Source organism: Carassius auratus, unplaced genomic scaffold, assembly GCF_003368295.1.
Source record: "Carassius auratus strain Wakin unplaced genomic scaffold, ASM336829v1 scaf_tig00005608, whole genome shotgun sequence".
NCBI classification, from domain to species: domain Eukaryota; kingdom Metazoa; phylum Chordata; class Actinopteri; order Cypriniformes; family Cyprinidae; genus Carassius; species Carassius auratus.
Window position 1 is genome coordinate 173,615 of NW_020523683.1, and position 60,948 is coordinate 234,562.

Below are 60,948 nucleotides of genomic sequence, written 5' to 3' on the forward strand. Positions count from 1 at the left end.
AACACCTGTGCTAATACCTTTCAGATTTTTAATAACAAGTTTTAATAACTCTAACCTGTTGTGTCCGATTAGTCAAAACCTTATTAAAAATGGATTGACATTCAATGTCTTCAGTTTCTGAATTAAAAAGGTGGGGCTTAACTGTATAAAAAGCAGAGCTAAAATCAACAAATAACAGCCGTAAGTGCGTAATATTTTAAATTTGCCAGATGTTTAGTAATAAAAATAAGCGACGGTATTAACAGCATCTTCTGTACTACGGCCCTGTCTTTTTATGCAAACTCTAATGGGTCAAGAACAGAGTTAACTTCTGTCTTTAAAAAAAGACACCATATACTTCTCAAAACTTTTAATTATACAGGATGTCAAAGCTACTGGCCTAAAATCATTGTGTTCACCTGGACCTGGTTTCTTTGGTAATGGAACTATTATTGATTTTTTTTTTTCAGAGATCAGGTATAATATGAGAGTCCACAGATTGCTGAAGGATAGCACACCACAGTAAGTTCCTCTGCACAAGATTTTAATAATAAAGTAGAGATACCATCAGGACCTATGGACTTTTTGATACACAGTCGACTGAAGATTAAACAAGCGTTCTGCGTGTCCAATGTGTCCTCTATTATAAGTGACTCCAAAGCTTCTGTACATTACAGTGAATCATTTGCTTTCCTCAGATCATCATTAGTAATAAGACGGGTCATATTTGAATTCACGTTGGTCATTACCTTAATGGTGTCCCTATTTTTCCCATACTCTGGAAGTCAATGGGTGCCAACAAATGTCTGGGCTTCTAGATTTCTCTTCTTGATTCTTGATTTTTTATTTCAAATTCCTATTATTTGCGATGTGGCCACCCGAGTTTAATTTCATCTCATGAACTGACATCTAAATTGCTAATGTCCTAGTAATTGCAGCTCTCTTCCACCAGAGGCCACCAGAGATTTCCCCAAACCTTCATCTACAGCACCTCTCCAAACCCAGGATGAGACACACGTCACTGAATGCTTCGATGAGAATAAAAATTATGTGTGTAAGCAGAAAAGGGAAGTCTATGGATTGACTAACAAACGCAGGTCATTGCTTTTTTTTGTTGTTTGTTTGCTTATTTTTCCCCCTTTCTTTTGCTTGTTTTTATGTATTGTTCTTTTTGTTTGTTTTCTTTTTTCTTTGGGTTTTGTTTTGTTTAGATTGTTTTTGTTTTTAATGTTTTTTTGTTGCTGTTTGTTTGTTAGTTTTTTTTTTTTTTGCTTGGTTTGTTTAGTGTTTTCTTCTTCAACTATTCATGCTGCATATCATTTCTAGCTTCGTTATCATCATCACAGTCAAGTAATATGGACATTAGTGCTTGCTCACCTAGTGAGACGGGGTAAAAAGACTAAAGTCACTCCAAATCAATATAAATATTAGATTAATTATTATTTCTACATTATTTTGTATAAAACATTTACTTATTAGATTCAATATTAGTTTTACATTTAATCTGCATGCTTAATCAACAAATTACATTTAAAATTGTGCCAAATGTGGAAAAATCAGACGTTTTTTTAAAATAATAATATTTTTACTAATAATAATAATAATGAGTAACAAATAATTATTCAAATAAATATTTAAAACACTTATATTATTAAGTATATAAAAATATTTAATAATAGAAAAAATATATATATTGTTGAGAAATAATGTTCAATTAGAGTCTGGGCTGTAAAGGGCAGTATAAGACCATGAACTTGTCAAAAACCTTTGGTTCACTGGACTATATTTCAGCTTTTCCCCCAATGCTGCTCTCCCCTTTCCTCTTTCACTAACTCTTAATAATATGACCCTTTCAACGAGGCTGTCTGTATTTAACTTCAAATGCATCAAGAAAAATGAATGTGATCTGTCAGTTATTTTTAATTAGCCCTCTCATTCATCACTAAAGAGAACACAATGTTAGAGAGAGTGCGATGGTTTTAAGACTGATTGAAGTTGAGCTCAGATCTCGGAGCATGCATTGACAGGACTCTCTAGAGACGGACTCGAGAACAGAACAGACTCTGAATCTAGAACGAGCAGACCGAGGGCGAGACTCACGCAAAACACCCCGCCAAATTCACCAATATGGCTTGAACGTGTCGCTGAGAAGAACACGAACCCAGAAGACTGAATGGTAGGAAGCAGACCGGGGCCAGCAGATTTAGAGTGCTTCCTAGTGTCTCTTTCACAGCAGATGTCCTCTTTAATTTTAATAACAAAACTCAAAGCTTCATGTTTCTCCAAGTCTGGGTTCCTAAAGGAATAGTTTAGTCAAAATGAAACTTCTCCCATCGTTTGCTCAGTTCCAAACTCGTATGTCTCTCTGCCTTCTGTGGAACGCAAAGATTTTGCCGGTTTTTCATGTTTTGTCTTCGTTACATGGAAAAGCACAGCATTACATTCTGCCTGACATTAGTCATCAAAGACTTCTCTTTATTTATGGTAAAAACGGTCTCCCTCCAAATAAAAATGCCTTTGTTTTTTGTCAGACCATGCGTGCATGAGATTATATTTTTATAATCGTTATCTTGTATGACCTTTAAGACTGTCATGATTAATGTTTTGTAGTGACCAGAGATCTTGCACAACATGCAGATCATGTTCATGTTAATCAATGAAAACCCTGCAGCCTCAAATACTCCACTAGGCCTGATACTGACAATGATCCCTGTTTTTCCTCATCTGCGTTTCCTTCTTTAAGGTCAAATTCTGGTAATAAAACATTAAGAGGCGGTCTTGGGCGCGCGGCCAGGGGACTGGTGTCTTCACGAGGAGCTGCCAGCTGAGACGCTGCCGAATATAATGAGATGTTGATCAAACAATCAATGAGTGTGTTAGCAGTAATGCACATACTGTAACTGTACATCACTGCACACGCGAGAGACTTTGCTGTTACCTTCAGGTGGAACAACTTATGGAAAGGATTTTAAGGCTAAGGAAGCCCAAATATAATTTTCCACTTATTACAGACCCCCTTCCAAAATTATAAAAGCAGCTCTTTATTTTCATTTATAGAACCTCATTTGTGTAAGTAAAATATAGTTATTATAAAGATGAAATGTTATTATATTATTGATATTATATTGATAGATTGATTGGTTTTATAATATAGAAATTAATATTATAGTTATTATAGTTAACTAAATCTAAGAACAACAACAACAACAAATAAAATAAATATAAATATATATATAAAATATATAGAAATAAAGTATGTAAAAAAAATTATATGTAAAAATATGTTAAAAAAAAATTGTCAAATAAAATATATAGAAAATCATAAAACACAAACTAAAACTTTACAATTAAATTAGAAAACAAAATACAAAATAATTTTAAATATTAAAAACTATAACAATATATCAGTGATATTAAATAACATTGGTTTGGATCTCTTTGTAAAGTGTTTTTCATTGTAAATGTTGTTCTGAAGCAGTGCTATAAAATGATTGCATTTTATTAATTAATAAATTGTAAAATGAGTGATTCTGAGTGGTTTGTTAACAAGTCTGCAGCACATATGTTATCATATATATTTCAATATTGTCTAAAAAGCATCCCAGGATGCAACTCATGAGAATGAAGGTTTGTTGTATTTATCTAAAACTATTAACACTCTAAACTTCTGACTTTATTATGAAGAAACAAAATGAGTGTTAGTAGGTCTCTGAATCCACACCACGGCTCTGAGCTGAATAAAGACTCGTGTAAAACTGTCTGTGAACCTGACATTACACTTCCTGTGCACCGTTTCTGTGAATGATCAAGTACAAGCATTCAGTCCTGAAACAGAGTCGTGTTTTCAGCTTCACTTTATAGAAAATTATTGATGAAGACATGAAAGGCTACAGAACCTGAAGTCGTATTCATGTTCGGTCTTCAGTTCCTGTTTTACAACCATTTTCATCAATCACAAATCCATCTCAGCTTCTTACATCCACAACAAGCACATCTGAATGGACTGGCCAGTTAATCAGCCAACTGAAAATGACGTTGTTCCTCCTCTTTCAGACGCTGACAATCAGGCCACCGCTCTATTCATTTGGCTTTGCACTCAAGAGCTAAGCTGATGTATGTATGCTTTTGTCTTAATATTGATTGTCGGAGCAGAGGAATGTAAACACAATGTCAAGTGATTCAGACACATCAAAGGCTGAACCTGGCACAGATTCAAGATCAAAGGCGGGCGCACCGGCAGACGATTGGCCAGGGGCCAGTGCGCTCTAATGAGCTGAATTAACATACTAACTCTGACCTTGTGAGGAGCAGACAGATGTCTCTTCTGAGAGAGAGAGAGAGTTCAGCGCACGCTTCTTTGTTCAGTACACACATTTAAAGAGGAAGGTCTCCTGTCGGCCGCGTCTGATTATTAAAGACACAATCCTTCAAATGAAAGAGATCACAGATGTGTGAGAGGCTAAATGTTAGACAATTGTATGATTTAATTTATTATTATTCTTTTTTCAATTCATGCTATTTAGCAAAAACATTTGTCAATAGAAAAGTTAAACAAGTGTAGTATACATTATATTCATACATCCTGAAATCAAATAATCCTGGAAAAAAAGGAATATGGTTTTTTACAAAAATTTGAAGCCACACAGTTGTTTTCAACATTGATAAAAAAATAAAAAAATAAATAATAATAAAACGTTTTCTTGAGCAGCAAATCAGCCTATTAGAATGATAATAAAATAATATATAAATATAATTTTAGATTATATATTCAAATACAAAACAGCTATTTTTAAACTGCAATAATATTTCACAATATTAACTGGATTTTTGATCAACTGCAAAATAAATGTAAATTAAATATTTGGGTTTAGATTTTTAAACTAGAGTAAAATATTTTATTTAATGATTAAATAGATTTATATATTTAATTATAAATAACTTTAATATAATTTTGGAATTAAAGTGATATACTATTGTTGTATAAATCTATTTAAATTATAATGGATTAGAAAAATTTGCATTTTAGAATAAAATATTTATTTTATACTTAAACACATTCATATATTTAGTTATAAATATATAGAAAAATTTAATATTAATAAAAACATTAATAATAATAATATTAAATGTTATATTAGAAATTAAATAAATAATACAATTCTTGTTTTTATACAAAAAAAATATTATCTTTAAATATATACCAATTATTAGCACAAAAAATGAAATGTTAAAGTTAAATTATAAAACCTAAAATACCATTACTGCTTAAAATAAAGGTCTTTTCAAGACAGATTAGAAGATATTTTAATGAAATGCTAACGCAACAAAGTGCAACACAATTAAATAATATCTGATCTCAGGTAAACACAAAACAGTGCTGTGCCTGCAATCCGCTGGAGTTAACAAGCACTTTTCCAAGAACTGACTTGGAGAAAACAAGCTTGGGAGAATAACCACAAATATCTTTCTCCAGCCAAACTCTCTAACAGGCCAGTCATATTAAAGTCACTCAGCCCGGCGTGTGTGTGTGTGTGTGTGTGTGTGTCGGTGGGCGTATGGAGAATAGGCCAGCGCATCAGAGTCCTAGCCTTAAGGAGCCAGGCTTTCTCTGTTGTCTGACAACTCATTACCTTTAATTTGGTTGATGGGTCTAGAGCTAAGGGTACACACAGAGACACACGGGGCCCCAGAGAGCATTGCAGGGCCCTGGATGATGCAAGGCATATTTCTCGCTTCTCTAATGACTGCTGAGCAAAATAAAATATAAGCTTTTGTGTGCATGTGACTGACAGGTCTGTACCTCACCTGAGGGCAAAGAGGGAAATGAGCACTCAACGTGTGTCAACCTGTCTGTCTGCATGCTCACACACACACACACACACACACCGCGTGTCACACAGATACATCTGACAGAGGGGGCAGTGCGACCGTATGCTGTTAAAACCGCTCATAGTTGAATCATATGGGAACCAGCACAAACTGTAAGACATCATTAAGCAATTAGTGATAATGATGCGTTGCATTTCCTCACAGTTGACTTGATTGGCTTTTGCTGGCAGTGTGAGGAGCGTCGTTTACAGCTCTGGATGGAGCGGGTCTGAATCTTGTTATGGCACATTATTGCAGTGAACACACACAGATGGCTGTATACTGCCACTGAGGACTTTTTTATTTTCAAGGTGTATTTAATAGGAATTGTGAAATAACTGCATGCTATTAAATCAAGTTTGGTGATGCAAGGTAAAAAAAAAAAAAAAGGATAAAATGATCAACTTTTTATCTCACAATGTCAGAATTGTGGGGGATAAAGACTGACAATTGCAGGGGGGAAAAAAAATCTGAATTCGCAATTATCTTTTTATAATATTATTATTATTCTGTGATGGAAAAAAATAGAATTGCAAGATATAAATCCAGAATTTAAACTCAGAACTCAGATTTAAACTCAGATTCTGAGAAGTTGCAATTGCGTTTTTTATTTTTCACTCTGTGGTGGGGGGCAAAAACCTTAATTACAAGATATAAACTCAGAACTTTAAGAAAATATTGCGAAATAAAAACGTACATTTCCGAAAAAAAAAAAAGAGTAAAGATTGTGAGATATTAACTCACTTTATAAAAACATAAAAATCCCAATTTGTGAGAAAAAAAAAGTGAGAATTTGGAAATTAAAAACAAAAAAAACATCGCAATTACCTTTTAAATTGTTATTCTGTTGCAAAAAAACAACAACAATTTAACAGAATTGCGAGATGCACAAAAAAAATTGGAGATAAGATAGTGATTTAGATTATATTGTTCAGTTTTGGGCTACTTGTAAACTGTTGCTTCATGTTGATTTCTCCCTGCTAGTTTGACATATTACATAAACTATATTTGACTGAAATGCTTGTATTTACTCTAAAAAAGGCTGGGTTGTTTCAGTCCAACTTTGGGTCAAATATGGACTAAACCAACCATTGGGTAACATTTTTAACCCAAAAGTTTGGTTAGTCAATTTCAGACACAAAGTTGGCCTGAAACAACCCAGCATTCTTTATAGAGTGTTGAAATATTTTATATTCCGCTAGCGATAAAAGGAGTTTTGTGAAGGAGTGCTGTGCCTTCGAGCTGTGTTTATGATCACTAGTTTAGTGATTTCAATTTTCATATCAGTGACTGAAAAATATTTATTTTAGGTATGGGGGTATATTTTGAGTTTGATATTTAGTATATGGTCACTGGGCTGCAATTGGGCTAATTTTGTTACACACACCTGGCAACCCTGGTTCACTGAGGCTGTGCACAGAGAGTTTCTTGACAGCTGTTTCATGAGAAAAGCATTAAACAACTAAGAGGAATAATCATGGTTGCAACTAAATGTCCAATTTCTCTATTTTGAACTGAAAATATATCATTCATGTCACTGGTGTAATGTAATTCGCAAGCAAGCTCGATTTTGGGACCCCGGTCATTATTGTGAGGCCTCGCGTTTGTTGAAATGTAAATTTTATGAGCGGCCGATTTAAGTGTCAGGGTTTAATTAGGGTCTCGGTGGTCTTTGGAGGCTCGGACACCCGTCAGGAATATAGGAGGTCTGTGGAGGGTGTCACCTCCGCCCTGTTTCTCAGCTCAGGGGAAAGTGAAGGGGACCGTTCTTGGCATCTCTTCCCGTTTCTAAAGACCCTAAAAAGCAGAGGACTCTACCTTGTGTATTTTCCACTAATTGAAAAGCCTAATGAGCTCCCTGGAGCTCCATCCTGTTAGCACGCTCTCGATCACAGCGCCAGCAGCGGCTCGCCAAGCCACAAATAAAGACGCAGCGCGAGAAAGTGAGAGGAAAAGAGAAGGCAGGGTCTGACCTGCTTTTTGTCGTTGTTTTGGGACTTTGCATTCCAGGAAGGAACAGATGTCTATAATTTTTTTTTTTAAACCCGTGTTTATTTTTGGCAGACTTTTTTGTTGCTCTGGCTCATCTGTTTATTTTCCAGTGCGGTTTGCCTAAATTCCACCTATTAAAGATTTAACTCTAATTCCTCTTATATCAGCAGGGTTTCTGGAGAAGATTATTATGCTATCGTTCGGTGCTCTAGATGTTGTTTTTAGAGTATTACAAAATCCCTGCATTTGAGCTAACAGTGTGGCGTTTCCCACGGACACATTTGTGAAAGTCTACACTTGTTCCTTGACTTGATTAGAATGTGATTAGAATCATATTAGCAAATATTAGTTGTTAGAATTATTCACTTTTTTTTCTATTATTATTCATCTAATGAACTAAAAAGCCGTAACACAACAAAATGTTTTTTATTTGCCTATTTGTAAAATCTTGACCTCTTTTTCAATATCCCATATTTAAAACCATTTCAAGGCATTGAACTGATATTCAGTACTTTAATTAAATTAACATTTAAATGACCAAAATATAATATTAAACACATTTCACATACAAAAAACAAACAAAACAAAAACGTAATTAATTATGGTGAGAAAACAAAGAACCAGAATTTTTCAAAATTTTCAGGCAAAATGAAATGTTGGCTGCATCAAAGATTCTCCTAAAAACGTACTGTATTGCAGCTTTTTTTTGGCACAACTGTTTTCAACATTGATCATCAGAAATGTTTCCTGATATATCGATCATTTTAAAAATCCGATCTGACACCGAACTTTTAAACGCTTGTGTATTTTTATTTAATTTATGAAAAATAAATGTTTATCAATTATTACATATCAACATTTGATCTCAAACTAACTCACCCTTACTAATCGATAGCTAACTTAAGGCTACATAATCAACCACTCTTATATAAATTATGATATATTTAATATTCATTGATAGAAAAGATGGTTTAAATCATGACATAACCAATTAATTAAAAAGTGACCCCCAAGAACACAATAACATTCATTTTTAGAAACAATTTACAAGTTTTATTTAACAAGTTCACACACACACTTCAAAACTGGGGTAGAGGGGTCATTGCAAAGAGGTCTAATAAATTGCCAGTACTATGAATTATACTCCAAAACTACCATTAATTACAGGCAAGCTTAAAGTTTTTTTCCTTCTTGTCTTTTAAAAGTAGTTTTTAATACATGTATTATTTTATACAAGTTTACTGAATAAATGCATCAAATAAGAAACCAGTTCCAAAGTAGACATTACAAAAAATACATTGTTTTATACAGACACAGAAAAGCAGATGATCAAATATTGACCAATAATATTTATTTCCTTTTCACTTGTCAAAAAAGTTAACCTGACATCTATTTCTCCAAAAGGTAAAAAGCAATATACAGCATTATGTAAAAGACATTAAGAGAGAATTGCTTTTGAAGAGTCAGTCAGCTGATTTAGTTACTAAAGAGAGCGGCTGGGACTGGAACAAAGCATGATGGGAGTGAAGAGCGGCCTGGTGGAACGGGGATGACGGAGACAAGAGAGAGGCGTGAAGGGAAGCCAAGGGCAGTGGCCGAGACAGAAGAGGCGGGGTTGACCGACTGCCTGAGGAGCTGGTTGGCTGGGAGGAGGAGGAGGAGGATGAAGTACATGAGGATGAGGAGGGTTTGGAGAGCAGAGGGAAGTGATGGTGGCGGTCAGGTTTGGTGGTGAGTGACAGCGGCTGGGCCTGCTCCGAGTGAGTGGGGGCGGGAGCGGCGGGCGAGGCCAGGGCCGCAGAGGGCGTGGCTGGAGAGTCCAGCATGCTGCCGTGGGAGGAGGCCGGGCTGTCAATCATCTTCTCCTGAGGGAAGTACTGCACACATGGCTTCTTATTCCCTGCCGAGAAATCTGAAAGAGGACGGAAGTCACACTAAATGAATGATGAGGATTTCCAACCGTTCAGAGTTAACAGATTTGTTAAATAACAGCAGAGATGAAAGCAAACTTAGCAGAAACAGGGATACACGTGCACAAACCTGCAATTTTTTAAAATTAATCACAAATCAAGAATTTTTTTTTTTAATCTTATTATTAGAGCCACTTTTTATTATTTTTAAATGCCCTGAGTTACTTTTCATTTTCGCACCAAATTCTCATTGCCGCAATGCATCTCTATACATCAAGGCAGGGATGTGCAACTGGCGGTCCGAGCAGTGTCTTTGAGCACGGCCCACTCGATCATATTAGACTCAGATGATCAGTTTTGTAACTAAGCCATGGAAATATAGCATTCAGTTCATGATGTTAATACTACCTCCAACCAGGAGAGGTTGCTATAGTTTCCAGCCAAGTTCCAAAGGATACCCATATGTTGGGAAACGCTGTAATGAAAGATTTTAATTTAAATTAATATTACAGCTCTGCTCACAAAGAAGTAGGAAAGATACACCTGTAACGCCAGAGTTGCACTTGCCTTAAATTAGGTAAAGGTAAAATGCATAGTCAACGAACCTTTTTTTTGCCAATTTCAAGACAGAAATGTTTGCACTGAATTATGTTCTTATGGTTTCCACGTTTCCTAATTTGTCTAATTTATGATTTCAAGAGGTCTTAAATTTGGGGACGAAAAGACAAGAATTGCAATGTGACTATTAAAATTCAAAAGGCTATGATATGATTGAATAAATATGAGCACTGCATTTTCAAATCCAGCTGTTGCGCTGCTTCCAGCCACTGCCGGGGAAACCGCTGTATTTCTGCCATTCTTTAAGCGCCTCCTGCTGGCAGAGAATGAAACTGCACTTTCAATAAGCTGTTTTTGTTCAGACCAATGTGAAAATCAACCCATGTTTGTAAATGTGATCCGTCGGATTGACAAGCTAAAGCATTATAAAAATCGAAACAATTAAGACACTAAGATATATTTTTATGTTCTTTAATTAGTATGAAGTTATCATTTTATAAAACTGAACTGTAAATCTTACAAAGACCATCCAAGCTCTTGCGCTGGAAATCTAAATATGCCCCGAAGAAGAAATCCAGGAAATGCCTATCGCTGCAGCTGAATAAACAGAAGATTTAAATGCTTTTCATTGATTCAACGTGACTAATAAACACGACTATGGCAATATATGTTTTATCTGAGTTCTTATTATAATTTTTATCATGATAAAGTATATCTATAAATGAAATGCTAATCGACATAGCCTTTATCAATGATTAGAATGCAATGAAATATTGAGTGCCTTAACTATTCTGTTTAAGAAGCAACATCATCTGACAGAGGGATTTATGTTAAACACTCGACTGAAATTATTAATTGAATTTGGAGTAAAAACATGTTATTAAATGTGATATTTTCACATGTTCTCAGATGGAGCAGCATTTACTACACAGAGTCGTAGTTCACTGAGAAGATACGCAAACAGCTGTCATTATCGCGAACAATTTCTTTGATTTCATAATCCTACAATTATATTGTCTGCAAATATGAACGGGATTTTGCATAGCTTGTAAAGCCACTTTCACATTGCGATTCCGGAAAATACATGGGTAATGTGTCCCGGCAATTGTTCCTGGGTCGCTAGATTTTGCCCCTTCCACACTGCCAGTGATTACCCAGAATATGTGCGTACGTTCACACACAACCCGTAAAGGTCCCGTAATGAAGCGTGACATCAAGGTGTGACGTGTAATGTACGAGTCGAAAACGCTGGACACGTTAACTTTCACAGAAGCAAGCGAACGATCTCAGCTTCAGCGCGGAAAGTGTGGAACAAACTGATCTCTGCTTCGTTAGTTTGCACGTATTTTTTTCATTGTGAATGTTGATCTACCTTCAAGACACTCACTAAAAGAGTCACACAATAACGTGCGTCATCACTACGTCACACCCTTTACGGCATTAGATCTGGCTTTTGTTCGCACAGCGCTCGTTCTGGGACTGAACCCGGCAATGTTATTAGGTCCCCGACCCGGGATCAATCCCAGGACGTGTTTGCTTTCACACAGAAGGTGACCCGGCAATTTTTTTTGGTTTTGGGTCCGGCATGCAGTGTGAAAGGGGCTTAAGAGAACTACAGCCCTGTGTAGGAAATGCTGCTTCACCTGAAAACAGGTGATGGAGATTCACAGCTAATCACATAACCAGCTTTACTCACTAAATTCACATGACAATCGCAATTAATCGCATTTGATTAATCATGCAGCCCTACTGTACAGTATTTTGTTTGTTGCAAATTTACAGACCATGCGATTGATGTTCACATTAGCTTATAGGGGTAATATTGTTGAAATGGACATGAGGCTATCTCCACACCGCTTTATCATATACAAACCAAACTTGGTGTGTGTTATAATAAGTATAACCTAAGTGTACCTGCACAATTTTGGCACAGCACCACCTAGTGTGCAGGAGATATTTTTTTCCTTTCGAACGCTTTGGCCAAAAAACACAAGACTGGTCTCTTTAGATTTAATGCAGCATTACATGAATAAGAATCAGCTGAAAATAAGTACATCGTCATGTTTCATTATCTTTATTCAAAATAGAATTAGATTTTGGGGTGAAATATGACCTAGACATGTTCTTCTAGACATTTTTTATGAGATTCACCCATACAATACCAAACACAAAATGGAAATGGTGTTGTGTTAATTTATTGACGTCACTGTACTCAAATGGTAGACGTAGTCGAGGATGAGATCACAATGAAGAGTGGGCTGACTTCTACAGTTCTGACACTGGCTGTCTAAGAGGACGTTCACACAGGACACGTTTGTGCTTCAAAAATAGCTAAACTGAGCGCAGCAGAATCAAACAGAGGGTACACTAACATACACCTCTCACAATAAACACTTGGTGTGCTTATATCTCTCAATCATACATTCATCAGATCGGTCCATTGTTTTAAAACGGAAAGCGATTCACTTAACTGACATGGCCTCTCATTGCTAATGGTGAAGTATGATGAAAATATAGCAAGACGTGGTGCAACTGCCAAAGACGTCCATTTGTTGCATGTATATATATAGACAAATAATTAAACAATAAAAGATCCTGTGTGAACGGCCCCTAAGCCTGCAGACATACTGTACCTGCCTGTACTAGCACTGGACCTCATAAGCTGCATGTTAGCAAGGAGGAAAGAGTGCGGTTAGAAATGGACAAGGCGAGAGAGAAAAGGCTGTGCGATTGTGTGTGTGTGTGTGTGTGCACGCTCACCCTCTGGTGTTGAGTCTGTCTTGTTATCTCTCTTCCTCTTCTTCCGCCTGCCCTGGAGAGCAAAAATACAGAGAGAGAGAGACAGAGAATGAGAGAGATGGAAATAGAGTTAGAGCGATAAATACAGAACGAAGCAAAACATAAATAAAATAATAATAGAGTTGAGTGGACAAAAGCATCAAAGAAGTGCAGTAATGTAATATAAAGAACATTTGGAACTTTCCATGAATAGGATTCAAAATTAGGCCTAAAATACTTTAACAAATGATCAGTGAATCGAGGTAGTTAACTTTTAGATGCGTCAACCTCTGGCTGTCAAACCTTTTCTGGTTTTGTGACTCTGCTAAATACCAGCCTTAATACAGTTTGAAACACTGATCGGTGTTTTTTTTCTAGTTAGAAACCTTAAATAAACATCCAAATTAATGATACCATTTATAAAATGTATCAATTTATCAGCCAATAAAAACAGGGTAACGGGGCTTGGCGTTGGGGTCCTGATCACCCTGTCAGGGTTCATTCTGAGATAACAACCAGCTGGATGTACATTATCCCGCTTATTACACGGCTACTTGCAACATAAGTAAATAATTAGACACAAAATATTGATTTGAATTTAAATATTTGAATGCAAAGCTTCCGTGAACACAGCAGTTGTGAGCAAGCGCCAAGTTCAAACTAAATGGACATTTAAGGGAAACGGTGCAGGCAAACCACTTATTACACAACAATTCACCACATAAATAAGGCATGTGTAACAGCTCTAAGTGAATGAAAACACCCTGCAAAGATCTGAATCTGAATCATTGAAACGAGTTGTTTTTCAAACGAATCCCGAGCTGTTTCATGTTGAAGTCGACATGAAACATTAGCATATTTCCAGTCCACTTGTTGTTCTTGTTGCGCTGGTCTGAATGAAAAATGCGAATTAACTGTTTGCCACTAGATGTTGCTTTTGGAGCGTAACTGCTGTAAACAAAGCAACACTGTGCTCACAAACACTGCTTTATCAGACATTACAGGCAAGAAACAGGCTGATTAGTCACGCAAAGGAGGAGTTTGGAAAAATGAATCGTTGATCGAATCATTTGAGAGTCACTCATTAAATAAGGTAAATAAATGCATATTGCATCCATGTCAACCTGTTGTTGGGGACTCCCAAAACCAAAATATGAACCTTTCATGACCCATAATAGGGGCAATTTAAAAAATAAAACCATAAATAAACTGTTACTTGAAATAAAATACACATTAACTAAAATAAACATTTCCAATTTAATTTGGTACTAAACTAGCTATACCTAATTATATACCTTATAAGATGAATAAAAATGGCAACATAAGTACTAACAGAAACAATTACTGAATTAATAAATCCTAAATCCTACTTTAAAATGAAAATGAAATTGAAAATATAAAAAATAAAATAAAAACATCTCCAACAGTATATTAAATGATACCAAAACAACACTAGTTATAAATGCACTAAATACACTATCATTCAGTAGAGGCTAGGTAGTTCGGGACAAAACTAATGTAATGTAAAACTCTATGTATAATGTATAACATTCTAACAAAAAAATCATGGGATTTCTTCCTCTATTTCTTTCCTAAAACAGCAAGTGAAACCCAACCGTACTGATGGAAAGTGCCATTCAATAGTGTACAAAAGTGAGAGTAAATGTCTGACTCACATAGTTATCTCGCGCGGACCAGCCAGGGTAGAGTTGAGAGTGCAGCTGCCTCTCTTTCCTGGCCAGCTCGTAGTATTTGGCCTGTTCCTCTCGTGATAGAGAATGCCACTGCAAACACACACACCACAGTCACTTCATCAATTTCTAGATTGACAACATACAAATATACAGAACATAACAAAAGCACATACAAATTTGAATATGTTAGGATATAAGGAATCATTTAAAGAATGGTTAATATAGGCAAGTAGGTAAGATTTTTTTCGGACCACTGTGACTGGTTCACTCAAATGAAGACTAAACTGTTCCCTCACCCTGCGCCCGAGGATCTGGTTGATGGCGGCACTTTCTTTCAGCGTGCACTCGGCCACCACTTTGGCCCTCATCTCTTTCATATAGAGCATGAAGGCGTTTAGGGGCTTCTTTATGTGAGGTTTCCTGTCCTCCTCCTTTTTAGTAGGGACTGGAGACTTTCTGCAAACACCAACACAACAGGTGGGTCAGCCTTCATACTGGATGTGTGTGTGTGTGTGTGTGTGTGTGTGAAGGAGTGACAGTGAGAAAAACAGATATAGAGGAGTGTGTGTATATAGTGGCGAGCTTGTAGACAAAACAGTGATAAACTGACTTGGAGAGTTTGCAGCTAATGCTATTAGCCGCTAGTAACAAAACAGGATACTTGTCAGTTTCGAAAAACTATAAGGAAATAAAAAAGAGGAGGGAAGTGTGTTGTATGTGTGTGCTTACGTATTAGCCGCTGGGCTGAGTTCTCCGTTGGGCTCTTGTTTAATAGCTGGGGAGACGATGGCTGGGTGTGGGATGCCTGTCTGATGAAGGCCGTGAGGATGATGAGGAACGATATGAGGAGAAAAGCGACTGGACACCAAACTGCAAAGAAAGCAAGTGTTGATTAAGCATTACCGCCTTCTGGAATAAAGGAAAGCACATCTTCACCATCCAATCTTACAGGATTTGGCTAATATTGGACCTGTATTTCCTACATGAGCACCAAGGCCCAATGTGTGCAAACCACTAAACCATCACTCCGGCTACATTTACACACCTTGACCTTCAACGCCTCAAAATAACTCAAACATCCCATAATAATACCCAAAACACTATTGGCGATATACAATGGATCTTTTTTGCTTGTGAAATTTCAGTAATGTTATATCACATGGCTCTCTTTACTGTGAAGTATATATTTATTTTCAATTCAGGACCAAATGGAAGGAGGGATTGAATCAAACATACTAAAATAGGTCTATTCTCAAAGTGTAGTCCTGTATCACACAAAAGCCAATGCAGAAACTCGCTTGTACTGACAACGGTAGTAAAGGACTGGAGGAGGACGGACTATTGATCACTATGAACTCTCTATGAATAATTCAGGGATCCCTCACGTCTCAAACAAGAGAAGCTCAGTACAGAGCGTTCCTTTTTTTAATCCAGTGCTAGCACTAAATCAAGAGCTGCTCTGTCGATTCAGATCCGTTTCATCTTGAGCGTGTACGATTGGGAATTAAACTCCAAACAAACTTTTCATGGTTAGGAAACTGTACCGTAAAATACCACAGTACACGTTAAAGAAGAACAATTAAGAGAAAAATGGATTATAGTAGTCAATTTAGTAGTTTTTTAATTAACATACTGCATTTCTCACAAAATTGTAAAGACCACAGATGCTTTCAACAAACCAGGAAACAAAAAGTAAACGGTATCTTTGTTTTAAGGTGACATTGCTACAGTTTAATTACACAAATAAGTACTAATATTAATGAATTAAATGTGAACATGGACCACAAGAGCACTCACAAGGGTCCATTTTACGAAACTGAGATTTGATGATAAATCATCTGAAAGCTGAATAAATAAGCTTTCCATTGATGTATGGTTGTTAGGATCAGACAATATTTGGCCGAGATACAACTATTTGAAAATTTGGTACCTGAGTGTGCAAAAAAATCGAAATACTGAGAAAATCACCTTTGAAGTTGTCCAAATTAATTCTTATCAATGCATATTACTAATCAAAAATTTAGTTTTAATATATTTACAGCAGAACATTTACAAAATATCTTCATGGAACATGATCTTTAATTAATATCCTAATGATTTTTGGCATAAAAGGAAAAACAAAAAATTTGACGCATACAATGTATTTTTTGCTACTGCTACAAATAATCCCCAGCTATTTAAGACTGGTTTTGTTCTCCGAGGTCACAAATGTACTTACTATGCTGATGGCCTGTTTGGTTTTGACAACTCAACCCATCTATTTTCTAAACGAATGTTATTAATCTAACTGTGAACTATTCAGCTGCACTTATTTTTTGCAATATAACTGACTTTTTAGGCCAGCCAGCTTACTTTCTCGATCTCTGTTTTTATATGAAACTCCCAAAATCTCAATTCCAATCAACAACTGATGCACAAAACTAAATCAAAATCATTGTTTTTGATAATTCACTACACTTATAAAAGATCTGTCACTACTTACATTTCATCAAGACTTTAAACCTTTAAATAACCTTTGTGCATTCTATCCTGATCAATTTAAACGGAAATACACCAATGAACTCTGTGAAGAGAGTCAATGTGGTGTGTAAAAGTGAAGTGCCAAACCTGATGTAGTATGGGAGAATGAAAGCCACGGACAACTCACCTGGACATGGACGCATTCATGGCAAGAGCTGGGTAAGGGTGACGGAAACCCCCGGCAGTGATGGGATACATGGGTTGACCCTGCCTGAGATGCACAGAGAGAGAGAGAGAGAGAGAGAGAGAGAGAGAGAGAGAGAGAGAGAGAGGGTGAATCAGAGCGAATCGGTATGAATCAGGCTGTGTGGGTCGTATCTATGAACCTTTGGGATACTCACTGTGGGACGAGCCACCCTAATGGGTGAGGGATCTGCCCCATGGCTCCAGGAGATAGGGGGTAGTAGGGGGACAGCTCTGAGGGATGGGAAGTCCGAGGAATACCTGAACCAGAGGAACACAGTCAGTCACATGACGAAAGACAAAAAGTCCAGTTAAAAGCAAGTAGAGTGTATAATACCTGTCTTTGGGTCCAGGATCTCCGGCGAGAGGTGGGCTGGAGGAGTTCCTGGAGAAAAGTGTTCACTGCTGTAGGTGATGAGGGGGGTCAGGGGGTGCATGTGAGCATGCTGGACCACCGGGACCTTATTAGACTGAAAGAGAGAACGAGAGAGTCAGGCCCAGACTCTTTATAAAGACTAGGGATCAAAATGAACCCTTTCAAGAGTTTTGTTTGATAGTGTAAGCATTACAATTGCGTACATGTAGTGATAGTGAGTGAGAACAGATAGTGAGAACAGCTTGAAATGGGAATAATTATAGCAAGCGATACAATAATTCAAGACTAAGTCATTAATTCTATAGAGTGCAACAGTGCCTGTCCACTTCTTCAGCAGTCTGTCTATCTACATATATGTATATCTATCTGTGTGTGTGTGTGCTATTGAGTTCTCTGATTGGTGGACATTTCTTTGCTAAATCATTGGAAATTTAATTTTTCAACCAAAAAATTTAGCTGTTAAATGCAATTATTAAAAATTAAAAATAGAGTATTTAATAATGTGGGCTGATGGTAAAAAAAAAAAAAAAAAAAGCACATGCAGTCGACTAACAAACCTCATAGATCACAGTGTCTTTGTTTTTAATAACTTCAATTATTATACATCATCATCAATTCCCTTACGGAGAAAATTAATGGGATTTTAACCTCCACAATCCCACTTGTACTCTGCTTTACATTTGATTAGTTTTGCTTTTTTTACATATATATGTATGCGTCATAAATTAATGACTCAAGCTAGATGCCCATAAAGCACGGTTTACTCAATTAGCATCTTTGTTCTTTGTGCTTTTGGGCTATTTGCTTTATAGCTTGTAATGAGTTTATTTGCTCTTTATTTTACTACCGACTGTTTACTCGTCTTGAATAATTGAGAATCTGAAGCAATGATACTTAACATGTCTTAATTGAGAAATACTCAAAGACTCTTGCCATTGTTTTAACTTAATTAGTTGTGCAGTGAATTTACATTTATGTGTTTTGCAGATTAAGAGTGTCAGACGTAAAATGGTTTTTGAGTAAAAAAAAAAAGTCCAACGGTTGCTTGTGTATGAGAGGATATACATGAGGATATATATCTATATATCGAGTGACAAGCATAAAGCAAAATGTCAGAGCACCAAGGCATGCTGGGAGAGCTCAGCCTCACACCCATTGCCAGATCAAAGCCCTGTGTACACAACATGTCCTTCACTAAAATCACGGTACGTTACGCATCAGTAGTGCACGATGCACATGTAGTGCACGTCATTATGACATTCATTTAGTGTAATGAAACCCAAATCTCTATGAATGACTGAAGTTGCACAAACTAGTTCACATTTGTCTGTTTGTTAGCAGAAGCGAGCGAGAGATGTTGTGGTTCGGGCAGCACATCTGTAGGACTGAGGAATGACTGCATCAATATTTCATCACCCTGAAAACATTGCTGAAACCACAGCGATGTGATTCTGGAGTTTGGGCGTGAGAAGAACTGCACTATAAGGTGAGGAGAGAAAATATAAACCATCTCACTAGTCACTCCACAAACTTTATTTGACAACCTCCATGACACGGTGATGGCAAAGATAAACATTGAATACGGTCAAAATGGTACAATGGTTTGGTGTCGTGTAGAAAAACTGCGTTGGTTCTTTATTTTAAAAAAGCACAATGTGTTTTTTTCTTTTATTTTGATTTTACAATACTTGCATCACGTTTTAATATGGAGCGATAACCAAGTAAGCTATTTTTCATTTGTTTTCTTAAAAAAAACTAAGGAACCTCAATATTGAAATGGATAATTATTTGAAAAAAAAAATCCTTGGAAAAAAAATGCTGTCAACAGGGGGCAGACTACAGCGGGGACGGTCAATCTGTGGCACCGAAAGACCCAAAAACTTTTAAAATTCACTAACAAGCTGTCAACTATTTCCCAGCATACACTGCCAAGTCGAGGGCACTTTGGTATTCACTATCTACAGAGCACGAGTGTGAGAGTACGTGAAAAATCAGAGCTGCAGAAAGGAAAGCTAAACGGTGCTGGTGTGGGTCTGGAGCTGGCAGAGATCCGTGACAGTCCGGCCAAGAGAGGAGCAGAGGAGAGGAGAGCGGCCTGCTGTTGGCCGTGGAGGGTAGGAGGATATCGCTCAGCCAAACATGATTCTCAATCCCTCACATCTGAGAGAAATTACTAGGCAAACAGCCCCTGGGTACAAGAGTAACTAACAAACCAAACAACCTGCTGAGCCCTGTGTGTGTGCGCTGCGCTCTCCTTTCCAGTGGGGGGTTCTGAGTCTGAGGAGTCTTTTCAAAAGAGGAGGAAAGGGAAAAAAATAGGGCAGAAAAAAAAGAAGGAAAAAAGGAGAATGCATGGCATGCTGGGATAGCTCAGCCTTGTTTGTCATTTGAGGCAGGAAGCGGATGTGAGAGTGGGCAGAAAGTGACATCAGCATTCAACACACACACACACACACACACACACACACACACACACACACACACACACACACACACACACACACACACACAGCTTAGGTAGACTTTTAGTATTTTTAGTATTACGGCAGCGACACACAGAAATAAAATACACACAATGTGAATGCATGTATAATTACTAAGATTTAACGAACATTCATTTGAAACAATATTAACTAGAAATTCACATCAGAATGACACCCTGTTGATCAAAGCCATCCTCTAGTGGACCCTATGAAATCAGTTGTATTTTTTGCCACAAATACTTTTCCCCAAACATGGAAGAAAAATGTGTGATTATTCCTTAAATATAGTGTTAATAATAATGATAATAATAATAATACACAGAGGTACATCCCACAGTACAATAGTAATATATTTACTACTTCAAGTTAAAGCAAACTCTTATTTTGGTGGGCTGCAGTGAAGAGCACTGCAGCAATTATAGTCCCTACCTAAGGGCTTCAGTATTCAAAAACAGGTCAATTTGAACACAAAAGATCTCACACACACACACACACACACACACACATCAATGCTACTGACATGGCTACCTCAATGTCTTTTTGTGCTTGGGACTTTGGGGTTTTCAGTCCCTTATGCAACAAAAATCTCAAAAGCTTGAGAGAAGTGAGTGAGAAAGACAGACAGAGGATCATGGAAATTTATGGCTGTTCCTTACTTCTAGAGTAACAATTCTCCACTGTGTTGTACTGAAAAACTCCCACACAATCGGTGGTTGGTTGGGTACAATATGGATCCCAATCCTCAAGCCACAAAGCTTTCCCATCTGAGGCCTCATCGCTAGGCTAACTCAATCAACTGACCTAGCTTATCACATGCTGACACACAGTAAAACATTGAGGCCTCCATTGTATTCTCTCTTAAACACACACACACACACACACACACACAGTAAAGGTTGTGCAGCATACCACCAAGCAAACCTGTCTTCTGAATTATTGAACATTCTGGAGGGAACAGAATAACACATTAGCATAGCAACCTTATGGGCTCAATCTGAGGGAGCCAGTGTGTGAGTGTGTTTACGGGAGGACGTGGGACTTGGAAAGAAATAAAGGATGAATACTAACAGCAGATTGTGCAATTTAATTGCCTGGGATTGTAAAGAGAAAACATAAAATGCTGGGTGAACAGAATCAGGAAATGATGCACAAAGGACTCAAACCCATGTTGCCTGTCTGAGCACCACAAAACATTGCACAACACGTTTCTTCCTCAGATCAAAATAATGTTGTGGTAACTGCGAGTTTAAAAACAGAATACGTCTCATTAGTAACAATTATGAAAAAACAAAACATTTGGGTTTATATTGCAATGGTTTTCTGTAATTGTGTCTTTCGTGTAACTGTGAATATCTCTCATAACTGCAGTTTCCTGTAGTTGTACTTGTAAATTGCAATCGCGAGAAATTTCTCAATTCTGAGAAAAAGTTGGAAATGAGTTAAGTAGCAATTGTGAGAAAAAGTCGCAGTTCTGATAAAAAGTCCCAAGTATGATGCGTTTCCAATTATGTGAAATGGTTGCAATTCCAAGAAGTTGACGCAACTGTGAGAAATAAAGTAGAAATGATGAGAAATAAAGATATTAGGTAGTAATAATAGCTGTAATTACAAGGAAAAAGTCACAATTACAAAAAATATGTTACAATTATCTTCTTTCTGTCTTTTTGTTCTTCCTTTTGCTGACATGAGTATCCACAGTTTGGCCTTCCACGGTTGTTACAATGCGTTACATTCTTATGTAGATATTTATTGGACGAAATGTATATAGTTGAGTTTAATAATTTAATAAGCTTTTCTTATTGGCTGAATAAGCTAACAATTTCAGTAATAAAAAGAGATCAACCTGCGATCAACACATTAGAACTGAGCTCCACGTGTGATATTTTTCAGGTATGCTGTGGACACTTCTTGTTTGGTGATAGTTTTCGCTCCCTGCACGCCATATTCACGGCGCCGTTCTCCTCCATAAATAAAATGCCTTAAATAAAGACACACCTGAGCTCACCCTTCAGTCACCCTCTTCACACCCTGATGCAAATTCGCCTCATCGAGTCTGACATTCGAGATCAGATGTTGTTCTCAAACAATCCTCCAGCCAACTCCAAGGTTAAGCAAATCCCTTCGCTCCAGCTGTCAGCCGTAAAAAGGGCCAGAGAGGGGCGTCCGGGCGGAGGAATGCCACAGGAAGGAAGACTGCGTTCTCATCAAAACCTCAATACTTGCTGTTCAAGCACAGCTAATCTGATTGCCATTACCCATCTACACATTGCATTTTCTGCTGATACTGTAATGTGAGAGCATGCATTTTAGAACGTCATATTAAGTAAATACAATAAAGTCCTAATGGCCAGGCTGGGCGGTGAAACAAGGCTCCTTGTGTTTTTTAAGGACAATCCTATGGAGTGCTCAGAGGTTACAGAGAGTTCAGGGGTTACTGTGACAAAGCAAGTCTGAGCCGGGCAGAAGAGACTGAAACGAAACTTGCCCTCTGGCTGCCAAAGACTCAATGATGACATTGTCAGTCATCCATCTGTATTATTATGTCACTATTTATTATTTCAGACTGAGTAAGAGCATAAAATCAGTCATTAAAACCACCAATAACTGCTAAGTAGCTAAACTGTTCTTTTAAGGCTGGGAATAACTAGTTTAAGCTTTAATAGTTACTATGATTAGTCATTCAACTTAATCATATTTCTTATCAGATAAAGGATAAATCTAATAGTTTACAATGTCATGAGACTCTGATTCACATTTTCATGAGTGCCCTCAAAATGTATTTGGACGGAATGGACACGAATGGAATGATTCAAAAGACTTTATTTTACATTATTTTGCAAAAAAAAAAAAAAAAAAAAAAAAAAAAAAAAAAAAAGCACACAAACGCTTATGCAAAACTTTTCACAAAATAAAAAGACAAAACGATGAAGAAAAATCTATTTTTAATTTGACTATATCCCACCATTTCTATTCTTAAACTCAGAACTGTGGATTATCCATTTTATGTTTACATTTTTACAATAAATTGTACATTAAACAGCACTTTTGTTTAATGTAAATTTTACTGTAACAATAATACAATTTAACAATGTAAAATGTATTGACAAAAATTTACATTATAATATGGTGTTTGTCAATTTTTATTACAATAAATTTTACATTAAACAACACTATTCTTACATTCAGTGTGGATTATCTATTTTGTAGGGTAATTTTTATATTTTTATTTTTTTTTACAATAAACTTACAATTTACATCAAATTTAAGAATAGAAAAGTAGAGTTTAATGTTGATTATCCATTTTATAATGTTTTTTATATAAATTTGATATTAAACATCACTAATCAATCACTCTTTTAGACATTACCAATGTTTGAAGATCATACCTGCGTAAAGAAAAGTCACTCTTTCACCTGCTCTGCATTTAAACCCGTTTAGTACGGGTCAGTCTGCCTGACGCACCATCTGAGGTTCCTCATGGTGTGTGTTCGCATGTTTCATTATGACACATTCTCGCGCACACACACACAAACATTTACAAGCTCGACCACAGCAAGAATGTAACGCTCTGGTTAAATTTATCACCCCTCATCATCTACCACCAGAGGTGAATCAAACCACACAGGTCTGCCGAGGACACAAACCTCCTGACCTCCAACCAGCCTGACTGGAATTCACACAGATCTGCCCAACAGGGAAGCTCGCTCTTATCCTACAGCCATCACCGTGCACTGAGGAGTGGCACAGATGAACCACACATTCTGGTTTGAGCAAGAATCACTATGGCTTGATTATAAGTGACCATGTAGAAAATTAATCATTTTTGTTCTCAAACACGTTGTAGGTTGCAAATACTAGGCTTCGTAAAAACTGTTCTCGGTGCACACCAAACAACATTACCAACAAATGCTTTGCATGGCCATTCACATCAATCACACAAATCAGTACGAGCTTAGGTAGCCTTTGTGTGCGTCAATAAAGAAAACATTTGAGTGTGGCTTATCACATGAAGAGCAAGTTTCAGTTTGAGCAATGATATTTTGATTTAAGATTAAGATGTAAATACACTGATCAATGCACATAGAGCACATCCAATATGTGCACATTCCATTTACTTTATCTGTTGTGCTTGTGTGTTGATCAGTGTTTACAAATGAAAAAAAAGCATAAATTAATCTGTTCAATAAAGTTATTGTGTAGAAAATGCTCAATTAATATGGATTACATTTATGTGCCCAAGAATGTGGTGCAGCAGAATACCAAGCAAACCGGTCTCCTGAATTATTGAACGTTCTGGAGTGAACAGAATAAGACATTAGCATAGCGACCTTATGGGCTCAATCTGACAAAGCCAGTGTGTGTGTGTTTATGGGAGGACGTGGGACTGGAAACGTAATAAAGGATGAATACTAACAGCAGATTGTGCAGTTCATTAATCCAGATATTACAATTTGGAGGTCAAATGTCAAATTTTCCACTTTAACTTTGACTGGGATTGTAAAGAGAGAACATAAAATGTTGGGTGAACAGAATCAGGAAATTATGCACGATGGACTCAAACCCATGTTGCCTGTCTGAGCACCACAAAACATGACAACACTTGTTTGAATTTTCATTTTTGGGTGAATTATCTCTGCCAAGTCAGCAACAAAATACTTGATTAATATGCATTTAAGTGCCCAAAAAATGTGGTGCAAAATTTACTTTAATCTTCTGTGAAATCTAAGAAATGGCAAGTAAGAGATTGAATTAAACATGAAATTATTAAGTAGAAAGACTGAAGTAGTATTTTTCTTGTAAAACATAATCCAAGAATCTGTTTTATTAACAGTTTGATGTCTTGTACATTACATGTACATTTTGGTTGAGCGGACCATCAATTGATGTATAAAAATGCTAGAATATAAAGAAAATTAAATTTTCGTCTTTGCCATGGGAATTTTTTTTTGAAGGTAATTCTGACTTTTTCACAATTCCAACTTGTTCAATTTTGACCGAATTGTGAGATATAAACTCAACACCCTGAGAAGAAAAGTCAGAATTGAGAGATATAAACACAGAATTATGATGCAAACAGAATTGTGACATATAAAGCAAAATTCGGAGAAATGTCAGAATGAGATTTAATGCAGAATTTAGAGATTATCAAAAATATGATACAAAGCAGAATTCTGAGAAAAGTCAGAATTATGAGATACAGATGCAGAATTATGAGATATAGGCAGAATTATGAGATATAAACGCTGTGTTCTGAGAAAAGTCAGAATTATGAGATATAGATGCAGAATTATGAGATATACGCAGAATTATGAGATATAAACGCTGTGTTCTGAGAAAAGTCAGAATTATGAGATATAGATGCAGAATTATGAGATATACGCAGAATTATGAGATATAAACGCTGTGTTCTGAGAAAAGTCAGAATTATGAGATAAAGATGCAGAATTATGAGATATAGGCAGAAATATGAGATATAAACGCAGAGTTCTGAGAAAAGTCAGAATTGTGAGCAACGCAGAATTGAGATATAAACGCAGAATTCTGAGAAAAGTTCGAATTATGAGCTATAAATGCAGAATTCTGAGATATAAACAGGATTGTGAGATATAAATGCAGAATTCTGAGAAGTCAGAATTATGAGATAAACAGAATTAACAGATATAAACGCAAAATTGCAAGATATTAACCAACAATTCTAAGAAAAGTCAGAATTGTGAGACAAACTCAGTTCTGAGAAGTCAGAACTGTGAGATAAAAAGTCACAATTACCTTTTTTATTTTTTATTCTGTTGCAGAAACAAAAAGAGCAAAACTTGAGATATAAAGTCGTTACGTTAGTGCCATCTTTCTGTACAATAAATGCCTGTTAGTTTTACATTTTTTAATCTGATGCGATGACATGCTGAATTCTGACTTACTGTAGCCACTATGTGTGTGTGTGTGTGTGTGTGTGTGTGTGCTTATGAGATACTCACTAAGTGTCCTGGAGTAGGTGATCGTGAGTCTTTGAGTGCTGCCGTGCCTGGAACATCCAGAAGGGGCCATTTCATCTGCAGATACTGTCAAACACAACGACAAAACACAGATGAGACTCCAACAGCACATTTTAATTCACATCTTTCTTTCAAACTTCACTGGAAAAATTCAGGCACAAAACAGAAGCCTAAATTTCACCTCAGTGGGTGGCAAAGTTAACCAACACGTTTTGCCAGACACACTTACAATAGCACCTTAAAAAAAACAGAGGAGTGTTTGTGTGTCTAGACAGGTTTTGCTGATGACTAACTGTGGATGAATGAGTGAAACAAACGATGAACTGAAAAGAGACTTAACAGAATCTTTCAGCATGAGATCTACTTCTCAGGGGCTCATAAATAAATCGAGCAGTCAACAGAGAGCAATTCTACTGGCAAACACCTGTGTCTGTATCGTGTGTGTGTGTGTGTGTGTGTGTGTGTAACGGAGAGAGAGTGAGAGTGTGAAATCTGTGTTTGTCAGAGAATGTGTTCCTCCCAGAGCCCAGCTGTGAGCGACTATCGATGGTGTGTGTGTGTGTGTGTAGGGGACAGCTGAGAGGAAATCCCATGGAGAGAGGTGGGAAAACTGGACCGTGGTAAAAACACAGCCACATCTATAAAGCTCTAGTGAACAGCCCTGCACTTTTGACCTCTCCCTGTATCACTTCAACTGGTGAACAGAGCAAACGCCGTCCCGCTCTCTCCGTGTGTCCTGGACCACATGCACTCCACCGTGGGCTAAACAGGTGCACTGATACTCACTAACGCACAACGCAGTTTTCTAATAAATGCAGAGGTTGTGTTCAGGTCTTCTTGTTTTGCTCCATTTGGTCTTATGGTCATAGCTGAAGCCTCAGTGGAGTTCAGTTCAGACATCTGGTTTATGTATCAGTTTGAAACTGCCGGATAAAGCAGATTTCCATGTGCACGGATTTCTTAAGGCTACGCAAGAATTTAAAATTCATTAAAACTAATTTAGTTTGAGCTAATATTCTCATACTAATGTGTGTTTGAGCAGAGCATATTAAAGTCAACAGGAAATCAAAACTGACCTTGTTTTACTTAAAACATGTACCTGAATTAAAAAAGAAAAGAAAAGAAAAACGTGGCTTGTTGATTTACTTTTTGCTCAAAAATTGTTAGTAATCTTCATATAAATATGTATATGTATATAAATATATGTGTGTGTGTGTGTGTGTGTGTGTGTGTGTGTGTGTGTGTGTGTGTGTGTGTGTGCATTAAAAGACAAATAAATACAAATTTAGTCATCATTTTATAAAAAAAAATCTGAAAGTTGTGTATTTGAACAACAGCTTTGATTGAGACAACACCTTGTCAATGCTTTCATCTAAATGCAGTTTTATCAAATTGCATGTGATTATATGCAAAATACAAGAGTTTGTCAAGAACAGTTGGATGTCAAGAACACTGCTTGGATGATGGCCTCTCTTAAAATCTATTTAATCGTGTTTCTTCTTCATGATTATTGGCTAATAATCCACATTGTTTGTGCAATCAACATCTGACTTGGTCAAGACAAACTCTCCAGTCCACCTGCTCTGATTTTAAGCACAAATAAACACACAACACCACATTATGTCATTAGGTTTGGAAAATGTTATTTTCCTTTGATAAATATGATAACTGGAATTAATTGGTCTTTATATTAAGGCTTGCTGATGCTGCTCATGACTGGAAATCCAGCTGGAAAAAGCAAGGCATCGACTGAATTAATGTGGGGTCCGGTCCACTTTTGAACCTTTACAACTTCGACTTTGCTTTCATACACAGCGTTCACAGGAAGGAAGTTGACACGGCGAAGGTTAAAAATGGAAAAGACATTATAGCACAAAAGGAAGAGGGGAGGGAGCGGGAGGACAGAGAAAAAAAAAAAAAAAAAACACTTTCAGGAATGAGTTTTGTCTGAACAGGCCAAGGGTATTGTTTCCTGACAGCTGGGTGACTCGGGGGGGGGAGCAGAGAGGGCCCCTCGTTCCCATCCAAAAGAGAGGAAATTCATAGGGTTGACATCAGTCATCTGCCTCTACTATCCTTGCCACACACACACACACACACACACACACAACATATATCTCTCCAGAAAGCTGATGTTAGGCTAGGAATACCAGGCCCACACAAGTGCTAAAGAGAAACAGAAGGCGGCCATTATTACTCTCTTTAGTTACTCATGTTTTATCCCACTGCAGGAATCCAGGCCAAGATATAAACACACTGATCTACATGCAAAGTCATAAAAAGCACTGTTAACATGACACTGGCTTCCAGTAAAGATGCCTAGTTCCAGTAAAGGTCTCTAGATCTGTCTTCTATTATTACCAGTGCTTTAAACAAGACTTTACATTGATTCAACATTAAATGCTTTATTTTCAAGCCTAAAAACACATGGGATAGTGAAAGAAAGCTTTAGTCACTTTTATGGAGACCTCAATAAAAATAAAAAGTAAGCTTTTTTTATTTTATTTTAGGTTTTCTTTTTTTGAGCTAACTTTTTTAATTGAGATTTAAATAAACATTTCCATAAAGTAAGAGTCTTACAAAAATGAATACATATTTTATTAGCTTTTTTTTATATATAATATTTCCATAATAATAGCATTTTCAAATGTATAATGTGTTACATAAATACATATTTTTACGTAAAATTTGGTTATTCTTAAAATAAGATTTTCAAAGTCACTTTTTTTATATATATGTAATAATGAATAAAATAAAACTTCTTTTTAAAGTAAAATTTCCAATTTCAAATGTGCAATGTTTTTGTTTTTTGAATGCAAGATTTCCATAAGTGATTTTTCTTTTAACAATTATAAATAAACATTTTAAAAAAATTGGTCATGTGGTAATTTTTACAATGTAAGATTTCCATAATAGTGACAGCTTAAAATGCATAACAATACATACATATTTTTATGTACAATTACGTCTTTTTTTAAATGTATTTAAGATTTCAATATTAGTGATTTTAAAATGCGTAATGTTACCATTTTTTTTTAATCTAAAATTGTCATTATTAAAAGATAAGATTTCTATAATAGTGACATTTTCAAATGAAATATAATGTTCAGCAGGAAATAAAGTGAGGCAGGACTTGATTTAGTCCATTAGATTATAAAAGTGGAAGGAGGATATGATATTACTGGTTATTATTATAAGGGCAAAAAGTAGTTCAGAGATGTTATTACATTTGGATTCAAGATTATGAGAGTGACAACAAATACTTCTTTCTTTTGAAAGACTGATGAATCACGCACAACAGACCAGGGATATTTATCAAGGACATCGCAGTCAGTTTTAGTATAATTTGGAGTTTAAACGGGTAATAGCAGGCCATCTGTGGCAGTTAACAGCTGATCGTATCAGTGTTTCTGCTCTCCGCAAGGCTCACGGGACGGTTTGAGTTGATTTTGGTGACTAAGAGAGCACTAGGAACGTGATGAGGAGAACCTTCAACACCTAATTCATCTAAAATGATTTCTGTTCTCATTTTCTGGCCTTCCAGCCATTCTCAACACCTCAGCCTCACACACTGTTGCATGCTGGCATCCTGTCCATTTAACACTCCGGCTCTCTCCAAGCACTGGTGCCGCTGCGGTCAGGCCCTGGCCCACTAAAACTGTCCTCAAGTTGGCTCAGAGGGTCAGCAGTGAAAAAAACAACACCTCTCTTGCTGGTCAGCAGAATTCAGCTCCTAAAGACCAGGGTGGTTACAAGAGGAAAAGTGCTTTGGGCAGAACTGCGCTGCAATCCTGTTGTAAATGTTTACAGTGACACAGAAGTGGAAACACACACATAAACTTAATTTGCCAATTACCTTTTACAGTAGACTTCAGGCGCTGTGCTAATGTGTTGCAGGTGCCCTTGAGTTGTGCTCAAAACAAGACAGAACTGATATGAAATGGAGAGCGAGGCAGAAGAGAAAGAAGAGGAAAGGAGAGCACCTCCTCCATGTATCAACCACTGCATTGATAACGGCTTCAGATCATGTTTATATTGTTTTATATTCACACAAACTTGAGAAAAAATGGCACCAACACTACGTAGCAAAATGCAACAGTCTGTGCACCAGGCAATTTATTTATTACTACTAAAATGTTAAACAAAAGGGACAGTTCGGTCTTTAAAATCTGCAACCAGGTGCATTTAAACACACTATATTAGATAGTGGAAGAACTGATTATAGTGATTATGTATATATCACTTTGCAATGCAAACATCCACAAGCAAATAAAAGGCGCTTCCCAAAGCTGGCCACTCTAGCGAGATGTTGTCTCTTTATTCCCGGGACATCTGTGACATCGCAGAAGGTGTTTTCTACCCCAGACTAACCCCACATCACATCATGACATGCTACATTATTTCAATAAAAATGAAAAAAAAAAAAATTGCGGCCGAAAATATTGTCGAGCTCATTAATGCTCATTAACACATGCGCGATTAATTGATTTATCGACTATCGCGACAGGCCTATATATATATATATAGCAAGCTTTAATTTTAAAATCAGCTACACAATCAAGCATTTACTAATGTTACAATAATCTGTTTGATCATAGAAGATGTAATTGAATAGCATACTTATAGCATTAATTATATCAACTATATATTAAAAATGTAATTTATTTATTAATAAGGTAGAAGAATATTTTATAAGGATTATATTTATTTTTATTTTATACTACATATTCATATTCTTATTAATAATTGTTATTATTAGTAGTATTTTTAAAGATGTAAAATGTAAATTAATATCTGCTACACAAGCTATATTACAAGGACAAAGAATTGTTTAAAACAATTAGTTTATTTTTTTATTTGTATTTATATTATACTATATATGTATATATCTACATAAAAAATATGCATGTATTTTTTGCTCTGTAAATCAAGCTTGAGTTTCAAAATCAGAAACAAATAAAATCCAATATATCCACTAATGTTGAAATGATTTATTATTATTATACGATTATTTAATATCTAATTATATTTAATATTTAGAATCTCTTAATATTAATTGTTTATAGTGATTATACTCATGCTACACAAACTATTACAAGGTGGAAGAATGTTTTTATATATTACACTAAAGCAAAATAGAGTTTTAAAATCTGCTATATAAATGAAATGCATTTAAATGTACTGTTATTATTACTACTACAAATGTATTTAATTTTTGCATATATGTGTCTTTTATCATACTGTTTTTGCTGACACTGCATTTATTTTTAAATCTGAATCAAACATTTCGATGCATCCGGATGCTGGAACATGTTCCACCGTCTTATTAGAGAATCTATATTGTGCCTGAAACTTTCTCTCCACAGAGGGTCCCGCTTTCCTCTGCCTAACATAGTGTCTCTCAACTCCAAAACTAGGCCTCTCATTGGCCGTCATCCTCCAGCTATCTGATCCATCTCTCTTCTCTAATTGTCTTCCAGCTCTCTGCCTCGGCCTCCAGCGCTCAGAGCGAACATCAGTCGAACGCTCTCCTAATGAGAGGCAGAACACAGATGCGACAAAAGGTGGTGGAGAATATTCCAGAGAAAAGCCAAGCACCGGACCCTTTGGTTTGGTGAACAGAGAGAATATGGCATATGCTCCAGGGGCCGCTAGGTGCCAGCGCCAGAGTCCAATTGTTCGCCTTCTTTCATGGAGAGAGATGTGAACGGGAGGCCAGGAGCTCGGAGGAGACGAGGCAGAGCTGCCAGGGATGCTGTGAGGCAGATGTGAGGGACATTTGTTACTGAGGGAGAGAGCTGCGCCTGCCAACAGCACCCAAATAGAAGCGGCCTGACAAACTTACAGCTCCGCTGTGGAGGTAATGAGGGGCTGACATGCTTTCAATCGCTCGCTGGAGATCTGTGCTGCTCGCTTTACCAAGTTTTTAGGCTAAAAAGTTTAGTCTAAAAGCCTGGATGATGATGATGGGACCTGTTTTAAAACAGTTTTCAACACGGATAACAGCAAGAAATGTTTTTTTAATGAGCATCAAATCAGCATATAATGATTTCTGAAGATCATGTGACAGAAGACTGGAGGAACGATGCTGAAAATTCAGCTTTGATCACAGAAATAAATTACTTTTTAAAATATATTAAAATAGAAAAAAACATTTTATTAAATTGCATTTTGTCACAATATCGGTTTATATTCCTAAATAAATAAATATATATATATATATATATATATATATATATATATATATATATATATATATATATATATATATATATATATTCAGCTATATACCGCAGCTGAACTCCACACATGTCCTCAGCACCAGCAGATCATGCCAGTCCCCCAGCGTGTGGCCTTTATTTATTTAGGACCCCCTGATGCACCCAAATGGGCCTCCCTGTGGCCGGTGTGTTAAAGTGTTAACCACATCTCTCAATATGAGCCGCCCAGCACAGGTAAAACACCGTCCAGCCCCACATGACGGCCTATTGTCAGAACATGCCATCAGCTTAATACTAGTCATTTACACCTACTGTTAGTCCGACCTGACCACACAACCAGCGCTCAGACGCACACAATAGAGCTGAGAACAGCCCGCCTGCTTCCAACCGGGCGCCTTTGTGAAAGTGCGTTGTGGGTAATTAAATAATTATACAAACCATTCTTACTCAAACGAGATACAATCATGCTAATTGGAGGGAGAGATTAACTATCAGTTAAACTGGGTGGACCTGAAGCAGCTGCGGAGAGATCATTACCCACAATGCTTTGTCAGATCGTCTGGAATGTAACCAAACTTCAGAGATTAATCTTGAGCACTGATAGTGATTTGGGTAAAAGAGTACAACATTCAAAGATGAGAAAACGCAAGCGTCAAATAAGTACTCCATGACACGCTAGGTTTACAGTTAAGATTAAAATGACCGGACTAACTTGGGATGTTGATAGATCCAGATCCCTGAGTGAAGTGCCTTGACGGGATCACATTCCCATAGTTAAACACTGCCACATTAGCGAGTCCGCTCCGCATGCAGGTATGTTTGTTTTGGCTGCAGGAGTTATTTACAGCACAGCTAGACGAAACATTTCAATGAGGCTATTTATTTGCGCTTTTCACACCATAACAACATCTAAGGCCGTATTCTTTCTCCGTTCGATTGATTTTTCAAACTCAAATTTAATTCCACCTTGTTCTCCCTTCCTCCGCAGGCCTGTTTTCACATTGAACTATCTGGGTCTGAAGCACATAATGTAAGGCCCTGTGATTTCTGAAATATCATGTATATGTATAAATATAATGTATAAATCAAAAGCAGGTACCCCTAATCGAATCACCATGTGGACTAGTGGCTGTGAACATTAAAGTGCAAAAAGACTGCTATTGAAATATGAAGTCTGTAGGTTCTGCGTGTCTCTGTGGTGAGCATCACTTCATGAGTCTCCCCATTTTATTTGATAAAACTACAGTCAAATAATTTAACAGAAATTAGTATATAGTAGTATAGAAAATAGTATTTCAGGAGTATCGCACAATTGAACATAATAAAAAATATATATATTTTATAATTTTTTATTTAATTAAACCGTAAAACATATTTTGAGAATCCCTTAGTTTGCCAAAAAAAAAAAAAGATGGCAAAAAGTTGTCAGATTTGATCATTTTTTTAAAATAATTTTATAAAATGTTTAATTAAAGTTTAATTTGATTGCCACCATTTTTATATTAAATCTGTTAAATTATAAAACTAAATCCAGAACAATTAAAACATTATTTAGGGCACTGCTGATGTTAAAATGTTAATAAATGATTAATTTGTTAAACTTTTAGTAACTTAATTGATTAGACATCCTGTTTGATTATTAAAAAGTCATTTTAAAATCAGAGTAATGGCAGTCACTCTTAAAGTGACAGCAGCCTATAAACACCTGCTACTGGCATTAATGCTCAGACAACACACAGCTTTGACAAAGGTTATACTATATTTAATTTATACAGTGTTTAGTTATTTGTCAGTGTTACTACATTTCTGTACCTGAATACTACCGACCTTATTTTATTTATAACTTTGTTCTGTTGTATTTATCCATCTATGCTTGTAATTTGTGCTGTGAACTGGCAGTTCACTTGTCTTTAATCATGTTTAAACTTTCTTAAGCTAGTGATTTGGTAGTTTTTGTTGTGATTTCGGAGAATTACTTCGCTTAAAGTAATGAATGGAAAGCAAAGCCACAGTGAAATATTTTTCTTGCTGATCTGAAAAACGATCCAATCTGTGACTCAAAAAATGTAACATGATTCGAACTTAAGTCTTCAGACTATGTGTCGAACACCAAACCGAAACAGACACTGCAAGAGAGGTTTTTGAGTTTGTTTGCCAAGTGAAAATCTGATTGAAAGTGCACCTTTCCCTCAAGAAGATGGCAGTGCACTTTATCAATTTTCCCATTTTGCCACTTTTAATGATAACATTAGTAGAACAGGAATGAGAGAAATGATTAGGAAATGCCAGATTTGAATTGCATCGGCATGACCAGATTGAGCGGCATAAGCCACATTTTTAAAACCAAATGGACCTTTAATCCATGCATGAATAAAATGAATTAATAAAATCCATGCCGAACGCCAAAGCTAGGCAAATTGTAGTATGAAGTATGTATCTAGTACTAAGGTAATGGCTGTTATGTTTGAAGTATCCCTCAGTCTTTGGGTAGAGTGAAGTTAAGTGCCTTTGACAGGACTCTGCTGCTCTCATCGGGTGTCTATTGTGACCCGCGCGCCCTCCTTGCACGTCCATTCATTGCCTGAAAACACTAAAAACCAAGTCAAAGGTCAACTTGCCAGAGTGCACACATCTCCATGGCAACATGGTCCTATTAAGGCCGAACTCACGGGCCTCTTAACACACTCTTGAGCACAAAATAACTATTAGTAAGGAAGGACGGACGGAGATGCGTGTGAGTTTCTATGAGAGTAAGGGAAGCATAGAGATGGGGCAAAGGTTTAACCGAACAATTGAGAGATTCCAAGGTCTGACCAGGACTGATGGATGGATTTGGATATTAAGGTGACCAACAGTCCATCAAACAAAGCCAGGACAGCATGAAGAGCCCATTTCCCACTCTATTGAAGACCTCTCTTGTATGTTAGCTATGAAGCAACACGAGGATCATTGAGATCATTCATCACACCGTAATCTCTATCTGTACTCTGTGGCATGGAAATAATAGCCTATTTACAGTACATCCTCATTAGAAAATCAACAAAAAGTTTTTTTTTTTTAGGAAACAATGTGAAAAATGGCACGCTTAGGACTTGCGTGAACACTGAGTTAATGATGCAAATGAATTGTCCATTGAAAACTGACAATTTGAAAAAGAACCAGAAGTGGCGTGTGGCCAAATGTGGTGTCCCATACTCAGAATTTGTGCTCTGCATTTAACCCATTAAAAAAAAGCCATTTTTGCCTCTGAGCCCCGGGAACAGTTAGGAGTTCAGTGCTGGTACAGAGACTCGAACCCACAACCTTTGGCCTACAAGTCAGACTCTCTCTAACCATTAAGCCCCAATCCGAACTGATTTCTGGAAATCAACTGAACTTACCAACACTAACTCTACATTTACTAAAGACCATTATTTCTTTAGTAAACAATGGTCAAATTAAAGAACATTAAAGTCATTGCAATATTCACATTTGTCGCAATTATACTGCCAGACAAATCATTGTGAATATATTGTGAATGCTCAATAAACTGCAAAGTCCTGGTGGAGATTTGCATGAGTTATAGAGGTCTCGTCTTTAATAATGGTTGGAAATTGGAAAACCAAAATCGATATTCAGATTTTTGCTGTATAATATTTTAATAAGTACAGTTAGGATTATTGTGTGCCAATGTTATCATATTAAAAGAACGGATTACCAAAATAGAAGTTTCAATCATCAGTTGTTGTTCCAAACCTGTACGAGTTTCTTTCTTCTATTTTGAAGAGTCTCAGTAACCAAACAGTTGATGGTAGCCATTGTTTGGTTTGAACATTCTTCAAAATATCTCTCTTTTGTGTGTTCAAAGTAATTCACACAGGTTTGGAATAACTTGATTGTGAGTTAATAATGACAGAATTCTCATATTCGGGGAAACTGTCTCTTTAAAACTGGTCCAGTGTCCTTATTTGTTCAGTTTAATGTGTCCTTATCTAATCTCTGTATCAAGAAGGAAATGAAGCTGTGATTCTATGACTTCCTGTAGAAGTGAATCAGAAGAGTCTGTGAATATTTTTTTTTAACCGAGAACAGCATAGTTGGAATAAAACCACTGCATTGGATATGTATAGGCTTTTATTCACACAGCGCTCATAGAATGAGAGACTGATAGAGTCGAGCGTGATGGAATAATTGAGCTATTGTACTCAAGAACACAACGCAAGGTCAATTGAAACCTTACGCATAATTAAAAGCACAAGAAAATAATCAGGGCATCTGTCGAGAGCTGGCGTTTTGTCAGCGCCGAGGGAAGACAGCCATATTGTTTCAGTCAATTACCAGTGTGCTCGGAGGTTTCTCAGTACCTGGCATATCTTGTTACAGATACTTCTACAAATATTAAGCTCCCTAGAAGGGCAATATTTTTAACCCTTAATGCTGATGGATAAAGACCTTTATATTAACTGCCAGCTCTTTGGGGAGTTTTTAGCTTGAGAAACTCTTCAAGCTGCCAGGTAAAATTAGCCTGAAACATTTTCATAATAACCCCATAAACTGTAGCTGTTGAATGGATGACTGATGGAGCCGGCTGTCAAATGAACGAATGGATGTTTGCTATAAAATAAAATATTTATCTGAGGTGTGTGTGAATACACTACACATGAGGCTGAGTTATTGAAACATGCATGTGAGAATGCAAAAACTTCTAATTCAATATCATGTGTTGTTACGCACCAATATGTGCCAGAATGCAACTCATGATATGAGTATAGATGAACAATATATTGGCATCATCAATAATCATATCGGACTGAAACCGATTAAATCTGATAAGTAAAATATGCTGATATATTAAAATGCTGTTGATAAATAAGACAATAAATTATAGGCAGGTGTCCATGACCTTACATAATTTTTTTTTTTATTAAATTAAAAATGAAATATTTGCTCAGAGCTTGTAAGATTCTTTTTTTATATCCATAGCACACATGCATTGTTTATTTTCTGCCTTTTTTCTGTTTTATTTATATATATATATATATATATATATATATATATATATATATATATATATATATATATATATATATATATATATATATATATATATATATATATATATATATATATAAAGCTTTAATAAAAGAAACCTGCCCATAGACAAATTTTGGTAAACACAAGATCTATAGGTATAACATTAATAAAAATACAATTCCTTGTTTGTTCATGGTAGTTCACAGTCTGTTAATATTAACAGAAACAACTTTTGATTTTAAGAATGTATTAAAAATATTAACATTTACTTCGACAAAGATGAATGAATGCTGTTGATGTACTTTTCAATGTTAGTTCATGTTAACTAATGTAGCATAATGTAAATAACAGAAATCTTATTGTAAAGCATTACCAGACTTTATTATAATGGTCGTAATGAAGAATATTGCTGAGCCAACTAGCTCAGTTAACTTTGTTAGTGAAAATGAACATTTATAGCTAGTTGTGTAAAATTAAAACAGATGCTGGTAAACAGATCCATCTCAAAAACACAAAAATGAACTTTACGGACATATAACGCAATAACAACATGCTTTGTATTTATTGGCTCTGCATGTTTGCAAACTACCATAGAGTACGTTTCTGCTATAAAACCTGTAAACCTTCATTTACAGTCTGACAAATTCTGTCCAGATGTGGCATATGAGGTACTGTAACTTTACCGGCTCTATTTTACAGGAGTGTTTAGTTTATATAGCTGACAGACTTAAGATTGCAAAATGAGGCACAGGTATCACTTTAAACCCAGACTTTTTCAAAGTTTTCTGATTTCTTCAAATATTTGCCCATGTGTAAATCTGATCGTGCAGCTCCTCAATAAGGGCCTGTGCTACGAGAGGCTGAACACACACTGCTACCATTTAAACTAGCCTTTTCACTGCCATGACACATCACTCTATAGAGAAAGAGAGAGAGAGAGACGGACAGAGAGATGGTGGAAGGAACAGACAGGGCTAAATTAAACACATTTGTTTCTGCTCACACATACCACAAGTCTTATGAAAACAGAGAAGTGATTGTGTTCGCTCTTAAGCCTCTCTGACAGAAACACACACACACACAGCTGTCTATAGAGAGCTGGATGTATGTGTGGCTCAGCAGTAAAGGCATATAGAAACAGGCCCGGACCTCCTGTGTGCTTGGATTGAGCTTTACAACCGAATACACCCTCCACACATCCTTCTTCACTATGAAAAACGCATACACACAGCAGGGAAGCTCCCATACTGACTCAAGCACTGCAAAAACTTGTACTTGCAGGCATGCAGTCATGACAGAGACAAACTATGTGCACAAATACAAGAACAGCTCACTAAAAATGATAATTTACTCTTTCTAAACCCATATGGCTGTCTCAATACAAACGAACAGAAAAGGAGATGTTTAGCTGAATGTCCAAGCTGCTCTTTTCCTATATGATGAAAAGCGAATGGGGACCATGACTGTCAAGCAATGTTTTCAGTAAATAACTTACCATTTAGAGCATACTGTTTTAATACTCAAATTTCTAACACCTCTAGATTATTTAGATAATCAAAGCTGCTGAAAAAAACTGTTGCATGCAATCCACTACAGTACAGACCTGCAGTCATTTGATTGAAAATTTATATATTTTTTTTAAGCAGATAATTTTAGTATAATTGTGGTTCATGTGTCTTTTTGTTGAGAAATCCTTTCTGATTTTTACAAAGTAGGTCTAAATGCAAAAATATTTTTGTCTATTTCCAAATGAATGTGTATTTGTTCATCTCTCATGTTTGGCCCCAATATATCTACAATAAAACAATAAAAGCTTTTTAAGAACAGAAGCATATATCAATTTATAAAAGACATTATTGGGAGATAGAGGACAACATTTATATGCAAATTTAGCCTGCTATACTGTTAAAACAAAAATGTATACAATCAGATTTCCATCTTTTCTTTTCGGTCACATAAATATTAGCAACTGCACCAAAATTGCATTTTTTTTTTTTCTCACAGTTTGGACCTCTGAATAAAACCAAGGTGTTTTTTTTTCTATAAACTTTGGGTATTCACTATTTCTCAAATAAAATCCTGATGAATCATGATAAAGAAATATAAAAAATTAATGTTTAAACTCTTCTGTCAGACTTTACAAGGTTAAGTATTATTCTGTTTCTCACGCTATGCTATCATGCAGGACTAACAATGCATTCAACGTTTGAGTTGTATGGACAACTTATGATGGTTTTATCATTTTTTTTGGACCTTGACAGTTCCTGATCCCCATTCATTGTTATTGTCCGGAAGCGCAGAATGAACGTTCTTCAAAAACATGTTTTCCTTCCACTTCCCAAAGAAAAATCAAGGTGAGGGTGACTAAAGAATGACAGGATTTTCAATTATCAGATGGACTACTCCTTTTGTTAGCCACTGATCTCCTCATTCAGGAGTAAGATAATCTTCATTCATAACGTCCAGGGCAAAATCGTTGGCTTTCAACACCAGTGGGCCTTCTTCGAAACACGTTCCATCATCGGTGTTGTTTTAGTGCAGAACAAACAGGAAAGCTTGCAACACAATGAGAAAAGCAAATAGCATACAGCCCCACTGACTGTGTGAGGTTTTGCTGAAGTCCACAGATGATCTCCATGAACCGGCTCAGGGGTCCAAGGGGTCAGGAGCCCCCCTCACCTCCTCTACACGGTTCACAAACTCACCCTGAGAAGGGCATGATAGAAGGGAAGCCAAAGAGAACAGGAATCAGCTTTTTCGCTAATGGAGCCGACTGTGTGCGTGACACGTTTGAGAAATTAGCTGGACAAGTTAAACTAACAAGCTAACAAAGTCCATTGTTTTTATTCACGAATGAAGACTTTGAATAGGATTAGAAGCGTAGGGTTAGTGGAAATTCATTGTGTTGCGAGGTGGATTTGAATGGTGAGAACGTTTAGAACACAAACGCTTCCTTGGCCTTATTTTTTTCGTCAACGGGGAGTCAAAACAGACATGTTGAATCATAAAAACTTTGCAAGTCGTCAACGAATGAGACATATCCATGCCATAAACTGTAAATGGCTATTAAATACATTTACGTCAGTGCGCTGGCGTCCTTAAGGGCTCGTAAAAGCTCCAAACGCCAAGTAACACTGCTCACATGTTGATAACGTCCGTTAGGACTTCATATTCAACTAGCAGGGTGATGTCATGTAAAGGTGGAATTTGTTTTTGTGTAGAAGTCAAGAATGTGTCACACTATTAAAACGAGGTGCGAACAATGGAGAAGGAATTAAGATTCCTAGAAGCTTTAATACGAAATCTCCTCAACACCCTATTACAGCGACAACTGCAGACATTTATTACTGTGCCAGCTCGCAGGTATTTACACCAAACCCATGCAGAGAGTCTGACTAAGAGAAAGAGAGCATGAAACACACAGTCACACAAAGAAATGAAAAAAAAAACAATATGCTCACAGTAGAGGAAAAACAGGGGTCACAAGACAAAAAAAAGGTCTTTAAAAATCTTGCAGGTCAAACCTGCATGATTTGGTCAATTTCGGACAAATACGGTCATTGTGATCTGAAATGCAATATGAGAGGCATTTAAATTCTTGTTTTATCTGTAGTTTAGATATAAAGGTTAAAAGAAGAAAAGGCATCAAATAAACTTAAACAGTGGGTTTCATAACAAAAACTACAAAAGAATAATTAGTCTTTCATCTCCAAATAAAGCCCTGTTTACTTTAAGTTCTCATGCCAGGAGCAAATTACTCTGTAGGGGGTATGTCTTTAATGATAATAATAATAATAATAAATATCATAATGTTATACTTATTATTATTATTAGCAGTAGAAGTAGCAGTAGTAGCATATTTATGTTTTTACAGTAATAACAACAACATATGTAACAATTGTTGCTGCTACTTACAATAACTGTATTTTGTCTAACAACAATAATGATTATTATTATTAGAAGTAGCAGCAGTAGTATCGTTATGCTTTTCTAATAACAACGTATAACAATTACTACCACTAACAATAATTGTATTTTGTTTATTATTATTAATAATAATAATAATAACACTAATTATTATTTTTATTATGTTTTGGTTATTATTATTAGTAGCATTAGTAGATCTATGTTTTTACAATAATACTTACTACAAGGTACGTAGCAATTACTTCTACCACTAAAAATAACTATTTTGTCTAACAACAATACTACTACTAATAATTTATATTATAATATAATATTATTGTGTTATTATTGGCAATTGCCATTCATAACATTTTGTAATGTGTAGTGACAATCATATTTTTAACAATTTCTTACATTTGCAGGATTCAATTCAATCAGTTGAGAGAAACGTGGAGGAAGAACTGGTGGAGGAACTTTGGCTCCACATGCGCTTCATGTCACTGTGCACTAATCGTAACAGCCAGTAGACTGTAGCCGGGTTTCCATCTAAAGTTGTGAATTTAACTTGTGCGCAAAATTGGAATATCGCACAAAACATTTGTGAACTGTTGAAGCACTGTTTCCTTCCAACGAGTCAAAGAGAACAAAATCGTCACCTTCCTGATAAACTAGCACTATACATCACTACGCAAAAGTAGGAAAAGCTACTGAATATAGTAATTTTCCTATATAATAAATTACTTGCACCTCAGAACGAGCAGATGAAACACAATAAATGCGGCTGTTGCTTTCGGAGGTGGATGCTGAAGTTTGGGAACGCAGTCGTTTAACAGTTCTGGGAGGTAATTATACAGAAATACTTTAATGACAGACTTTGCTCGGGCAGTTATGAATGGCCATCTAACAACATTTAAGATATTGTCGAAGATCGGTAGTTAGTCTGAATTTACCGTCCCGTTGTGCAAAGTCCCATTTCTTTTTTTTTGATGCACTTGGAGGAATTTATTTGCAAAATGCATTTCCATCTCCCATTATTCGCATTAACCCTTTTTCGCAAGAAGTCAAAAACCACTTCAAGCAAGCGTAGAAACTTTTGCGAATTAATTTTTATTTCTAAATTCAGTATTTCCAACTTGATTTTGATGCGATACTTCAAAATGTGCATTAAAGCAGGGTGATGGAAACCCAGCTAGTGCGTCAGTTTCATCTGTAGCAGCAAAATGTGAATATCAAAAGTTAATGCTTTCTATCACAAGAAAGGTTGTATGCACAAATTGTATGAATTGGACATACTTGTCACATTGAAACTGAATTGAACTGAACGCGTCAGACACCTAACATGCACAGCACGTCTTCTCTTCACAGTTAAACAGCTGGTCATATGGGCTGATATCTTTAGTCTTTCATACATGTGGTTCTTTTTCTTCGAAAAGACAGTGTTTTGCATCCAAGGCTGCAAGCACCTCACCATTCAACCCATCTTTTAAACTTAACGTGAAACACACTTCAGTCTAAATACGTAGCCAATTACAGAGACACCACACTGACATGAACTTCAGACTCATATAGACTGAAGCTATACACTTGATGAATAACAATGACGCTTCCTAAAGACCTGGACTTCAGGAGAACTGTGCAAGTGTCAGAAGGATGTATTCAAATCAAGGTAAATCTGCCACTATAAATGACAAAACAAAGATGTGAAAGATTTCTAAAGATTCCTTCTAACACAAATCCACTTCAGAACAAAGTATCGATGACATAATATCTATAAGCCAATAAGAACGATTAAGATTTTCAGGGCCAAGGACCTGTTAAACGGAAAAGCAAGGATGGTTTTCTTCTAGAAAACATGCTGAACTGCAGTGAAGAGTTACATGAAAGAAAAGTTCACAAAGGCTTTTTATTGGAGACAAATAAGAAGCATTCATGTGATGTTCCATCTTAGTCTTTAAAAGGCAGATTCATTCAGACACACGTCTCTAGAAACCCACTCAGCTTTTGACCCTGAACTTTGACCTCTCACCGTTAACCTAAAGGGCAAATGGAGAACTGAGTGACAGCTGAAGCAGAGTCGTAGTGTGTTTGTACACAGGCCCAAAGCGAGCCGTTGGCACCGGAGCTCTAAAAGGTGTTGCACTACCCCGCGGCCCCAGCACTGAATTTCACTCAGTGAGACTAATTCTGGGTCAAAGTCTCTGCGCCATTTAACCACATTTGTTTGGCAATTATACTGCATTAAGCGAAACATGTCAGAGATGAAGCACTAAAGAATGATGAGAGAAACAGACAGGAACAGAGGAACAGGAGAAAGAGGGATGAGTTGTTATTAAAATAGTGCTGGTTCCCATTCAGTAAGATTTCTACTGAGCTTAACCTAATACAAGTAATACCGCAGCAGGGGACTAGAAGGAAAAAAAACTATGTGTACCCACTGACTCAGCTAAACGCTTACACACAGATGAAAAAACAACTGCATGAATGTGTGCAATACTCTTCTAAAACTATACTGATGTTACCAAATAAACATAATTATCTTAAACTTTTAATTTGATTTTGAAGTGAACAGGACATTCAGTGAGGACTTGATTGAATCCAAAATTGAAAAAGTACTCTAATGTAGACAGATTGCTGGAATGAAGCGGTTGAAAATTCTAACAAGAACTGGTGATGTCAGATGAAAAAAGTCATTTTTATTTTTTCTTTGGAAAAACTTGCTCTTGAATCATGCTCAATCAATAAATTGCAGTAATGTGAATAAAAATAAAGTGACTCAATGTTGATGACGAAAAGATATATATATATATATATATATTTTTTTTTTTTTTTTTTTTTTTTTTATAAGATATTACATTTAAGAATGAGGCATATAATTGCTATATAATTGAGTGAGTAGGAGTGATGAGGAGATGCATGAGGATAAAAAGATGCAGTATGAGCAGTATAAATGAGAAAGTAAGGTGTGTGTGTGTGTGTGTGTGTGTAGGCCTCAGCTGTAAGACTCTGAGCTGCTGATCTGGTCTCTTTGTTCTGTCACACATGCCAGTCTAAAACTCTCAAAGAGCCCATTCACAACCAGTGCTGCACTTGCCAACACACACACACACACACACACACACAGTCCTTTCCTCTCCACAGTCCAATATAATGCACACATTCCTTTTTAAATGCTGCGCGGACAGCACGCCATGGCCGCCTCACTCACTGCTAAAATGATCTTAGAAACTCAAATGCAAACTAAACCCATCTTAGAAATTAACAATGGAGAGTCACGTGTGCGGGGAATCCCAAGGCACGAACTCACAAGCTAAATCAATTTTTTCTTTCTTTATTTTGGGTGCTAGGAAAGAGGGAGTATGAACCGAAGAACTTACAGGAAAACGACAGAGAAATCGTAATGCTTAAAGGGGTTAGTTCACCCAAAAATGAAAATTAGGCTGTGTTTTACTCACCCCAGAGTCATCCTAGGTATATATTACTTTTTTCTTTCAGACGAATCCAGTCGGAGTTATATAAAAATTGTCCTGGCTTTTCCTAGCTCTGTCATTGCTGTCAGTGGGTGTTGTAGTGCTTCAGTCGAAAAGAAGTTAAATAAAAAGTGCCCATCCATAAAAAAAAAAAAAAAAAAAAAAAAAAGTGTCTTACACAGCTCTGGGGGTTGAACAAAGGCCTCCTGTAGCAAATCGATGCATTTTTGTAAGAAAAATATCCATATTCAAAACCTAATATTAACTTTAATCTATCTTGTGTCAACAGTTGTACACGGAAGCAGCTTCGGGAGCATGAGGTACGGAGGTCAGCATTGAGCATGCGCTGGTGAGTCCCTTGAAAACCAACGTTTGTTTACAGGATCAAAGGAAGCAAAGTTTCCTTACTTTAACAAAGGGAAAACATTCTCCTCTTGGCTTATATATCGAAATCCTCTGACATTCTTCTTTACAAATCCTCGTTTTCTTATAACTTCTCTCCGTTGCCTTTCGGCGGACGTCACTTGTGAGTGGTGCATGCGCAAAGCCGTACTCATACTTCATCCACCCCGGAACTGCATCCGTTTACAACAGTGAGCCCAGCGCAAGCTAGATTAAAGTGATTATTACGTTTTGAATATGGATATTTTTCTCACAAAAATGCATTGATTCGCTACAGGAGGCCTTTGTTAATCTATAAACCGGAAGTAGGAGCTGTATATGTTTGCCTACCAAGATGGCCGCTGAGTGAACCACCTTGCTGAAAAGGACTTTGGATGGGTTCAGCACTGATAAAATGTGTGTGATTTTTGACATTTTTGTTGACCTTAATAGTTATCTCACTGTGACTCTCAAATGTTTTAACCAATCAGTTGCTGTCAATAAATCTACAAATGGGAAGTAAGTGAGAAAAGCGAGCCTTACTTAATCGAAACTAGCAAGATGGTGGAACATTGTGACCTTCTAATGAGTCTAATTGATTTAGACAAGTTTACACTAACGTTTTGTTCGAATGTTAGGCCTGGATTTTATCTGCCCAGATGTCACCGAAGTTATGGAGATGTTTAGTGGGGTTATTCTAGTCAATTGGATCCATTTCTTTCACACAATCATGATCCAAAGCTGTGATGTTATTCCATGTAATGGCAGTTTAACACAAAATTTTGCTTTTTACAGATTCACAGCTACTACTGAGATCACATGGATCCAATGGAAATGTTGAATAGCATGCTTTGACTCTTCAGAAAACTGCACAGAAAGCCAGTGCACTGTTTGGGACTATTGGTGTTGCAAAGCGCCTTGCCTGAAGTGGCCTTGTTAACCCTTAGGGGACTAAGCCCTTTTTGGTCCGTTTTCTCTATTTTTACATTTCGGCTTATAAACCATATGTAATGAGGATGGACCACCATGTATTTGGTATCAATGGATTCAGAAGACCCTAAGCTACCATAAGCATGCATGCAATATGTCTATAAAGGAAGTATGAGTGAAAAATTGTACAATAAACTAGAGAATTTCAAAGACGAAAATGAGATTTTTGTCATTTATTACTGAAAATCCTACCTCACACAACAATAGTTAAAAGTTTTTGACCCAAAAATATATTTTTCAAACTCTTTGCTTGACAGAAATGGGTTAATGTTCAATCAAATGTGTAAAGACCAATTAAATAATTAACTTTATTTACAAACAGTCCTAGGCGTTTTTTTTATTTTTGGGACTAAGCCCTTTTTGGTCTGTTTTCTCTATTTTTATATTTGGGCTTATAAATCATATGTAAAGGAGATGAAACACCCTGTGTTTGGTATCTATGGATTCAGAAGACCCTAAGCTACCATAAGCATGCATGCAATATGTTTATATAAAGGAAGTATGAGTGAAAAATTGTACAATAAACTAGAGAATTTCAAAAACGAAAATTAGATTTTTGTCATTTATTACTGAAAAACACACAATATAGAACAGTTTTTGAACAAAGAAAATATATTTTTTCAAACTCTTTGCTTGACAGAAATGTGTTATTGTTTAATCAAATGTGTAAAGAACAATTAAATAATTAACTTTTTTAAAAAACAGTCCTAGGCATGCCAGTGAGCAAAGCAAGGCCTCTCCAGGCCTTTCCAGTAATTGTTCCAGAGCTTGTTCTGCCGTAAATCTTTTACTGCTTGCCATTTTGATAAAACAATTCTGTAATAATGCTGTATCTCTCTCGAATTGATCTCTTTGTGCTCGCTAACACTACGATCACTTTCTGCTTTCTCCACGTGATGCTGATTCTCCGATCGCTCGAATTTAGCTCTTTGTGCTCGCTAATACTCCGATCGCGTTCTGCTTTCTCCACCCTGATGCTGATTCTCTGAACGCTTATTGATTACATGTCTTTTACTATAGTCCAGCCAGCTTTTACAAGGCTACAGCAGAGCTACAGAGTCCTCTGAATCGCTAGAAGACATAACCTTCCTCTGATTGGGTTAGAAAAAGACTCCTCCCAGCGGCAATTTTTCCATTGGCTGTTGCGTGTTGAATCTGCCTAGCACAATCTTTTTCATTGGCCTGTTTACGCAGTGGTATTGCGCAATAAGGGAAGTGTTTAATATAGAAACTGGACACCGCTGTTTTCAGCGGAATCTGAGGAAGACGGCAAAAAAACCCGCATCTCTCTAGCATTAATAGTTTTTGAGATAACTACACATTTGTAAAAGTATGCCATTTTGGGCGGTACCGCCTAATCCGTCCCCAGAGGGTTAAACAAGCTAATCGTTTACATCTGGAGGTCCGCGCAGATGAGGGGAAGACGACGGGATGGAGGGTAGAAGCAGGAAAAACAGAGCATGATATTCAGGAGGTGCGAGACAAGCACAGGGGCATATATCCTGTGACGATAGGACATACGTGACCAACCGAGAGCAAGACAAAACAAATAAAGCTAGAGGGAAAGAAAAGCTTCATTCTTTCTTGGACGTCTAACCCTGGAGGTGTCGTCTTATCATTAGCATGCCGGCACTGCTGTGCTTCAGCTGTCTTTGCGGGAGAATATCAGTGCCGTGGCCCTCGAATGTTTTCATGGCCTCCATCTGACCTGCGTTCTGAATCTGGCCCTTAAAACAAATGATATTGATCAGAGATCCTCATCTAGATGTGATGTGTCCAGGGGCCATAGGGCATGCGTATGCATATGAGGACCTGCTCTTGCTGGGCTAGGAGACAAAACTGATAATAGTGTAAGTAAAGGTCTGGGGCTTATTAGGCCAGAAGCATACTTAACACATTGCATGCATTACAAGTGGACCACATTGTTGTACATTCTTGATGCGTGCTCTTGCACAGAATTGGAGGCAGGACTGATGGGTGATAGAGTTACTTTCAGAGAGGCCTGTACCATTAAACCAGTATGTATATGAATGTATTGTTACTTTTTCAAACTGTTGCTCCATCATGACAGAATCTGACATAGAATCGACCGAGATGATGACCGTTTGTGTTAATGTCTGGCACAAGAATACAAGGATTGGATTCTGAATGGAGTACAACAGTGAGCGCCCACCTTTCAGCAGTCTATTTTTCCACTAATTTATGGATATAAAATTCTTAAGAGAGATGAATGCCTTTACCAACATTATAAATCTGTTTTTGAAGCAAAAAAAGAAAAGAAAAAAGCTTTTAAAAATGTCTAAAAACCGAGAAAGACACAAACAGAACAATGTATAGTTAAACGTCTTTTATGAGAATAAACCGTAATGACATGAAACTACAGAGCAGTATATAAAACTATTGATTCAAATACATATACATATTAAATCCAGCAAAGAAATATGATCTACCAAATATGCAAACACATTTATGAATACACAACTTCCGTGTACCATCACACCAAATTTCCATTTAGAAACAACTTAGAAACAACTCATCCCATTTTTCATGCAACAGTGAAACAACTAGGCTTTAATACTTCTTCCATCCACACCTCCTCTTTTTCTTTCGTTCACCCACTTCCCTTTTACTTATTTCCTTATCATCACTATCACTTTTCCCTCCTTCCACCCACTAACTGTGCAGCTTGTCAGGCCGGCTCTGCCTCCTCTTTCCAACTCTCTCTTGCTACGCTTTAACTAAAACCATCTGCTTGGAATACCAGACTGATGAAGGTCTGCTTGGGAGTTGCCCTCGCTCACAACCCCCCTTCTCTCGCTCTCTTTCTGCACAATCAGATTTTATTAGCATACACTCCAGCACTTAGTGTTCTGGTTTTAAAAGCACTGATGGCTCTTAATGTAAAATAAAACCCTGGTCTCCATGTGAGGGGCCACACATGATCCGGAGGGGCCCTGCTGTAGTCGAGGGGGTGGAGGGTGTGCGGAGCCCTGCTATCAATCAGCCAGAGAGCCCTTATCACCCTGGAGAGAGATGGATGACCCCCACACCCCTTCAGGCCACAGGGGGTTAACCTTGGCCCGCCAGTTGGGGGCTTTAATCTGGTCTAACACTGATACCACAGCCTAGTGGGGCAAGTGGGTATTAGTGGGACACATAATAAGTGCATGCATGTATATTTGTATTCTTAAAGTGCACGTGACGAGCCAGTTTGACATACGACAAGCATGAACTCTATAACTTGCAGACAAACAGGCCTCTATGTCATGATGTCCGGCTTTATTTTTGACCTGTGAGCAGCTGTGATATCTTGTTGGACCAACACAAGTGCATTGCATTGTTTTCCCAAGCATTTCCCACATTGTAGAGAGCTAGTGTTTAGGCTGAGCCCTTGTGTACAGAGGTATACATTTCCCTGTGAATGGCAAACATTCATGCGGGAGTAGGACAATGTGACAAATCAAACGTTTTGTTCTTTTACGCATCATAACCAGTGGCATTACTGTTAACTTAAAAAAAAAAAACTTTATTTTTTATAAATAGTTTTTGTTAATTGTAAAAATATATATATATTATATATATGAACACATTGATAATTGATTGATTCATTGTTATTTTAAGCGATACTAGTCCTCCACACAATCCTGTTCACATCACACTGAATATGACATCACTCCTGACTAAGGTCGAAAAATGCAGGGGAGTGTCACTCTCCAAATCACACTCAATAAAAGCATCGCTCTCATTCACAAGTCTCTATAGACGGCGAACAGAAACGCATCTGGAATATTCCAGCAATTAAACCAGGCCGGGTCTTTGAGAGTATACCATCACAAGAAGTAAACGGTTTGAAAACGCCCACCACACCACCAGCTAACAAATATAGACACTGAACTAACAAATCAACTCCCACAGTAATGGAGGCCCCCCTTAAGTCACCGTATCCTTATGCGGCCGACCTGTTTTTAGCCATAATTGTTTAATGTTAGATCATAGTGGTAAGTGGGTGTATTTGCTGAGCTAATGTTGATTTTAGCTAACTCCCCTAAACTGGGCAAAACTAACATGGGAAACAAGGGAACAGTTAAACTGTGGTCACATAAGTGAACATTTGGAAAAATTTTAAGGGGTGAAAAATATCCATCGTATATTATCAATATGCATGAATCACAGAAGTCATTTTCCAATCAAACCGCTTTCTTTTAATCAACATGGCAAATTTGCATGACCAACTTGAACTAATTCATTCTGATTATCTTTTATGAAGTTGTTTATGAACAACTAGTTTCAGGCAAAGAAAAACAGGACTGGCTGCACCAGTCCTTCAGATATATGTATTCCTAAAAAAAAAAAATAAGCACCGCAGTCCGCTGAGAGCCCAATCTAGACTTTAAAGATTGGATATAAACAGCTCGTGTCTTGTCAAAAACATCCCAGTGTGGAATTAAAGTGGGCGTCTCAAAGCGGCGCTTCTGGCTAAACCTGACCGACTCCTAAGAACCGGCTTCAGATTAATAAATTGATGAAAAAATACATTTATACACATGCTCATCCCAAGCAGCTTCAAAGGCCTTTTCATTGATGTGACTGAACGTTGCGAGCGTGTGTGTGTGTGTGTGCGTGTGTTAGGAGGGCTGGCTGGTTTGCCAGTCCTCACGGGGGTTTGAAGCTCTCCTAAAGGGCCCGGCTCTTGAAAAGCCAGCGAAGGCTATAAACAGAATATGTAATGGCAGGGACGGAACAGAAGGAGGGACGATGGGCAAGATATGGGTGGCAGAAGGGGGCGACGCCAACTCCCGCTCTCCTAAGAGAAAGGAAGGAGGAGGGAAGGCCAAGGCTGGCAGTGTTTCACACAATTCGGAGAATGGAGCGCGTGAACATGCTCCCATGATGCACTCGTAGTTTTTCTAGGACACTAGTTGAATGGCTGGTGGGTGTATGCAGAGTTTGACAAGAACCTTCGACATCATGGAGAAAAACCTGAAAAAGTTTATTCAACAGGCGTTTGCTCCTCTGTGTTGTGCAACGTCTTTTCAAAGGAAGTCAACGCTCCAGTGCTAAGGTAAACATCTGTGAAGGACAGAAATACGGAAATACAGAAACTACCTAATGCACGCCCTTCAAAAGCCATATTCGATGCACTCAATGTATGTAAATTGATCCGTATTTATACGTGAATAACAGATAGCTAAATTAATCTGTTCATTGATTCAGAAGGCTCGCTCAATTCATACAGATCTTTTTGTACTTTTTTGATGGATGAAAGTTGTGTTTACGTGTACTTTTAAGGGATGGACAAACTAGATGAGAGAACATTAAAAATATCTTTATCTGGGTTACAAAGAGGAGTCTTTTGGGTTTGGATGACAAATCTTAATTTCTGGGTGAACTATCCCTTTAACACTTTACTCAATGGATTTACAAATGTAATACACAAATTTGATGAGCTTGTGTTGATAGAAGAAGCCCGATATGTCATTGTAAATTAGGCAGCTGTATTGTATCTGCTTCATCTTAGACCAATAATAATGCACTTCCTAGTAATTCATACCACTGGTGGTTCAACTTTCATTTAGAGTGTCGTTAAACAAATGACGACCAACTAAAGACCAGCTAAAAACCAACTGTGTTCCAAAACATGACTACCATCTTAAAACCGATTTTCAAAAGGGTCCAAAAAATTTCCACTGACCAATAAATCACAGGATGTGAAATGAGATGACCTTAAGAAATCACGACATTACATACACTGCACTTTTATCCTTCACAACCATTCATTTGCCTGAACTGAAATACTACTCTGACTCAAATTCTACTAGTTATCTCGTGAAACATCTAATGGAATGAAGAAAAGCATAAACTAAAACATGGGATTATTTGTTGACCAGCATCAACAAAGAGAACATTTGGCAACTATATTTCAGGTTGCCATAAACAGATCGTTCTCTGTCGCTCACTGGTGAACAAACACACATTAGGAGTGTAAGCATGATGTTCAGTCTGTTGAAAGTACAGTTACACTCAATGTAGCAGCAGGAGACGTAAAGAAATTGTTCACCAAGAAATAAAGATTTCATCATCATTTACTCACCCCTCAAGTCAGTCCAAACCTAAGCCTTCTACTATGGAACAAAAAAGCAGACATTTAGAACAATGTTAATGCTGCTCTTTTCTATTCAGTGAAAGTGAATGGTAACCAACGGGTCCAAAAATGACAAAAATCACCATAATATTATCATAACGTAGTAGAAATGACACGTGTGTTGTATTCCAATGTTATTTTGGGAGTTGGACAGCATCAGTCCCCATTCACTTTCACTGTATAGAGAAGTCAGCTTTCTGCTTTCTGTGTTTGACGGAAAATAAAAAACATATGAGCGACATGTGGGTGTGTAAACGAGGACAATTTGCAGTTTTCTCTTTACAGGTACAGGAAAAACACTCAGAAAGCACACACACACACACACACTGACAATAGCGCTATTGACTCAACTGTGTCTCAGAGAGTTTAAGTGCTAAGAGCTGCTGGCAGAGTGAGAACACCTGAATGTGGAAAAATGCCCGGCGCTGGAAAAGACATGTGGCCTGAGCTGTGATGACATGCTCAGGCATTACAAAAGCGTGTGTTTGTGTGAGTGTGAGTGTGCCCTGTGCTATTCTTCCCCAAAAGACAAGACTAAACAGTTTAAAATGTGTTTCCACTGAGGTGTGTTTGTTTGCCGATGTGGGCGCCGCAACACAAAAGCTGCAGTTACAAGGTTTGGCGAGTCGCTTGGTTCCTTGTTTGGGCCCAAAACCCGACTGTGTTAAAACAACACAGGATTGTGCTCACAGCTTTTGCAACAAGAGGTAGAGAGTGGAATCAAATGAAAAGGGAGTCTGAAAACGGATTAAAACTAAATGTTTCAATGGCTGTTCCAGAAGAGTGAAGACATGACCAGAAAATCATTTCAGCATGTAAATGCATTAAATTCAATGTTAAAAAACGCCACAGGCCTCTGAAAAACATTTAGGAGTGAATTCATTCAGTATGTTTACAACACATTATCATGCTACATGTCAAAACCTGTCATCAAAATGAAGCGAGGCATTGCTGTGGTTTGTACAGGGAACAGGTTGTAGTACAGGACAATGACTGTTTATCTTTAGCCCCTTTCACACTGCACGTCGGACCCGCAATATTCCCGTAACATTGCCTGGTCGCCTTCTGTGTGAAAGCAACCACGTCCCGGAATTGATTACCGAATCGAACCCGGGTCGGGGACATAGTAACATTGCGGTAATCGATCCGGAACGAGCGCTGTGTGAACAAAAGCCAGATCTAATTCGGTATCGAAGTGATGACGCGCGTTATCGCGCGACTCTTTTACCGGCTGTTTTGAAGGAAGATCAACATTCGCGACGAAAACATATGTGCAAACTGTAATGAAGCAGAGATCAGTTAGTTCCTCACTTTCCGCACTGACGCAGAGATCGTTTGCTTGCTTCAGTTAAAGTATAACGTTCCAAGCGTTGTCGACTCGTACATAACACGTCACGCGCTGATGTCACGTGTCGTTACGGGATCTTCAGGGGTTGTGTGTGAAAGTGCGCACATATACCGGGTCATCACTGGCAGTGTGAAAGTGCCAAATCTAGCGACCAGGGAACAATTACAGGAACACTTTACCCCTGTATTTGCCGGAATGGCAGTGTGAAAGGGGCTTTAGACTGTCTATACCAACAGAACTGCCTTTTTAGCCTGTTGTGAGCTGGACTTGAACTCATTTTGCCCAACTGAGCATCATAGGTCAATATGTTCTGATCTCATTTGTTCAGAATCTCATTTCTACAAATTGCAAGAAATCATGGATCAATATTTCTTTTTCTTTTTTTGAGGAAGCGCAATCAGCCGCGGTTCCACTGTCGGGCCAAAAGTGGCTGGCTAGTGCGTGCCAGAGCCAGTCGCGTTTCCACTGTCACTTCCGGGGCTTGATCGTGCCTCGTTGGGGCTTCCTCGGGGCCAATGGCCAGGGTTTTTTGGCCCAACGAAAACCTTGGGCCAAAGCGGGCCAGCTGTGGCTAGAGGAGGAGTTATGAACAAAGGCTGGGTTCAGACGTCAGCTTCTTATTCTCTATCACAATCGTGTATTGATTTAGTAACTTATATGATCTGTCATAAGTCTCGTCTCGAGAATTTACCTCCACGTAGCCTATCATAAAAATATAATAATGGATTTTGTTCGTGAGCTTTTATAAAAATAGAGATATTAATTATATATATTGTAGTAAAACATAGTTGTTTTTTAATTTGAATATTTAACAAAGCATGCAAACAAGCGGCTCCTTTATCATATTCGTTTTGTGATCGCGCTAGTTCCAGTGACTTATTTCTTAGTTTTCTGATAACTTCTCTTTGTTGGTGAAATGACGGGGTTTCGTGACGTTGTTCCTGAGAGGTGTGTAAAGGGCGTGTTTTAGTGACGTGAGCGGAGCTTCAGGCTCCACTGTGGAAACTAGGACTGCACGATGTGTCTTTAAAGCATCGATATCGCGATGTACGAATCCACGAGAGTCACATCGCAGGATGTGCGATGTAGGCTGTCGTAGCTGATCCGTTATTCATTAACTGTACGGGCCAACTGCTCCCCAGGCCCTTGACGAATGTGATTTGTGGATTAATTGCATAGCTTAACCATCATAAAGTGAAAGTTTATCATTGACAGCACTGAAAAACACATGCAAGTTTAACAGGGCAGAGAGAGCGACAGAGAGAGAAAGAGAAAGCGCGCACGAGAGAGAGTTTTTTTTAGGAAGCCACATAAAAGTGTACTTAATTTTCACATTGTGGCAAAATTTCGTTTGCCAATAAAAGCATTGTGCATATTCTCTGAATACTTCACATATCAAGTTTTCTCTACTTCCAACACGAGCCCCTAGCAGACGATTCCCCAGGCCAGGCTTGAGCGTTCATCTCAGTGACAAGCATTGAGAAGAGCAGAGCTGGTTGGCCAACACACTCAATCCTTAAAAACAGTCCCACTGGATTATTGAGGAATGTCAGCTCGGAGCAGGCCCTAAATCAGTTATGGGAAATCTGCACGCCGCCATTTCCACACAGCTTTCCCTTCTGTCACATCATACCTCTGTTTCTTTCCATCTTCCACTTATTTCGGTCCTCTTTTTCACCAGACTTTTCCATTTTCACTATATATGATTTTTCAAATGTTATGTGGAAGATTGCTCTCATGACTAGATGAATGTAAATATAAAAGCATGAGATCTGAACTGCTCAACGGCATTGGCTAATCTTGTAGAGCTGACTGTCAGGCCACGAAAATAAAGAAAACGTATGTTTTTGGTGGGGGCGGAATTTTATTTCATTAATATGTGACGAAGGCCTACAGCATTTACAGTTGCATTCAAGGATAGTTATCTGGATGAAACCGTAGGTCTCAACACTCTCACTACCCACCTACAAATGCAACAGCTTTCACACTGATATTTAATTGCCCCACAGGTTACACACATCTCAAAATCAAGGAGTTAGAATGTTCTTGTGCTCAAAAACATCTGGTGGAACCACATTCTGACTGCAACGATCTCTAAACATTGTTCAAATCAAAATTAGAATTTAAATTGACATGTCATCTTGCAAAAATCTTACCCAATTAAAAATCTTTAAAATTTCAGTTTCTATCTCAAAACATCACTTAATATAAAAAAACAAAGCATTCAACACCAGTAACCTCATTAATCACAATGCCATATGTGTGCAGGCCCATCTGCGTGTTATTGTCACTGAAGAATGTTACGAAATATTAAGGATTAAGCAATGGTCTTTGTATTTCTTAACTAAAGCCACAGGTATTCAGAGCTCCATATTCCCTTTGTCAAATATTCCCTTCCTACAACTATAAATATTACATGAAATCTATGAATTCAGAGGAGCTTTTCAATTCCACCTCAGGGATATCAGAGCAAAAGCACAAGAAACGTACATATTAGTTTAGAAGCGACATGATTAGAAGTTCACTCTATTTGCGACTGCTTTGGGGCTTCACTTCGGCGTTCAAGGCCTGCTGTACCAAGCGCTGTGTGCACTCAGATTCCTGTAATATGATTTGTGTGCTTTACGGTAGTAACCAAACAGACTTTTTTTTTACGAAAATAACTACGAGAATAAATATAAACCAAACCTATACAGAGAACCCGAGACTGATTTTATTGCATTTTCACTATTACGTATACACAAGCGCACCATATGAAAGCAAGAGACCAAAATACTTTTAGAAGAAATAATAATAATTTTAGAAGTAAAAAATCACTATTGGTAAAAACCCTTTTCTTCTGACAATTTTTCATCCCATGGTAAAAGTTGAATGGCTTTCATCCTGACAAAGAACATTGAAATCTTTTATAATCAGTCCAGTTCCTCATTTTCTCCACTTTACAAAACATTCAGCCTACTGTAAAAAGCTGAACCTATTGAATAACTTTTAGGATGACTTTGTCAAATTAGTCAAATTCTGAAGAAAAAATGGGGGGTAGGGATTGGTATACAGCCACACAGTCTCATGCTTTTCCCTGGCAAACGCGCTCTACATTTGTGCATTTGTCTGAGCGCAAGACAGAAGATGATTCAGATTTTGACGGGCTCCTTCAAGTCCCTCTGCTTTTTTTGGAAACCTCCTTATGTGATTGTGACAGCTGTGACTAAGGATGTCTGAGCGAGAGTTTGAGATTAGTGTATACCAACCGCTCATTGTCTGACGCTCGGCCCGCTCTAGAGGTGACGGACGACAGGCTAAGCTTATCTGCCTCAATGACCTCCTGATTTACTTGGTCCAGGTCTGATCTGCTTTGGGGCAAAAGTCTTCCTCAGGAATTTACTCCTGATTTCTGAAACTTTCAGATTAAATACGAGCGCCAAACCACTCGGGTTCTGGGAGGTTATGAACTCTTTGGCGATTTTGAGGGTGGGATGAACCATGCTCTTCCAGGATAATTTAAGAAATAGCCTCTTCAACAACACTCTGTAGGCCGAGACTCAAAAGAGGATCTGGGTACCACAACTACTATGCAACTAGTGTGTGAGGAGCAGCATTAGGCTAATGAGGGCCTATGGAGATCCCAATGAAGCCATCAGCATTCAGTCAGAATGACAATGTAAGACTAACGCCTCAGGAACTGAATGGAAGGGATTGGGAAGGAGGGAGAGCTCGTACGGACGAGTGAAAAGAAACGGAGAGGCCAAGTAAAACTTGCACGAGTGTCTACAAGGCAGGGGGTAAAAAAGCAACGTTTTGCTTTAAACGCTTGGCCTGGTCCAATCAAATCACATTGCGATTCAGAGTAAAGAAGGAGGATTTGAGCTCTGGAATAAACAATGGCTGTTGATTTGGGGAGATGGCTCACAGTTTAGCCAAAAAAACATTCCCGGTTAAGGCTTTCAAAGACCCAAACGTTCATTCTCTTTTTCTGCAGAGCGCTGACGCATAACACCGCGGCAAAGCCATACATGAATGCCTGCGGAGTTCTTTGCAAATTGGGTTGAAAAGACCCAAAGCTGGGGCTAAAAAGGCAGTCAACCTTTCCCAGACATGGACACAAAACTCAAACACATCTATAGGGAAAGAACAGGCAAACTCTGCAGCTTCTATCTATCTGCAGATAGTATTTCACTGTGACAGACCTCTTTGCTCAGACTAATCTTATTTTAAAGAAGGCTAAACAAGCAGCTTGAAAATGCTTAATTACAGCCCAGTGGCAGACAGCACCGAATAAGATTCACTTGGTATTAGTTCAATTAGTAAACCATTTCACAGACAAACATGAGGAATCTTCAGCGTATTTACGCACCAAAATGTGAGGCCAAAATGCCTTAAAATACGCTTTATGCAAGACTTGGGCCAATCTGATCCAGTAAACGGTGGGGATAACTACACATGATCTCTTGGAGCACAAATACATGAATAGAAATCTGTCAAATTCAAGTCAAACTGCTAAAGTACACAATTAAAACCAATTAAACAGTTGAATAACTTAAGAACTAATGCTGAAATGACACCAGCAATCCACTTCCACATGCATATTCCCTAAATCACTTGGAATTACAAAAACACAGTCTACACTGACTGGAGAGCTATTAAATCCCAAGCGCTAAAACTCAATTTTTAAAGAAAAGACACCAATCCGTTACGCTCTCAAGTAGATGGCAGACAAGGATCATAACTGTAGATACTGAAGGCGACACGACCTTACAATATTCAAAATAGCGGTTGATCAGAACAGATTTTCAAAAGGAATACTTTATAAGGAAAGATGTTGGTTTCATTCCATATGAGGCCCATTATAATCTATCTCCAGATTGGCACCGAGACGAACAGCATGTTCAATGGCACTCACCGTTCTTGCGCTTGGAGACAAGGCGCTGTTGGACAAGTAAGGATTGGCGAGATCTGGGATCATTAGAAACGGGTAGCCTGGATAATGGGGGCTCTTAAAAAATCCTCCATCTTGCTGTCTTCTCAAAGCTTGACAGTGGAGAGACAAATGATTAGGGATCAATGCATGGACACAAAAGTTAAGCAATAAACAATATGGCAAGCTGTTTCAACATTTATTCCTATTGCAGATATTTTCACTTGTACTGATTTGTTGCAAGTAGTTTTTTTATACTAATCTAATATTGGGTAGCATGATTTTTTTTTAATCACTAGTAACTCTTCATTAAACACTAACACACATTTATAACATGTAACTATTTTTTGTTACAAGTCTTTATCCAAATAATGCATCTACTCCTGATTTACTACTACTCATTGGATACTAATACCTATTTGTTATGATATTAATATCCCTTAAAATTTTAACTGTAACAACTATATCACTCATTTCAGTTGCTTTTTACTTTAAATATGTATTTAAATTGCTACTAGGAACTGGTGCACTAATAGGTACTGAAGCATACTGATCTATTTGAACAGTTAGGCCTATAGTATTAAAAAAGTACTGTTTTGTAATTAATAGTTATAAGTGAAATTGAAAAAAAATATTTTGTGTTGGATTACTTACAAGTAGTTTAAGAGTAAATAATAGTAAGAAAAACTAACTATTTTTAAGGGTTAATTGTTAATTGGGCATGCCATAACAGCAGTTTACTCTTACCTTCAGTGAAATACTCTCGGGCTTTCTCATAACTTTCAAGATCAGCTCTCGGTTGAGGACGCCTCTCGGTTTGCTGAAGGAAGGAAAGAACGAGTAACAGAGAAAAACAAAGCGAAAAGGTTATTTTTCCGACGGCAACAACCACATCCATGCGTCTGTCAGCACGCGGTGGTGTCTGACTTACCTCAGAATCGGATGAACTGCTGTTATTTTCCGACTCGTTCACCAGAGAAGACTTCACGTCGTCCAGATCTCTTTCGGCAGACACGTTTTCGGAGATTTTCTCCTCTTGTTCGCCCTCATCTTTGAATGAGATCAGTTCATCATTCGCCCCCAGCTCATCCCCTCCGCCTCCGTTAAGCTGTGGCATGTTTACGAGCGTCTTGCAACGGTAACAAAATCTAGAGTTTGTGTCGACTCTGAAGTGCACGAGAACAGCGCAGTCCACTCAACGCAGGAAAACACACGAGAGCTTTCAGAAGTAATCCTTGACACACGAATTAAAATCCAAGTCGTGCATGATTATTTTAAGAAGTGATCACACAAAGCTCGAAAGTTTCATCGGTATCCCCGCAACAAACTCGACTCCAGACGTGAAGCGCCGTGTCCGCTGCTAACAAACTTACCAAACACAAATAAAAGAGGCTGAAACGGACACGTTCTCGGCCGATTCTACCTTCCACGATGACCAAACCAATCGAGCGCAAAAAGTTGAGCGACTCTTTCTTAAAAACGCGCAACCGTCAGTAAGCGCGCGTACGTGCTGCCTGCAACAAAAGTTGCAACAACGGTCGCGGCGCCTCCGTGGTCGCTATCCCAAAGACGTGTTTCAAGTCACATAAAACACTGATTCCTCCCCAGATCAGCTGCTCGTTTCTTCCACATTGCGATCTGCAACCGTCATGGTTGGTGAGCTGAGGCACGAACACTGAAAACAGTGTGTCCGGACGCGAAGAGGCTCTGTTTTCCTGCGCGTTGAGCTGCTGATGGGGAATGCGCGAGAGAGAGTGTGTGTGAGTGTGTGTGTGCTGGGTGAGCAGAATGCAGAGGAGGAGTTAAGCGCTGAAAAACGACACTCCATTCAGCATACACACTCTCGCTCGCTCGCTCTCTCTCTCTCTCTCTCTCACACACACACACACACACACACACTCAGAAAAGTTTAAAGGAACAGTTTGTTCAGGGCTTGATTCTTGAAATAGTTCAGTGACACAGGGTTTGGGATTGCGTTATTTAAGCAGTATCAACAAGAGCAGTTCAGCACAGCTGTAATTCACATTCAATACAACAGCAGAACTGTTTTTATAAAACAGTTCATTAAACAAGCCATTAATATCAAGTAGCTTACATCTTCGACAAAATTGGCAAGTTAGTTATTTTCTTTCTCCATGAATGAAATGCTCCAAATGAAGCTCTTTGCCTCACCAAGCAACAGAACGGACTGGATTGTCTGTATGAGTGGACCGGAGTGGTTGAGATTCGCTTCT

At 37.6% G+C, this 60,948-nt stretch overlaps 1 protein-coding gene across 1 annotated transcript; it reads right to left on the reverse strand.

The window, feature by feature from the left end:
- Positions 1–8,869: 8,869 nt before the first annotated feature.
- LOC113070993 (transcription factor 7-like 1-B) lies at positions 8,870–60,498 on the reverse strand. Its single transcript, XM_026244351.1, has 12 exons — positions 59,646–60,498; positions 59,462–59,534; positions 58,700–58,827; positions 26,317–26,400; positions 17,820–17,952; positions 17,641–17,743; positions 17,427–17,510; positions 15,509–15,649; positions 15,076–15,235; positions 14,762–14,869; positions 13,068–13,119; positions 8,870–9,751 (listed from the first exon to the last, which is right to left on the reverse strand). The coding sequence occupies exons 1-12, from the start codon at positions 59,829–59,831 to the stop codon at positions 9,303–9,305; spliced, it is 1,701 nt and encodes a 566-aa protein (XP_026100136.1). The 5' UTR covers positions 59,832–60,498; the 3' UTR covers positions 8,870–9,302.
- Between the last annotated feature and the right edge of the window lie 450 nt (positions 60,499–60,948).

What these genes read in the sequence shown, in the direction of transcription:
- LOC113070993 (XM_026244351.1), bottom strand. Translation starts at nt 59,831, where the DNA reads ATGCCACAGCTTAACGGAGGCGGAGGGGATGAGCTGGGGGCGAATGAT. An exon ending in CCGAGAGTATTTCACTGAAG is followed by an intron (nt 58,828 to 59,461) that starts GTAAGAGTAAAC and finishes TCCACTGTCAAG; the next exon opens with CTTTGAGAAGACAGCAAGAT. An exon ending in CACCTACTCCAGGACACTTA is followed by an intron (nt 17,953 to 26,316) that starts GTGAGTATCTCA and finishes TCTCTCTTTCAG; the next exon opens with TCTAATAAGGTCCCGGTGGT.